This window comes from Heteronotia binoei, chromosome 10 (genome assembly GCF_032191835.1).
Source record: "Heteronotia binoei isolate CCM8104 ecotype False Entrance Well chromosome 10, APGP_CSIRO_Hbin_v1, whole genome shotgun sequence".
Lineage (NCBI taxonomy): Eukaryota > Metazoa > Chordata > Lepidosauria > Squamata > Gekkonidae > Heteronotia > Heteronotia binoei.
In genome coordinates, this window is record NC_083232.1 from 67,487,063 (window position 1) to 67,559,151 (window position 72,089).

The following is a 72,089-nucleotide window of genomic DNA, read 5'->3' on the forward strand; positions in this document are numbered from 1 at the left end:
TTTCAGTTCAATACATCTGAACTGGAAAAATACCAGGTTATTGTATGTGCGTGTGTATATGTATATATATGTATATATATGTGTGTGTATACACACACACACACACACACATATATATATGTGTGTGTGTGTGTGTGTGTATATATATATATATATGTGTGTGTGTGTGTGTGTGTGTGTATATATATATATGTGTGTGTGTGTGTGTATATATATATATGTGTGTGTGTGTGTGTGTGTATATATATATATGTGTGTGTGTGTGTGTGTGTATATAATTGAAGAAATCTAGTAGCAAATATATATATTGTGCACCCCTCATTCATAGAATGGGAGAATTATAGTCCAAGGCACGGCATGTTTATTTAGAACTATGTCCTGAATGTCCTCAAGTTCAATGGAGTACATTCCCACACATATCACCTTCTCTGACTTGCCAGTCATCTACAGATTTAAAGTTGCTTGTATTGTGTAGCTAATGTTTCTATAAGCAACAAGAGGCTTTACTTGAACTCCTGCTGTTTGCTGTTCAATAAACTCATATTTTCATTTATTTTCAATCATTCAGGAACAAAATGTTTTCTGATCTGTAGCATATGTAATTTAAAAATAATAACATATCAATTATACATTTATTTTTCAGAAGATGCTTTAACAATCACCAAGAAGTTTATTGCCTCAGATGTATCCTTGTTCTGTGTCACTGGGGAAACAATTTAACTGAAAGGTATGTTTTTATTTGATCATTATTTATGTAGAGGGATTGTAAATATATTATATTTATACTTACATGGAGGCAGACTTTTTGCAGGAAAATAATAACCCATGGAATACTTTAGACTTAGGGCCTACTGAATTTACTAATCCAAATATTGATTCTTGGGATAAAAACTATAAATGAAATCTCACCGAGAGACATTGGTAATATAGTAGAGATGCCAGACTCCAAGTGGGACTTGGGAATCACCTGGCATTACAGCTCATCTACAGACTACAGTGATCAGTTCCCATGGAGAAAATGGATGCTTTGGAGGTCAGACTCTGTGACATTGTACCCCACTGAGGTCCCTATCCTCCCAAGGCTGCATCCCACAATCTCTACAAGTTTCTCATCCTGGGTCTGGGAACACTACCACCAAATTACCTGCTGGTGGCCAGGGGGACCTGGCGACCATATAATATAGTAACAAATTTGATGATATCATGAATTTTTGGGCATCAAGGCCTTCCTTATTGTGGTGCTAATCTTTCTGGAACTATCTCCCAAAGTAAATTTTGCAAGCCACATTCCTTAGCCTTCACAGGAAATAGACATTGCTGCTGTGTGTTTTGGGGAGTTATGGATTTTTTTTCTTAGCTTTTTAAATTTACAGTGACCTTTTATTAACACTATCAGCCATGACACTCTGGTCATTTAAAAAAAATATGATAAAGAATTAGCATATTTGAATTGGAGATTATTTCAGTCTCTGGGTACTAACAATAGCATGCCAAAAAACAGATCTGTTCTGACTGATAGGTACCAGAGATGCTAGATACCATACCAAACTCTCATTCTGTTTGTAAACCAATGTGGTGTAGTGGTTAGAGAACTGGATTAGGATATGGGAATTCCAGGTCTGAAGCCCACTCTGCCACGGAAATTTTCTGGATGATCCTGGGCCAGTCATATACTCTCAGCCTATTCTACATTACAAGGTTGTTGTGATGATAAAATGGAGAAGAGAATGATATAAACTGCTTTGGGTCTCCATTGGGGAGAAAAGTGGAGTACAAATGAATTAAATAAGAAAATAAAGAGCAGTCTAGATTAGCAGAGTTGTGAAATTTTGAGTCCCCTCTCTGTTAGTGTGCACTTATCAAGTATTTGGAAAGAGCCTTATGTTATGTACATTTCTATGAAGTCACTATTTAGGCAGAGGGACTGTAAATGTTTGAAGGGCCACCTGCTCCTATATGAATGTAGCCAACCATTCTGATCATCTTCAGAGGCCCTGTTTCAGGTGCCCCCACCAGCTGAGACTAGACTGATGGCAACCCAAGAAAGGCCTTCTTGGTTATGGCACCAAAATTTTTGAATACTCTCCCCACAGATATTCCCCCCCCCTCTCTCTTTGGTTGCTTAGAGCAGGGGTGGCCAACAGTAGCACTCCAGATGTTTTTGCCTACAACTCCCATCAGCCCCAGCCAGCATGGCCAATGACTGGGGCTGATGGGAGTTATAGGCAAAAAACATCTGGAGAGCTACCGTTGGCCACCCTGGCTTAGAGCCTTTTGAGGAATTGCCATAAGTGAAGGTTTTTGTGGAGACTATGGTCCCTATTAGTGCCATGCAAGAACCTTATATTTGTTAATAAAATTTGTGGAATATCCCCTGTTGAAAAAGAATTGGAAACAGGTGGGGCAGAAGTTGACGACCTGTCCAGGGATTTTCAAGCAACATTTGGAAATTCATATTTCATTGAAGAAAATTTCACTGAAGAAATCACTACGTGAAGAAGACGTTCTCATGTTGGACTTTTTCCATATGTATCTACTTTAAGGACTTTATTAGGGATTTATGTTTCTTTGTGTTTATGGTTAATAATACATTTGTTATATAATTGTCACTATAACCTTATGGTTGTGTTTTTGAGACTAGACTGATGGCAACCCAAGAAAGGGCCTTCTTGGTTATGACACCAAAATTTTTGAATACTCTCCCCACAGATATTCCTCTTATTTGTTTGAAGAGAGAAAACAGGCTTTGTGTATATGTATATATATTGTCTTAATGACGAACCTTACAGTTCTGCTATTTTAAAATATATATATATATATATATATATATATATATATATATATATATATATATATATATATATATGTGTGTGTGTGTGTGTGTGTGTGTGTGTGTGTGTGTGTGTGTGTGTGTGTGTGTGTGTGATCCACCCCAAGCCCCGTGGTGTGGGAGAGGAAATGTTTAAACAAATATAATGAACAAATGTATTGCACAGACTTGTGTACTTATATAAAAGCAAACTTTTTGGTGGAGAAAAATAGGCACTGAAGCCCTCAGTCTTAGCCTAGAATTTATTGAAGCAGCTTTGAACATGCTCATATTTCAGTCAAGATAGATCTCCTTATAGGTGTGTGCATTCTGAATGCTATTCCTTACATTTCATTCTAAGGTTGCTTTTTAAAAAGAATCTATAAATTGTGCCTGGAAACCGAGAAAAGATTCAGGTGATTATCTCAAGAGACATATTTTTTATTATGTTTTCTAGTTTAAATGTTCTGCTTTCTTTAGAACCAACAATAATAACAAAAAGGTAAGAACCTGTATTTATGGCTTTCTCTTGTTAATTTATGGCAGAAATTCAGCTATTTGGGCCTGTAGTTAAAGGTAGCTAAAGAATGTTTCCTTTAACTGAGAAAGGTCTGCTGTTTCCGCTTGTTGGTGTTGCTGAAGCAAATTTTCCTCACAATTCTCATCTAGGGCTGTTTATCTCATCCTTCCTGGTCAGTTGGCATTTCCTGGCTAAATCTGCCATTTGAGATAACTGCTGTTTCCTGTGCTAGCATGTGCAAAAATAATGACAGTGCCTAGGATCATGCTAAGATCGTTGTTTCAGTTCACTGTATTCCAGATTTTCTCAGAAAGGTGATCTTCAGGTTTTTTTTCCTAAAGATGATGATTTTGAAATTCCAACATCCATTCTGTAAGAAAGCAAAAATTTGTTTCGCAGATAGGATAGGTAGGCTTGAGTGCTGCCTTTTCCAGATTGAGCTATGGAGCTTTGAGTAGTTATGCTACAGGTTGGGAATTCAACAAGTGAAGTTTCCTCACCTGAGTCTAACCTGATGAATTTTAGCTGTTAAAAGTATACAATAAGGGTGGCAGTTCTACGCACAAATCAAAAGGTAAAGGCTACAAGCACTAGTTGTTTCCGACTCCGGGGTGACATCGCATCACAACGTTTTCACGGCAGACTTTTTAATGGAGAGGTTTGCCATTGCCTTCCCCAGTCATCTACACTTTACTCCCAGCAAGCTGGGTACTCATTTTACCAACCTGAGAAGAATGGAAGGTTGAATCAACCTTGTAGGAGAACTTAAAAACAGCAGATTTATTTATAGCACAATTCTATACAGACCAGCAAGATTCCTGGAATGTATCTGACAAAGCGTGTTTTGACTCTCAAAAACTGAGAGCCAGTTTGGTGTAGTGGTTAAGTGCGTGGACTCTTATCTGGGAGACCCAGGTTTGATTCCCCACTCCTCCACTTGCAGCTGCTGCAATTGCCTTGGGTCAGCCATAGCTCTCATAGCAGTTGTCCTTGAAAGGGCAGCTGCTGTAAGAGCTCTCTCAGCCCCACCTACATTACAGGGTGTCTGTTGTGTGTGTGGGGGGGGGGGAAGGTAAAGGAGATTGTGACCACTCTGAGACTCTGAGATTCAGAGTATAGGGTGGAATATAAATCCAATATCTTCTATCTTCAATGGCTTATACCCTGGAAATGTTTTTGGTCTCTAAGGAGCTACTGAACTCAAATCTTCTACTGCTAGCCACAGCCACCCGCCTGATCCTATGCAGAATTATGCCAGTCTCATTGATTCCAATGGGTTTAAATGGGAATAACTCTGCGAAAGACAGTAAAGAGTGGGGAATCAGTGAAAATTGCCTTCCTTTGTGCTGATGGAAATCTTAGATAGGATCCATATCCCATTGTTACAGTATGTTAAAGGATAGATGGGGAAGGGATGGGAGAACATCTTTACAAGAACCAATTTCATCTGAATGCTACTATTTTTCAAAACTGAAAATACTCGTGCATGCATGTGTGTTTGCTGTAATCAATAGATGCAGGCCTGGTAATGGTAATGAAGTTCTTCTGCACTCAAGAAACAGTGCAGGTGTGAGTCTTTGCTTATGTTGATTAGAGTAACCTCTCAGAATTCTTGTCAGCTCAGCAGATTACTTGAGGAATTTAGAATGGAATTTGAGAGGTGCAGCAGATGGCAGGCTATACTATTTATCTTAAAAAATGAATATAACCCAGAAAGTTTAGGGGACAGGGACACACAAATTGTCATTGTTTCAACACTGCAGCATCACTTCCGGCATGCCACAGGAAGTGATGTTATACATCAGCATGATGTTCTAGAATTTGCCCTCAACTTTACAGACCTAGAACTTGCGCCAAACTCTGTGGCCCTGAAGTGATGATATTGTAGCACTAGAATGATGCCTATCTCCTCTTTTTATCTTTCTGCATACAACCAGTGCTGTCAGCAGGAGTTGTCCCACCATCACAGGAAACCTGCCAGTCCTAGATCTAAATCAGAGAAGAAAAAATTATAATGCATTGGGGGAAATGATTCTTTTTATTATTATGTGTCACTTAGGGATCCCTATGCATTTTGTAAGCTGATTCATCACAGGATCCAAAATAAGAAGAGTTAGCTTTATACCCCACTTTTCACTACTCAAAGGGGTCTTGGAGTGGTTTACAATTGCCTTCCCTTCCTCTCCCCACAACAGGCACCTGTGAAGTAGGTGGAGCTGAGAGAGCTCTGAGGGAACTGTGACTGACCAAGATCACCCAGCCTATGTGAAAGAGTGGGGAATCAAACCAAATGAGAGTCCACCACTCTTCACCACTACAGCAAATTGCAAAAGTGGCCACTACCTGCAACTTATACGATACAAGGTATGACCTGGCTGTGACCCTGATGTGCAAGTGGCTAATGAGCAAACATAAAGCTGCTGGACATAGCATTCATGTTGAAATTTGAACTAAGCCACTAAGAAGGTTTGACTCACATGAGGCATTCAATCATGGTCTCAGCATCCTTCATTGCACCTCCCTAAAGATGGATGTTGTCTTAGTTTGCATTGTGGACATATCTGTCTTTGCTTTACCAAGTACTCACCTGACATATGGCCTGCCATTTTAAGACCTTGGAGGCAAGAAGAGCTTACGCTACAACTGTACAGGTATTCCAATCGTTCATTTACTCACTCAATGGAGCCTACTTGGAGACCTTGGGTTAAGTCACAGTTCTCTCACTTTCAGCCCCACCTACTTCACAGGGTGTCTGTTGTGGGGAGAGGAAGGGAAGATGACTGTAAGCTGCCCTAAATTTCTTTGGGTAGTGAAAAATGGAATATAAAACCAACTCCTCCTCCTCTTCTTCCTCTTCTTTGCAATTGGCAAACTGAATCTTCTTGAACTCCAGAGAAGAGGGCACTATTTGATGAGCAAAGATCTAATTTGTCCCCTCTTTGCAATTGTGTAATTAGGTGAGTAGTTACAGTGCAATCCTAAGCAGGGTGACAGCCTTCAAGCCCCATTGATTTAAATAGACTTAAAGGTTGTAACTCTGCTTAGGTCTGCACTGCTACAGTAGATATACTGCCTGCCTTTTGTGTCCGTGCAGTGGCATGAATATTAGTGGTGCAGGAATGTTATGGTTCTCAGTGAGGGTATTGTGTTCCAGAAACACTGCAGTTATACAGTCCCCAAGATGCAGCTTTTTAAGTTGTCTAAACATGTTAAACACAAGATTTTTTTGCAAAAATGGCAGGGGTGGGGTGGGAAGCATTTCCTTGGAGTCAGGGTGTGAATGCACATGTGCAAATGTATAAATACATACATTTATAAGTATCTTGATAGCTCATCTGCTTGCAATGAATCCCAAGTGATGCTGCCATAAGGACACAGAAGTCTCATACCCCCATGTGCCATGTTATTCCTTTCTCCATTCTTTCTGCTTTTAATGAAGTGTTTTTTTATTATGCAGCTTGGATGAAGCCTTTGATGAAAATGAGGTCCTAGTGTCCAGATTAGGAGCCCCATGGCACAGAGTGGTAAAGCTGCAGTACTGCGGTCCTAAGTTCTGCTCAGTCACGACCTGAGTTCGATCCTGGCGGCAGCTGGGTTCAAGTAGCCGGCTCAAGGTTGACTCAGCTTTCCATCCTTCCGAGGTCGGTAAAATGAGTACTCAGCTTGCTAGGGGAGAAGTGTAGATGACTGGGGAAGGCAATGGCAAACCACATCATAAAAAGTCTGCCATGAAAACATTGTGATGTGATGTCACCCCAGAGTCAGAAAAAACTGGTGTTTGCACAGGGGACTACCTTTCTACCTAGTGTCTGGATATGCTCATTTAGCGGCTCCTTGACATCTGTTGGACTTCAGTCCTTAGTGGATTTCAACCTGCAGTGGCTTGTTTCTCTAACCTCCAGGTGGTGCCTGGAGATCTGCTGCTTTTACAGTCAATCTCCAGACTACAGGGATCAGTTGCCTTAGTAAAAATGGTTGTTTAGAGGATTGGACCCCATGATATTGTACCCTGCTGTGGTCCCTCCCCACCTTCCCCAGGCTCTGCTCCCAAATCTCCAGATATTTGTCAACTCAGAGCTGGCAACTCTAGTGCTCATTGACAGCAGCTAGGCCTGCAGCCTACACTGTTGTGTGCACCTGAGTTAGAGTATATAACCTTTTAATATCACAGTTCAGTATGGTTCATGTCCCTTTCCTCACATATTCATTAAATAACAGTTTGTAAAGTTATCCTTGAGTTCTTAAACTCCTAATAGCAATGAAGATAGAAAGAACTGTGGGTTGCCTATGACTACCTAAGGCCCACATTAGATAAAATGGAGGAACCAGCATGTTGTAGTAGTCAGAGTATCCTATTAGGATGTGAGAGACTCTGATGTGAATCCCTACTCTGTCATGAAAGCTTATTGGATGACCTTGGGTTAGTCACACACTCTCAGTCTAGGGTTGCCAAGTCCAATTCAAGAAATATCTGGGGACTTTGGGGGTGGAGCCAGGAGGCTTTGGGGGTGGAGCCAGGAGACATTAGGGGTTGAGCCAAGATCAAGGCTGTGACAAGCATAATTGAACTCCAAAGGGAGTTCTGACCATCACATTTAAAGGGACAGCACACCTTTTCAATTCCTTCCTTCCATAGGAAATAATGAAGGATAGGAGCACCTTCTTTTGGGGCTCATAGAATTGGACCCCCCGGTCCAATCTTTTTGAAACTTGAGGGGTATTTTGAGGAGAGGCACTAGATGCTATACTGAGGATTTGGTGCCTCTACCCCAAAAAACAGCCCCTCCAGAGCCCCAGATACCCGCAGATCAATTCTCCATGATTTTCTATGGGAATAAATCTCCACAGGGAATAATAGAGTTCCCAGCAGACATTTCCCTCCCCTCCCCCCGCTTTCTGATGACCCTGAAGCGGGGAGAGGGTCTCCAAACCAGGGGATCCCCTGCCCTCACCTGGGGATTGGCAACCCTATCTCAGTCTGACATATCTCATGCACTTATTCATTTGCTTAAATGGATATACCCACACCTGTTTGCACAGGGAGGAGCTCTTTACTACAGTTGAGGTCCTCTTGCCCTATGTACATCACAACCATAGACTCAGAAAATTGTGTGGTTACTAAAATATGAGACTCCTAACTGAGAGACTCTACATTCAAAGATCTTGCACGCTTATGCATTTTGTCCACAATTAAAACTAGCTTACAATTCATTAAGCTTCTGCAAAGTAGAACTCATTAATGCATGAACTTACTTAGGCAAGCCCCATGCCGTGCAGTGCATAAAATCACCATATCCCTCGAGAAGGTCATAGACTTAAGAAAAACTCCAAGTCTTTGTTCTGCCTGACATTTGCATATAGTGTGATCTATACAGCTGCACTTTTTTCTGCCTTATTTACATCGTGCTCTTTTAGTTTGAGTTTGGAAATTGCTTTGATAATTTTTTAAAAATGCACTGCTATTTCTTAAATTCAATATTCCTTGCTTCAGTAAGAAAAAGTATTTGTTTTTAGTTTGGAGATATTATTTTACAAAATATACAGCTTTATCTTGAACTATACGCCATATAATCAGATACACCATGAAATTGTGGTTTGTTTTAAATGTTTAGTCATGAATCTAGGCTTCAACTTCCATATTATATCCATAGGCCTGGAGAAAAGATGCCCTGACCTTTTAATAGAGGCTTAATAGGGTGCTATTTACCAGGTGATATGATTTATCTCCATGCCATGAAAAGCTACCCATTTCTAAACATAAAAGGATATTTTTCTCCAGGCACTGGGGAACAGGGTAGAATGTCTATACTGGTGTCGTATGAAAGTGTAATGAAAACCAACAGTGGTTAATAAACCATCTTCAAACTCTATGGTCAGATCTTGGTCTGAGATATCCTAACTAATCATAGTTACTACATGGTTAGCTTAAATAAACTATAATAGTTTCATGTGATGCCTGAAATTAAGTCAGTGGGCGTTTTCGCACTGACCTTAATCAGCAGCGACGCCCCTCTTCACCGCGCAGGATCAGCGCGGATTTCGCACTAATTGCCGCGGAGCACCCAGAAGAGCCGGAAAGTCCTGCGGCTTTTGCGGCGCAAACGGAAACCGCCAAAAACCAGTTTCTATTTGCACCGCAAAAGCCGCGGGACTTTCCGGCTCTTCTGGGTGCTCCGCGGCAATTAGTGCGAAATCCGCGCCGATCCTGTGCGGTGAAGAGGGGCGTCGCTGCTAATTAAGGTCAGTGCGAAAACGCCCAGTATGTGTGTCAGTACATACCTTGTAACATTTAACTCCTATAGTTCCAACTGCTTTTTAAAAAAGGGTTACATTTATTTCAAAGGTTGTTTTTTTCTTCCCACAGGAAAAAAAAAGTTAGACCATATCTGAAAGCAAGTGTCTTGGGCTCTACTGAATTAAAACTTATACTGCAATAAATCTATTAGTGTTTAAAGGTTGCCAGCCCCAGCAACCAGTATAAGATCAGATGGAGCAGAAACATGGAGGAATGTGTCAATGGTGGCATGATATCATTTCCTGGAAAACCCAGAAGTGATGTCACACCTGTCTAGAAAGTGCTGGAAACTTTGTGGTAAAACCATAGAATTTTCCGTGAATCCTAGAAAGCACTGGCGTAACTCCCACGTTAGGAATCACTGGGTTCATTGTATGCTCAACTGAACTTGTCTGGGTTTCACATACTTGGTTCATTGTCTGAGCAGTGTCCTTCTGACACAGACTGATAATGACTGATCTCTTCTCCCTCTTGGTAAAGGAAGGAACTCAACAGATAAGGATACCCAACTTAAAAAGAAATATTTTATCATTTCAACTAAAAAATAATAATGTGGGTTTTAAGGATAAAATCATTATCAATTAAAGAGCTAACATGGCCTAGAAATTGAGTTCAACAGTCATGAAATTATTTAGATAAAAAATCTAGATATAAAATAGAAAAGAAAAACTGGGAAACTGAATAGGGGTTTTTTCCTTGTTTGAGGTGGGTGTGGTGTCTTATTGATTATTAGAAGTTGCAGTTAAGGCATAGCATATTGATGTTATTGTGGAAATGCCATGAAACCTTATCATTCAAAGGCTTTCCCTTCTATTTGTGAAATGCTTAGGCCAAAATGGTTCCATTTGGTAAGAGGGTACACATAGCCTCCAATGTTTGATTTGTAAGTATTTGCCAACCTGAGATCCATAATATTCTCAGAATATAAAGATGTCGCAAAACTGCAGGGATTAGGTGGCCGAGTTCCACCAGGAACACTTACAAGTACTGCTCATATATTGTAACACTGAGCTCATTCTATTTAAGTATCATAAAGTTCAGTTTAACTTGCATGTGCCAATTCACATAGATGTGTGTGGGAAGAATAATGATATCTTTAAATCATGAGATTGCTTAGCTATCTATCTAAGAAATGGTCTTTGTCCTCAGAAGGGAAAAATGCCTTACTAAAGACTTTGTGCTGCATATTTTAAAAAACAAACAAACAAAAAACAGTATTTGCTTTGTCCCAATGGCTTTGAATGGACTTTCTTAAAAGAAATAATGTCAGATTTTAAAACTTAGGGACCATCTGCTAAATCAAACACATTCCAAACAATTAATGTTTTATTCAAGTGCTTACCGACACTACAAAGCTTAAATGATCGGGTGGGAAAGATAGATATATTTCTGACTGAAAACAAAGGTTGCAGATTATTGAATTTTCTAGCTGATCATCAAATAGAATCCAAAGACATTTAAAATCTTTCTGTAAGCCATGGGAACAGATGTCCTATGACTGCAGTGCATTTCAAAATTGTTTGCTGCAATTGCAATTACTGCATTGTGAAAAGTAAGCTGATTGTGTTATCTGCAAAAAATGAAGCATTGCAAAAAAAAAAAGGCAACATTTACCCTGAACTTCTCTGTGATCTTATTAAACATAAAAAATATTCCATATACATTTAGATACACATTACTCATGAAAGTTTTCAAATAGTGTAGTTAGTCATAGCCATTTGGGATATGTCCACACTAGAGTACTGGATGTCTTCATTCATCACTAGAACACTAAGCCACATGGCACCTATGTATAGTTGTCAGCCATCCTTTAGTTGTTCATATGAGGAAACAGAAGAGTGTGTTTTTGTAGGTGGCACTCAGGAGATGGGTGCATCTAATTATCCTTGCATTGCTTCCCACAAAAAAATGGACCATGGAACTATCTCTAACCTATTAGTTCCCCTGCACTTCAAAATCTGACTAGAAAAGCAGATGAGAATTTTGAAGGCATCTCTGCTAAAATATTAAGGCTAAGAGTTTAATTCTGTACTAGGAATGCAATTTCATTGCATCTTGCTCAGATGGAAATACTGCTGTACCAACAGAACTACTGTTATGCTAAGGAACACTTCTTCGGTCATGGATGCACAGCCAGATTCACAGTCAGACATATATCATTCACTTGGTGCTGTGAGGGGGGAAAGGTGCTTCCAATTTCCCTTCCCCCTGCTTCTGTCAGTGGAAAGGTGGCTGCAGGGCTTTTGGCTCATTTTCTCTCCACATGTCCTCCCTGGGACTCATGACCTGAAACGTGTGTCAGGCATATTGTGTAGTTACACCGTAATTGTTGAAGAGGCCAGGTGAGGAATTAAACAGTAAAGAGGTGGTCATTGTTTTCGCTAACATCACATCATCTCATGCCAGTGTTGCTAAATTGCTGATCTATCAGCATCGCTGCAATTTTGACATATTTCTATGTGTCAGGCATCTTGCATCGTTTGGCCCTTAGTTTAACTTGTACATGTCCAGGGGTCACACCATTGTGCTTTTGCAATAGTGGGAACAATCAAAATGGTTCACATGATCCCTGCTTCAATGTCACATATGCCTAGCGGAAGGGGGAGTCTATCGAAGGTAATTTTGGTTTGTTAAATACTAAAGGAAAAAATTGTTAGTCTTTGAATGGTGTTTAAAATTATAACAAATTTCCTGACCTCATGACTGTTTATTAGCACTGGGTGGTTTGGAAATGTTTGTATTGTTCAGCTGCCTGTTTCCTACTTCATTTAAAAAAAAAATCTTAAAAGTGATTTTTTCCTCATTTTAGATGTAATGGATTTTCATTCCTGCCTCTTAAAAATGCTTCCAAGGTCAAATGTTGAAACAGCACACAATTTGCTTAAAGTAATTGGCTGAAACAAGGCAGCTGCCAGCTATGAGCTCATCGTTCACAGAACCAGCCGCAGTGCAAAGCTGAGACTCCAGATTTTCCACAGTTGCCCCCAAAGCAGGGCTTATGCATTCCACTTAGTCTCAGCCACGGTGCTAGAGTTTCACAAAACCGCACTTCAATTCATGTATCCTTCACACACCTATCGTCCTCCTTTTCACAAAATGATTCTCATCCCACAGTGTAATAAAATTTATTTATTGTCCGCACTCCTAGGAGAGTGTCTCTTGCCTTGAGAAGAGGTCACCATAAGTCAGCTGTGACTTGATGGCACTCAGGGCTGTCTTAATCATGGGCCTGATGAGCACTTGCCCTTGGACCCCACGAGCATAGGGGCCCCATACTAATCTGTGTATGATGCAGTACTAATAACCATTTACATTTTTATTCCTGTGAGTAGTTGTCGTAGGGGCCCAGTACGCTGCTTTGCCTGGGTCCCATAATGCTGTTAAGATGGCCCTGATGGCACTTTCTACAACCACCAAGCTTATGGCCATTGCTGCCTTTCCCACTGCTGTCTAGGCTCTGCCTTTCAACCTGGAGTGTGTGCATGTCCATTCTGATTCCCACCCTGGGCACTAACTTCCCAATCCATCCCAACCAGGAATTGTATCTGGGATATTCTGCATGCAAAATATCTGTTCTACCACTGAGCACCAGTATCATCAAAACTGCAAATAATATTCTCTGTAGACTGTATCCTATTTTGATTGCAAATGAGTTAGATCTAATAATCACTACTCCATATAAACCATGGATCACATACACATGCCACACACAAAGTTCTGTGATAACCAGTGATGGCTCATTCATATCCATTTTAAAGTATGCTGTCATGATACCACCAGGAGTTGGATTGTCAGGGGTCTGGTTATTGGTCTTTAAAAAACCAAACAGTGGAAATGGGAGCACATCAAAATGTTTGTGCAGTAAGAATCTACTAGTGATAACCAACATGTCAACGGCCAGATTGTTTGAAGTTGCTATTTAGTGATGATAATCATATGGAAACTGCTAAGGTTTGCCTTTATTTGTGGTGAAGGTTTTTTCTTTCTACCATGTCCACCAGTCCACAACTGTGAAGACAAACCTTATTTGTTTGCTTGCCTCAAAGCTTGAGAAATGCTTACCTCCACTGTTCTCTTTTCTGTGCCTCTTGATTATACGTTTTTTGATTAATAATAAAACAGCAATTGTGATTGTTGAGCAGTCAGAAAGTTTATATAATTTTACCTTCAGGGCAGTAGATCTGTCCTCCCTTTTAATAGGTTTATGTGAATTTATCATCTCAAAAAATTGTCCAGTTTTCCCTTGTAGATGAGGACTGGAAAATCACCTTAACAGTCACTAAATATTTAGCTGTGATGGTTATCTTTAAGAAGGTTGGGTTTTTATCTGTTCAAGACCTTTGAGTTAGAAAAACAGTAAGATAAGAATACATTCTTGAGAACTGTTTTCAAAATTTGCACTGAAGTTCTTCCTCCTTCCACCCCATCCTGAGGAATGTGACGGACCTATTCCTCACAAGTATTAGTAAAAATGTGCAATAATTATACAAATGCTCTTATTGGGATTAGTTCAATGTAATGCAATCTGTCTTGTACTGAAAGTATGTGAAAGAAAAAAGCAGGAATCTTAGAGCTAGCATGGTATAGTGGTTAAGAGCAGGGCTTTTTTGTAGCAGGAACTCCTTTGCATATTAAGCCACACACCCCTGATGTATAGGGTTGCCATGTCCGATTCAAGAAATATCTGGGGATTTTGGAGGTGGAGCCAGGAGCAAGGTTATGGCAAGCATAATTGAATGCCAAGGGGAGTTCTGGCCATCACATTTAAAGGGACCACACACCTTTTAAATGCCTTTCCTCCATTGGAAATAATGAAGGATACGGGTACCTTTTTTAGGGCTCTTAGAATTGGATCTCCTGGGCTTTTGAAACTTGAAGGGTCTTTTGGGGAGAGGCACTGGATGCTATACTGAAAATATGGTGCCTCTAGCTCAAAACACAGCCCCCCCCCCTGAGCCCCAGATACCTGCAGATCAATTCCCCATTCTACCCTATTGGAATTATTCTCCATAAAGAATTGTGGAGTGCCCAGCAGACATTTCCCTCCCCCCCCCTTTCTGATGACCCTGAAGCACGGGGAGGGCCTGTGTCCCCTGTCCTCACCTGGAGATTGGCAACCCTACTGATGTAGCCATTCCTCCAAGAGCTTAAAGTAGGCCCTGTACTAAAAACCCTGTAAACTCTTGAAGGATTGACTACATCAGGAGTGTGTGGCCTAATGTGCAAAGGAATTGCTGTTACCAAAAAAAAAAAAAACCTAGTTAAGAGCAGCTGACTATAATATGGAGAGCTGGGTTTGATTCCCCACTCCTCCACATGATGCCTTGGCCCAGTCACAGTTCTCTCAGAACCCTTTCAGCCCCACCCTACCTCACATGGTGCCTGTTGTGGGGAGGGGAAGGGAAGGAGATTTTAAGTCACTTTGAGACTCCTTAAAGTAGAGAAAAACAGAGTATAGAAACCAACTCTTCTTCTAGATTTCACTGTGGCTGAATTATCCTAGCCTGCTGTGTTCTCTCTCTCTTCCTAAAGAGTGCTTTTCCTAAGGTAATTCCTGCTGTATCTCTTCCATATAATATATTACCATATTTACGAAAAAAAAATTGATATATTAAGGAACACTATAAAGTGTGCTTTTTGGAAACAATTTTTAAAAGCCTTTAGAATTTGGGCAGCATCTGGTGCAAAGTATAACCTATCATAGAGCATATGAACATACTTTTTAAAAGCTTAAAAATGAAACACTCTTCTCTCAGCCTTGTGGAGCTGCCACTAAACTAAGGCAAAGTTCTGTACCACTTCTCACTGCAGAAGTTTATATGGAATCAGCATGTACAATCCCAATGCCCTCTAAAACAACACAGGTATTACTAATCATCTAAGCTCTGCATTGGCTTCCTGTTGAGACTGACCCAGAAACTAACGGAATAAAGCGGTATGGGCCCTTATGGGGACCAGAAGCACAGCACACATTCAATGTGCTATATGAGCTGCACTGGCTTCCTGTGGAGTACCGAATCCAGTTTAAGGTTCTAGTGTTGACCTTTAAGACCCTTAATGGTTTGGGACCCATGTACCTTTGGGATCACATCTCCTGGTATATCCCTAGAAGAGCATTAAGCTCAGTAGACCAAAATCTACTGGTGATCCCTGGCCCAAGGGATATCTGGCTGTCTTCAACCAGAGCCAGGGCATTTTCTAGAGGGGGGGACCCAAAGCAAAAACTAACCCAAAAAAGAAGTGAAAGTTACAGGCACATAATTCATGCAGAAATCAGGGGATAAACTGAAGTAGTATGGGGCCAGAACTGAGCCCCCCCCCAAAAAAAAATCAGAAAACCCTTTAGATTTGTCACCAACAGGATACAATGAAGTTAATTCTGCTCCAGAAACTCCAGTGGCTGCAGAATGCAGCAGCCCAGTAGTTGACTTTGATGCCTCTGCAGGCGCAGATCCACCCAGTGCTGCGTGAGCTGCATTGGCTACCCCTTTAGTACTGGATCCATTTCAAGGTGTTGGTTCTCACCTTTAAGGCCTTATACAGCGGGGGCCTGCATATCTTCGGGACCACCTCTCCCCATATGAGCCCCAGGTTCTGAGATCTGCTACCAACATCTTGTGGTCCCTGTTTCTAAGGATGCCCGGCTGGCTTCGACTGGGGCTGGGGCCTGCCCAGTGTGGGCCCTACCTGGTGGAACAAGCTCCCACTGGAGATCCAGGCCTTGTGGGTCTTATCAAAGTTTCACAGGGCCTGTAAGACAGACTTCTTCTGCCAGGCTTCTAACTGATCTGGCGGGTGTCCTCTTGTTACCAGCTGCCTCCCCAATATTTTTACCATTACTGCGCTATGCTGCCAGACATCGGCTCATACACTGCTGTGTATACATGCCTTCTTGCACCTGTTGGTTGATATGTTGTACTGCCCTCAGATTTTTATGCTTTATGCTTTTATGATGTTTTATATTTAATTTGTAAGTATGTTGAACTTTTGCTGTAAGCCTCCCTGAGCCCACTTGCAGGAAAGGGCAGGATATAAATATAAAAATTAATTTTTTTTTAAAAAAGTCTTTGGATAGTTTTCTAAAGGAGATTTACATAAAGTGTGTTGCAATAGTCTAAACTCAGTTTAAGGAATCTGAACCATGCTGTTGACTGGATCATAATTCTTATTCACATCTGCTGTCTGGAAGGTTAACCTGCAATACCATACAATAATTATTATTACCTATGCTCCTGACATAAAATTGCATGTCTAAATGTCAACTAGGGTTGCCAGGTCGGTGTTGGAAAACACCTGGAGTCTTTGGGGGTGAATCCAGGAAAGGGCAGGGTTTGGGGAGGGAAGGGAAGGGAAGGGAAGAGGCCTCAGCATGGTACAGTGCCATAGAGTCCACCCTTCAAATCAGCCATTTTCTCCAGGGGAGCTGATCTCTGCCAGCTGCAGATCAGTTATGAAAATGGGAGACTCCAGGCCCCACATGGAGGCTGGCAGCCCTAAAATGGCTGATTATATTCATAAATTAATCATATTAATTATAGCTTTCCAAGGCCCAGCATCTGACACATCACCAACATAGCTCTCTAATCGTAGCATCTACATCCCTGAGAAAAAAGAATGGTAAAGCTATTGTGGAAACAGAAGAACAAGCAATTTCCAAAATCCATTATTGTTATATGGCACAAACTCATAAAAAAACCCCTTATGTATATGCATTGGAAAAGTTGCCCAAGCAAATAATTGCTGCTCTGTACATGTTAAACTAACCCTGAGTTGTCTGTAGTTTTATGAAATTTTCTGATTTATATTTGCTATTAAAGGGTATTTAAAAATCTCCAACTAGGCAAAAGCATGTTAAACGAGATGGGGTGGCTCATGTTCTGAAAGATTCATTTATGAGAAAATACCATCTTTACTTGACAGCTGCTCTGAGCCTTTTGTGAAACAATTCCAAAATATTTCAAGTTGTAAATAGCCTGCACCATTTTAATTGCAAAATGGCCCTTTTGTAATCGGTCATGATACTCATCCCTGAGGAATTTACTCAGCTCTCTGGTAAAATGTTCCATCTTTGTTAGACTGAAGAATCATTTTATTACTCTGTGGACTGAGGAAACTCCTTGTGAAACAAAAGTTATACTTTCATTTCTTTAGTGCTGCATATTCAAAAAATTGCTGAGGCATGACAAAGAATGTAGCCTTTTGCCATTTTGCTAATCCCTAGGGAATGCACAGTAAAAAAAAAAAAAAGATACACTTGTTCAGTTACTTTTAAAAGTCTTCCCCCACCCCCCCAACCACACAAAGCTTCAGTTTTTCCAGTATGGTGAATTCATCTTCAGGAATGTGTAGTCCTTCAATAGTATTGTTGATGCCAACAATACTATTATTGTTTTAATGTTTCAAAAGATTTTTTTTCCATTGAGGGAGATCACAGCATATTAAATTCCATCCCCCAAACCGTATGTATTGTCTGTTTTAGCAGGGTTTTTTTTTTAACGGACACAATAACCATACAAGGCACAAATATAGACACAAAAGAATAATTTTTCCAGCTTCATTGTGTTCAGTGAAATGAAAACAATATAATGTGTGCAAAGGCTCTAAAACCTTTGCAGTTTGAAACACAGCCAGGTCATCCATTAGATTTGAGGGACAGCAGTTTAGGACTGCTGTTGATTTGGCATAGATTAGAAATCCAAACTGGCCCAAACCATGTGGTAACAGCACTAAAATGATGAACTATTTGAATGAGGAAACACCCCTAGGTTTGTATCAGATGCTGTAATGAAACTGTTCTAAATTATGATGGTGGTTGTGCAGAGGAGTATGTGATGCTACCTCACCTCTTGCTGGGCTTACTTTGCATCATGAAAAATGCTTAGATGCCCAATAACTTGCAATGGAAGAAACTGCTACCAGAAATAAGGGTCATTCCAGAGGGACAGCCATGTTAGTCCGTTGCAGCAAAAATAAACAGGAATCTTGTGACTCTTTAAAAACCAACATGTTTTTATTCTTGCCTGAGCTTTCATGAACTACAACCCACTCTCTCAGATATATCCAAGTAGTCTGCCATATTGGTCTGAAGTAGTAGAACAAAATAGCAGTCAAGTTGTACCTTTAAGACCAACTTAGTTTTATTCAGAACGTAAGCTTTCGTGTACTCTCTAAGCACACTTCATCAGACAAGGAATCTGGTACCGGATTCCTCGTCTGATGAAGTGTGCTTAGAGAGTACACGAAAGCTTACGTTCTGAATAAAACTAAGTTGGTCCTAAAGGTGCACCTTGACTCCTATTTTGTTTTTTCAGATATATGTCATCACCAGGCAGACCTATATATACAAGGTCATGAAGCAAAACATCAGCATAAAAGGGCCGTGAAATAGCAGCAGAAGCCCATATATTTAAAACATTCACAACAGCAGGAATTCATGATAACACCATCTCAGTCCTTGTTGAGCCCTTTGGAGATGGTCTCAAACTTCTTGATGAATTCTGATCCCCCTCCCCTTTATGCCTTCACGTCTGCCACCTGAAGTGTGAAACCATCCTTAGCATGCCCAAGTATACTTGACAGCAAAACAAAGCTTGGGGAGGGGGGATATTTATGTACAGCATATGTCATCTTCAAAACTGTAATAATGTATTTTTTTCCAGTTTAAATTTTATTGATTTTTTGAAACTTAACTGAGATAATAAACATAAGGGGTTTCATTTCAAGCATTACAAAACTGCAATGTATAACAAAATATTTGGCATAACTTTTCATAAGAAACTAAAAGCCCCCTGGCGCAGAGTGTTAAAGCTGAAGTACTGCAGTCCTAAGCTCTGCTCGCGACCTGAGTTCGATCCCCGGTGGAAGCTGGGTTTTCAAGTAGCCGGCTCGAGGTTGACTCAGCCGTCCATCCTTCCGAAGTCAGTAAAATGAGTACCCAGCTTGCTGGGGGGAAAGCGTAGATGACTGGGGAAGGCAATGGCAAACCACCCCATAAATAGTCTGCCGTGAAAATGTTGTGAAAGCAACGTCACCTCAGAATCAGAAAATGACTGGTGCTTGCACAGGGGACCTTTCCTTCATAAGAAACACTTCCATAACAACTGTTTTGCTTCCTTTTATAGAGAAAATCCGCTCTCCTTTGCCTTAATTTGATCTTTTTATTCACCAAGTTAGCCCCATAATTACTGTAACTGATACAGTCCCACATGACATAATAAAGCAGGCCAGCTGGCAAAAAGATAATGAAGAAATGTGTGTTAATCTTGCTAAATGCAGACCATAACTCAAAGTTGAAGGGAGTGTGAACAAATACCGTCTGAAACAGGATCATGACTGAAGGTTGTAGGTACTTAACCTTTTGGAAGTGATACTTAACTCAAACACACACTAGGAGTAAGACAGAAGAAAGGTGGACTTGGAAAGGAGTTCTTTTGAGGTATACACAGATGGCTAGATAACTTTGGAAACTGCTACTCTTCTTGATTGTTAAACAATGCTTTCTGAAGACAGCTTAAATAGCAGAAGAGAGAAAAACAGGATAACCAGTGACAAATTGGATTGGTAAGGAGTAAGGGTACTATGGAGGCAAAAGTGACCCCACATTGCCTGTGGTCCAAGCTGTGACACTTGGACCATATGCTGCTCCTACACACAAAGCAACAAACTGATTAAATAACAAATTATAACATCTAATTAAATAACAAATAAGGAATTGTAACATCTTTTTGAGGTCATGGGCATTTAGCAGTCTCTCAGATAGGTTGTGATGTTGAAGCCTTGCTATCAACCTGTCCTTCACCTATCTTCCAATGTATTGGACCAAGGAAAATTGGTTGAAATAAAAATCAGTTACTAAGAACATAAGAAGAACCTGCTAGATCAGACCAGTGGCCCATCTAGATCAGTATGCTGTTTCACACAGTTGCCAACTAGTTACCCTGGAAGACAAACAAGGCACAGAGGTTGAGGCCCTTTCTGCTGCATCCAGGAAACCACCGACTGTGACGTATGTGTTATTTGCTTTATTGTATCTTACGGTTTTAGTCTGTAGTTTTTAATTGTTTTAACTTTTGTTGTTATCTGCCCTTAGCCCGCTTGCGGAAAAGGGTGGAATATAAATTAACAAAAATAAATAAATAAATATTCAGAGGTTTGCTGCCTCTGTAAATGGATGGTCCCTTAAGTCACCTGGGCTAGTAGCCATCAATGGTCCTCTCCTCCATGAATCTATCTAATGTCCTTTTAAAGCTATCTGTTCTGATGGTTATCACTACCTCCACTGGCAGTGGATTCAGCAGTTTAATTTCTCATTAAGTAGAGAAGGGTTTCCTTTTCATTGGGTGCCCCCAAGTTATTATAGAAAAAAAAACAAAAATCTTCCCCTATCTACTTTCTCCACCCTGTGATAATTTTATCAAACTCTATTATATCCTCCCTTAGCCATCTTTTTTCTAGGTGAAAAGTCACAGGCTGCTTTCATACAGTGACTGAAAGCAGATTTTGCTATTCTTACACAGTAAAAATCCAGTTGCTTAGCACATTATTTACTGTGTGTGAATGCACCCACAGACTCTCCAGCCTTTCCTCATAGGAAAGATGCTCCAACTTACTTGCCCTCCTTGGTACTTTTTCCATTTCTTCAATGTTCTTTTTGAGATATGGGGGCTTGAAGCTCCAAAATAGGAGAAATTCCTCCATGTTATTTTGGCTTGGGAAGATGGCATGGAGGAGTGCAGAAACCCCTCCTCCCCCTGTGCTGTGGTTCTGAGCTAAATTGGGCTCCCATAGATTTTTTTTTTTAATTCCCTGGAGTTGCTCAGGATCCATGGAACCTGGCTCTGTCTCATTAAAAATCCCATTGTGAATGTTCTGTCTTAGCCTAGCATTGTAGCAACAGCCAAGTCTTCAGAGGTTCTTTGTGTGTTATCTGTATACCCCTGACTGCTTTCTTGGGCTTCCTGTGCTCTCTGCTCTCATATGAACAACCTGGACATCACACTGAGGTTCCCCTTCCAATTCCTAGCATGTCTGAACCATACAGATCTTGCCAGATCTTGGAAGTTAAGTAAGGTTGGCTCTGGATAGTACTTGAATGGGTGGCCACCCAAAAAGTCCAAGGTTGCTCTGCAATGGCAAACCACTGTTGATCATCTCTTGCCTTTAAAGTCCTATAGGGTCACCATAAATCGGCTGCAACTTGATTGCACTTTCCATCACCACCCTCTCTAGCCTCCTTGCATAGTGCCACCTAGTGGCCAGAATGCTGACACCAAACCTACTTTACCCTCCACACACTGCACGAGGCACCCCAATCTCAGGTGCAGAAGTGTGTGTGGGGAGGGGGGGTGATCCTAGGGATGCAGCAGGAAGAGAAGGGAGGAAAGTACTTTGGACAAAGTCCATCTTGAAAGTCCATACGTATACCACTGCTTGTTATCCATTGTACAATACTATTGAATGAAATAAGAAAATCACATTTCTGCCTAAAACAAAACAAAAACACAACAGTGTATGGCTTTCTTGGGAGATGAAAAGTAAACCCATTACATCAAATGTATGAAGTCTATTTTCAGAACTGCAGGGCTCAAGGCTGTCTGGAAACTGTCATTGATGACTCAGAAGCCACAGTGCCTAAGCCTAGATGGGTGAAGCTTATGCCTATTCAGTGGAAAGACCCTCTGCCTATATTCAGAAACATCACATTTTTGTTATTGTTTCACATGTTTCAGGCAGTACAGACACATTCCAGGAATAAGAGATGCCATTCTTTTTGGTCTTTTAGGTATCTGTTGGCTCTTATTATTCATGTGTTTCATAAGGCATCTGACATGTTAAAGAGCTATATATGTTCCTGGGACACAAGCGTTGTGTAGGTTTTCCATTCTAAAGGATTGCTAATGTGCTGTGTGCTTGGCTGATTTTATCTTACTGTGGACTTTTTATATGCGTTGGCTTATTTATGGTTCATTGCAGGATCCAAAATGGTGGATTTTAAAATGCATCATTGCCCACAGCTTCCTGATGGCAGTGAAGGATTGAGCTGTATCAACAGTCTTGTAGAAAGGGTAGCTTTTTAGTTAAATGCCTCTTATCCAAACAAAGTCATGGAGGTCTCTGTATAAACAGCTGTTCAAGGCAGTTGACTGTACTCAGCATATTTTAGAATTCATGGAAGATTCCCTGGCTGAAAACCATGGATACTGGACACCAATGCCAGTCCTCATCCTCTTTGCTTCTTTTTTAAACACTCCCCAAATTCTGGGTGGGAGTGGAGGATTACAATATTTTGTAACCAAATAAACATGCACAGACAGAATTTGATGTTAAAAGTTGGTTATATCCAGAATCTATTAAATTGGTTTATATTGAATGTATTTAATACTAAGGATAAGGCTTGCTGTGAAGAAAAATACAACAGGCTCTAGAAAGAGGCTCTGGGTGAGTGCCCCCCACCCTTGCTTTGTTCCCACCCACCCAAGTGAAGGCATCCACTCTCCCCGCACACACACACACACACCTCAAGGGAAACTGATCTCTGCCATCTGGAGAGCAACTGTAAGAGTGATCTTCAGTGCCATCTGGAAAGAAACTGAAGAGTGATATTCAGTCCTCACCTGGAGATTGGCAACGGTGGTTCTCCAGGAAAAAATGGCTGGTTTGGAGGGTGGCGTGTATGGCATTGTACCCATCTGAGGACCCACCCCTCCTTAAACCCCCCTCTCCAGGCTCCAACCCTTAAATATACAGGGATTTCCTACCCTGGAGTTGGCAACCCTATCGCCTTTCCTTTATCTGCCCCTCTGACTTCAGCTTTCCGGCGCCTCCCCCCTCCCTGCAGTCTCTACATAGGAAAAGGACAGTCTATACACAATGGGGGGGGGAGGACAAAGAAGCTCAATCTGCTCTCCCCCACTTTGATCTGCACCACAATCATGCAAGGTAGGTGAAGATGGAAGTGTGAAATTACCCAGTCAGTTTCTACAGCAAGAACCTGGGTATGGCAGACCCACTCTGAAGCCCTAACTCCTATGCCTTCCTCAGACTCCACCACATAATCTCTAGAGATTTCCCACCAACTTGGAACTGGCAGCTGTAATCAGGACCAGTGTTCCCTCTAAGCTGAGTTAATGTGAGCTAGCTCACAGATTTTTAGCCTCTAGCTCATACATTTTTGTCTTCACTCAGGAAGAATAGCCTCATAAAATGGCCCCATAAATGCTAATTTATGTAGTAGCTCTCAACTTTAATGCCACCAGTAGCTTGCAAGGCAGATTTTTGCTCACAAGACTCCACAGCTTAGAGGGAGCATTGGTGAGGACTGGCCCCAATGAGTTCTCCCTCAGAGACCTTTAGTGATATCTTTCAGACCAATACTCTCTGATGACGTTGACTTCAATCTTTCTCTGTCTCTTTCTATTCCTCCCTGTCTCTCTCTCTGTAATAATAATAAATAATAATAAACTTTTATTTATATCCCGCCCTCCCCGCCAAGGCAGGCTCAGGGCGGCTAACAAGACATGGTAAGACCATGATACAATAAAACAATATATAATATAATTAATAATTTAAACAGTAAAACCAATAAAACAATATGACATTATAATATAAACAAATTGTATATAAGATGGCACGGTGGTTATTGATGTTATCAGGGGTTCCGTCTTAAAAAGCCAGCTGGAAGAGGACAGTTTTGCAGGCCCTACAGAATTGGTTAAAATCCCACAGGGCCCGCACCTCTTCTGGCAGTTGATTCCACCATTGGGGGGCTTTCGTAGAGAACGCCTGTTCTCTGGTAGTTTTTAGTTTGGTTTCTTTTGGCCCAGGGATTTCGAGAAGATTTTTTGAACTTGATCGTAGTGCTCTCTGGGGAACATATGGAGAGAGGCGGTCCCTAAGGTAGGCAGGTCCTCAACCATATAGGGCTTTAAAGGTAATGACAAGCACCTTGTAACGGACCCGGTAAACAATTGGCAGCCAGTGCAACTCCCGCAGCCCAGGCTGTACATGTTCCCACTGAGGCAGTCCCATTAACAGTCTGGCTGCTGCATTTTGCACTAGCTGCAGTTTCCGGGTTCGGTACAGGGGCAGCCCCATGTAGAGGGCACTACAGTAGTCTAACCTTGAGGTGACCGTTGCGTGGATCACTGTTGCCAGGTCGCTGCGCTCCAGGAAGGGGGCCAACTGCCTCGCCCGTCTAAGATGAAAAAAGGCGGACTTGGCAGTAGCTGTTATCTGGGCCTCTGTGTGTATCTGGCCTACTGTGATAGGACACCATTTCACCCCCTGTCACTGGGTGTTTCCTTCCCAGAGGAGAATAGGGAGAAGTCCTCAGCCAATCGAGAGAGAGCCTTCCCTCCTCCTCCATTCCTGAGCCAGTCAAGGGAAGGCTTTCTTTCTCTCCTCTGCAAAGAATGCAACAGGCAGCTTAGCCACTAGAAGAGTAGGGAGAGGCAGCAACTGCCAGAACCAAGGTTGGTTGCCTTTGACTTACAGAATCAGCTTGGCTGGCTAGCAACAGCCACACAGGTGGGAGAGAGGAGTGGAGTCAACCATTGAGTTCTCCCTCAAAGGCCAAAATAGAACTTCAAAGGGCCTCCCACACCAGCTTCTACTGAGAGAACCAAGCTTAGTTGCTTTTTACTAAGAGAAGCAAGATTAGTTGCCTAGCAGCAGCCACTGCCTGGCAGTTTCCCCAGAGGGCCAATTTTCATCTGTTCTGGGGCCACCAGCGGGTGAGGGAGAGCAGAGTGATGCAAAAGCAGTTGATTGATGGTTTGACAGGCCAAAAGTTGGTGCACCACAGTTCCACCTAGTTCCAACCAATGAGGGAGCTAGGAATATAGGGGAATATAAAAAGGGGAATATAAAAGATTAGAAGATTGGACTTTCACACTTCACACTTTACTCGTACAGGTATACACTGACATTATAAAGTAGTCTGAACACATGCTTTTTCTGATTTTGTACCAGGGTGGATGGGGGGAATCAGTTCCTTGAAAATTTCTGGTTCAGGTCTCGCATAATGATACACACACATTCAGAATGACTCAGTATACATACACATAAAGCCTGTGCATGCAGAGTGAAGATGAATTGAACAGATACAATAGAAGTAATACAAGATGATTAAAAAAATGTTGAGACTTACTATGAGGCTGAGCTGACCTACCTAATTTGGTGTCAAGCTCTAAAACAATTAGATATGTACCTGTTATAGGTGGTACTACGGTTGCCAGGTTTTACCTGGCTGCTGGTGAGGGGACTTCCCTCGTGTTCATAAAGCTATAGTTCCATAGAGTTTTTTACCAAAATGCTAGAGCATCCCTGCATGATGTGCCTGCTGCGATTATGTCATTTCTGGGTGACATCATCACACTGGGCACGTTGGATGCCGATGGAGCTCTTTGGGAGTGGGGCTTCCTCCACTGGCCAATCCTGTGCTGGCAGATTGGAGACTCCAGAGTCGAGGGAACCTCCATTCCCAGTGGGAGGCTGGGAACTCTAGATGGTACTATGTTGCACACCCAGGATCTTGTGAACTGAACTTGGGAAATTGCTTTCCACCTTTTGAGCCTTTTATCTGCCCAAAGTGTCTACAGCGGAGGGCCAGTTCACGTAGAGTGACACAGATTTTCTACCCATTTGATGAAGTGTTCTTGCACACAAAAACTTATATGGTGAATCAAACTTTGTTGGTCTTAGAGGTGCCACTGGACTCAGACTGTGTTCTACAGCTTTTCCTCGTCTTCATGTTACAAGGAGAAAAGCCTTAAATTGCACTGCTCAAAATAAATAAATTCATATATTAAGTAAATAAATGACTAGGGAGTATTTCCTGACCTTTTTATCTTGCCTGGCCATTCTGGTTCTATGATGGTTAGAATGGAGTAGTCATTTTAGGCTGTTATAGCAAAATACAGCAAAAGTCCATTGGTGCCCAGAAAGACTAACAATATTTATTTCAGTATGGGTTTTTATGAGTCATAGCTCACATTCTCAGATAACTGTGACTCATAAACATTCACAATAAAATAGATGTTGCTTGTCTTGAAGGTGCCACTGGTTTTTGGTCGCATTCTTAGGGAAGAAATTATGGTTAATTCATAACAGTTGAGAATTCTGGTCCACATTCCAAACTTTATCTACCTTCTACATTCCCATATGACATTTCCCTTACATGGCAATAATTTCTGGATAAGGTATAACATCAAACATGAAAACTACATGCAAGTCCATCTTGTCCCCAGGAATTATACCTTACAGAGCCTTGGTTTTACATTTTTTAGCTTGGGTACTGTCTGCAATGGTTTTAGGATTTATACTTTTAGACCCATTGGTTGTCTTTTAGACTGATTGGAAATGAGTTTTAAAATAGTTCAGGTTTTTTTCCTACTAAAAAAAAATTAAATTGGCAATTGGCACAGAAGTATTCATAAAAATAATTGCAAATGCTATATATGTTGTTTGAGCAGCCTTGAGTAGTTCCTGCAATAAATTATGTTCAAACCCACTGTTTCATCTTAGATGGTCTCAGCAGGGATCGCTGAAATGCATATTTAAATTGCCGCTGAGCACTCATAGGATTTCCATTGCAATCAGGAAGATACTCAAAGATCTTGGAATAGTTTTCTTTCTCTTTTACCACTTAGAAATTTACAGCACAATTCAGAGGGGGGAGGGGCAGAAAGTCTTTTGGGAGCAGATAAGCCGCTATGTGGGCACAGGAAGGGTGTGTGCTGACGTACGACCAGCACCACCACAATGGAGGGGAGTTACGTGGGCGGGAGGCCGCCTGAGCGCCACTCCGCCCAAGGGCAGCAGCGCCTGAGGGCTGCGCCCAAGCGTGGGCAGAAGTGAGGCGGAGCACGGCCTTCAGGCAGAGGAGGGGGTGGAGTTGGGGGTATGGCCAGGCTTAGGCAGCTTCCTCAGCAGTTTGGCCCATGACACCCCCCCCCAGAGGCGCAACATTATGCCTGCAAAAATAGTGGCGTGTCCCATAGGCACTCGTTGAAACCAAAAACAAAGGTCACCTCCGCTACTGTGGAAGCTCGCAAACCCCTAAGGGAGTGGCGTGATTGCCTCACCAATCCCCTTGCACCTCGGCCTGGTGAGCCCCCTCCCTGGTGCCCAATCGCGGCCTCCCCTCCTAGAAATACTTCCGCTCTGCCTCACACAACTCAGTTGTTAGGAACAGGTTCGTGTGGCGGGAAGCTCTGCCGGTGAGTTCCCAGCCATATAGACTTAGAGTGAGGAACAGGCAGGCATGTTGGTGACGGGTTTTGCACCGCACGGTTGCTTTGACAGTATCTTTGACTTGCGAGGGGGAGAGAGAGGTCTCTCCCCGAGGCTAACTGCTCTTGTTTCCATGTCTCCACAGGTTCCGGGCTCCTGGAGGCTCTGCATGCGAGGACTGTCACCCATGACTTGGTAAGTTCCACTGTCTCCACCCCCCGTCCTTCCCCTCCCCTGACTCTTGACCTCTCGGTGTGCGAGTGTCTCTGGCACTTGAACCTGGCAGTGGGCTCCAGCAGGGGGCATTTGCTGAGTCCACTCCCCTGTGCTGCTGCCTGCTCCCTTCCCTTGGTCTGCCCTCTGCCACATTCCCAACCCCTGGAAGGGCACAGGGGTGTGTGTCTGTCAGCTGCCCCGATGTGGGGAGGTGAGTCAGAGACTGTCCCTTTAAGAGAGTGCCCGGCTGAAATGCAGCCTGCTCTTCCAGCTGCCACCCCTACAGGTGTTCTTGATCTCTGTCTCCGTTTTGCAGGTGTGACTCCCAACACAGAGGCTTCCACGTGTGTTGCTCCACCGCCCCCTTCCACTCCCTCAGCTGCTTCTGCCTGCCACTTGGAATAGAGCCCTGTCCACAATGAGACTGCCCAGTGCGCTCCAGGGAGACTGTTGCACTCTGTTCCGGGAAAATAAAGTCTGAGCTGTGCCCTCTGTTGTCTCTCCTGCTTGGCATCTGCTGCATGTTCCCGAGGCAACCCCCTCTCTGCCAGTGGCCTCTCCGAGGGAATGCCTGGGAGGGTGGGCAGATTTGGTTCTTGAGGGGGATATGGGCTATGAACCGCCATGCTCCTCCCCACATGACTGGACAAGGGAGGGGGGGTGCTGCCCCTCAGCCTGCCCAGGCTGACGGCCTACCTGACTGCACAGGGCTGTTGTGCACTGGGCACTTAGGGGGGAGGCTGCTGAAGTGGATGCATGCCCAGCGGCTCACACTCTGAGTTCTGCGGCCACCAGGGGAGGTGTTCCTTACATATAGGGGGTGGCAGCAGGGCAACACCAGGGGGGCTCCAGGGGGTGCCTTTTGGACTTGGTCTGGCCACTTCCAGTCACACATTCCAGCCGCTGTGTAAGGCAGCGAACTCCTGCACTTGGCACTTCCTGCTTGTCTGCGCATGCCTCTGCCCACCTGCCTGCCATTGGCAGAGTCTCTGACAGCGGGAGGGAGTGGGGGGATTGATGGCCTCTCAGGTGCGGGCTTTCCACCCCCACACCCAGTCACATGCAATGGGTTGGCCAATCCCGTGGTCCCGCGCAAGCCTGCACCTCTCCCACCCCCGCCGGCAGCCAATGACGTGTGCCTGGGCGGAATCACCATGGTGATAGGTTCTCTCTCACTCGTCGGGCCACTCTGCCCCCTCCAAGCGTGGCATAACATCTCCCCTTTGGAAGCCAACGAGTGGTGCTGTAGATCCGCCCACACCTGAGCAGCCGGCCGCCACGTATGTCTGTATTGGGCTGCCCGACATCCTTTTCCCCCAACTAGTTGAAGTGATTTAGGGCTCTAATGGTTTTTTTTAAAAAAAATCTTCCTCAGAGCCTCCTGATACTTCAGCAGATTCCCCCATTTTGTGTTGAGCTTTAAAGAGAAAAAGAGAGAAGAGGATACTGCAGCGAACTGTAAGTATGCACAATTCTGCAAGTTTTAATAGCAAAGTCAGTGGTAGCCACATTAACTACACCATCTCATGCTCATTCATTAAATGCCAACAATGCCCTTCAGTTCTCTACATAGGGCAAACAGGACAAACCCTACGCCAAAGGATAAATGGACACAAATCTGACATCAGGAATTACAGAACTGAGAAACCTGTTGGAGAACACTTTAACCTTCCTGAGCATTCAATGGGTGACACTGTGCCCAAGGAAAGAAAGTAGCTGCTTAACTGCAAAGGAACTTCAAGAATAGAATGGAGAGAGAAATTGCTGAATTACAAATTATTATGAAACTAGGAACTGTTTATCTCATTACATATACTAACCCATCTTCCACTATATTTTAATGTACCCTTTTTTCCTAATGGCAAACTAGAATATATTTCTTTTTTAGAACAGTGTATCAGAATACTGGGGTTTTTTTGTATTGACATACTCAAATAAGGGATGTTGGCTGTTTATCTTATTACATATACTAACTATATTACATATTCCACTATATTAAATGTATTTTAATGTATTCTTTTTTTGTCTAATGGCAAACTATAATGACCTCTTGGGAAACTAATGCCCTCTATTTAAACCCAGAATTGATAAAGCCAGAATGATACCCAGATTTATGGCACTTCACACCTATGACATCAATCTGCTTTTTATCACCCTCCACTGTTGTTTCAGCCCAGTTAACAACACTAACAAACACAGATTCCAATTCCAAAGCCAAGATACTGCTCAGGCAACCTGCCCTTCTGACAGCATCCATAGTTACATCCTTTTAAGTCCATTGCAATTGGTAGGTTTAGAAAGGTATAACCAGGGGTTGTTTTGTAGAAAAATAGGTGGTGAAGCTCATCCAGGATTGTTATGCAGCTGCACCTACTATTCAATGGACAAGGTGGGAAGGAGGAGGTAGAACTCTCAGAAAGGTGCAGGAGCCGCACTCCTGTGAGCTCCTGCTGAATCCGAGGCCTGGGTATAACTCTATTTAGAACTGCACTTTGAAACTTACCAACAGGTATGCAGTCATGTATCTAACCATGATCTGCATCACACTGTAATATACAGGGATATTTGACAAGCCAGGATCCACACACAGCAAATGATTTAAGTTAAATATATATAGGAATAAATAGGAACTGATCCTTTTATCAGTCAGTGCAATCTGTGGCAAGCTACTATTGCAGAAATTTTTGACCGTGAAGGAAATCATTAATGGATCATAGATTGTTTCCTTCTTTCATAGTTCTGGACACATCTAATCCAACACCAAACAGCATTTTTAAAGGAACAAAATGCAGTTCCAGGAAATAAAAGCAATGTCTTTCCCAGGGCTTCCCAAATGTCCTTTCTATCATCTTAAATTGCCAAAAGTAATAAGTGTAAACAACTGAATAGGTCTGTTTGGGGAGAACTTGCAGGTGGGAGACAGCAACCCCTAAAGTCCTCTTTTACACTCTGCTTGATGTTGGTTTCAATTGCAAGACTGAAAGTTGAGTGGAGGGATAGCATTTACCACAATCTTCCTTGGTGTTTGGTTAAGGGAATAGATTAATTGATGCTTGGTGTCCCTTAGCTGTGATATACCTACAGAATAAATTCCAGTCTAATTCATCGCACAAAACTTTCTGCTTTCACACATGACGGATAATGCACTTTTGATGCACTTTCAATGAATTGTAGCAATTGTTTGCAACTGGATTTTCTTGTTTCATACAGGAAAATCCAGTTGTAATAGGCTGCAAAAGTGCACTGAAAGTGCATCAAAAGTGCATCATCCAACGCGTATGAAAACAGCCAAAATATTCCATCAGTTAGTCAGAGATGGATTATGTACTATGACAATCCGAAACCATTATTTTTGTAAGAGTCATTCACTGTTCATTGGCTATAAATTTGTTTCCAGCACAATTCAAAGTCTTGGTTATTGCCTATAAAATGCTATACAGCCTGGGACCAGTCCTCAGGTCCATTTTCTTCCACATGAGCCTGCCTGCCTGTCATCATCATTATGTGCCCTCTGTGTGCCCTCGGTGGGTGACCACTAGGGATAAGACCTTTTGGTGTAGTGGTTAAGTGCATGGACTTTTATCTGGGAGAACCGGGATTGATTCCCTGCTCCTCCATGTGCACCTGCCAGAGTTACCTTGGGTCAGTCATAACTCTCTCAGAGCTGTTGTTCAAGAGCAGTTATTGGAGAACTCTCTCAGTCCCACCTACCTCCCAGGGTGCCTGCTGTGGGAAGGGAAAGGAGATTGTAAGCCACTCTGACACTCCTTCAGGTAGTGAAGTGTGGAATATAAATCCAATCTCCTCCTCCTTCTCTTCTTCTTTGGTGGCTTCAAATACTTGGAAATTCCTTAAGCAGGCAGTCATAATTGTCTACAGCATGTATAATTTGTACATACTGCTGAAGCAAGTTCTCTCTGTGTGCAATAATAGTAACTGTAGTACTTGTAGCTGTGGTTGTTGTAGTAGTAGTAGTAGTAAAATATCAGCAGTTCTTGTTCTGTAGCAGACCTCCCCCCCCCCCCCCGATTGTACTATTCCCTGGATTCTTAAAAACATATTTTCCATCTAGATTTCAGGCAAGTTTGTCTGGTGTACAGTCAGTTTCCCCTTAGGTAAACAGGTCTGACCCCTCATAAGCCATAAATGGGCCTGCAGACATATGAGAATGCAATATGAACCAGTTTCTGTGCACAGACAGCCGCAGCTGTATGAATCACTGCAGTATCTGGAGAAAAATCTGGGGCATCTTGTAAGCTTGCAGTTATAAAAATGGCTACTGCAGATGTCACTTTTTGTGTTCAGCCTGTTTCACACTAACATTGCCCCCATCATATAATTGACTATTTGTATGTCAAAGAATCTGACTGTCTTAACCAGTCCACATATCTGTGACACAGCAATGTAAAAAGTGAGTGAGATCATAAGGGACAACTGCTGAAGTATTGTGTTCAGATCGTGTCGACTCAGGTGCAACACTCAAAGCTGATGTAAAATGGTAACTCCCTGCTAGTGTTGATGTCCCCTCCCTCAGATCTGTTTGTTCCTCTTCTTTTCTGTCTAAGGCATTCTCAATCCTTGGCCTCGTATTGTGGAATAGCTTGCTGAAGAATGTCATTTCGACTTTCAGGAGGGCTTTCCTATTTCATGTTTGTCTTGTATCAAAGTGGGATATAAATGTTGAAATAAATAAATCCTCCCTAAGAACCTAAGTGCAGTGTGTGTAAACACCCCCCCTTTAATGGAAATTGTATTTCTCTGTACATAACAAGAAGAAAATATGGAGTGAAATGAATACAAGTAACTCTGTGCAAGTGCAAGTGAAGTGAATGCAGGTACCTCTGTGTGCATATGATGGGAATTTCCATCTATGCACACACCTTTCTGAGTTTGCTGAAAACACTGGGTTTGAATATTCATGTTATTTGTAACACAGATGGATACAGATGAATAACACAGTTTACCCAGTACAAATGCATTACAGTTCTGATTGAGATGACACAACAAAATGTTGTATGAAAAAAATTGATTCTTCCTATACACAGTATTTGGTATTACCTCTGATGATCTAAGATGCCAATGCATGTATTATTAAAGAAATATATGAGCCATTCCCTTGAAGTCTTTAATAGGAACTCTGATTTCTATAACTTACAGCTGTCAAATTACTACCACGACCTCACTCCTATAATCTTTTGCACGTGGAAGTTGAAGCCTAAGGTTGTCAGATCAAAAAAAGAAGGGGGAAGGGGAAGCTGTGGAGTATGGAATAAGAGGATAATCAGCATGTCCTGTGTAAGCATGGTGTTGTAGTATGGGGTGTTCATTGTCTTCTGTTTGGGGAAATGGGCCATTTTAAAAAATAAAGAACAGCCGGCAACTTTACAGAAGCCAGAGCCAGCAGGGAACCCATCTGACAGAAATGATGAAGTAGAAGTTCTATTTCTGTGTACGCATACTCTTTTCTGCTTCCCCGCACGAGACCTAGGCTATACATTAAAAAATAATAATACTGATGCTGGGACTAAACCTGAGGAACTTCACAACAAAGCAAAGCAGCATTCATTCTGAAGGTCAATGTGAAATGAGGTTAAAATGCACACTTCAAGAATGTTATTTGAACTTCCCACCTTGTACCTGCCAGCACTTCAGCCACACTAACTGTTATAGATGGTAATTCCCTGCTGGTGTTGTTGTCCCCTCTCACAGATCTGTTTGTTCCTCTTCTTTTCTGTCTAAGGCATTCTCAGTCCTTGGACTCATGTTGTGGAATAGCTTTATTCGTTACAGATGGTCCCCATCTGGAAAATTACAAGTTCAGCATAAAGGGAACTCATGGTCTGTGGAGGACATTGATGCAGGGTTACAGTTGTTACATTCGTTGGAATTGGAAGTTCCCATGGAGCAGTCTAGCAAGCAGAAGTGTGATTTTACTTCTCCTTTTAAATCCAGCAAGCAAACAGCTCCGGATGTTAGAGGAGACTGAAGAGCTACATTGTAACTCACATTGTACATGTTAGTGTACAATGTAACTTGTTCTGTTGTTTGGTGCAATTTATATGTTAGTGCCTGTGTTCAATTATATTTTTTGTTTATGCTATACCTTCGCCCCCTATGGTTTTTAGGGGGGAGGTAAGGGTATAGGGGTTTATGGGACCCTTGGATTTCTTGTCTCCTGATGGGGTGGGGATCGCGACTAAAAGGTTTTCACAGCTTTTCCATTGGGGGGGGGTGTTTGGGTTTTTTATTTTGGGGGGGGGATACTAGGAGGGGGGTGGGAAAGCCGCGACTTGGTTAAAGGTTTTTATGGGGTTTTAATCATTAAGCAACTCTTTCATGCGTGTTATATTTATGGTTATATTCCTGCGTTTTGGTCATTTTTAAGGTGTGGGTGGTAGGGGGTTTCAGTGTTTTACATTATATATTGTTTTTTATTTCATGGGTGTCATTAAGTTATATTTGATAGTTTTAATATTTAAATTCATGAAGGTGATCCTTTTGGATCTTGCATGTTCTTGTCGCTCACTGCCTTTTGGTGCACAGGTAAATAGTGAAAGTTTTAAGGGCACGTTCTTCATTTCAGGGTTACTAATGGGTGTTATTTATTTATCCTGCTGCAGTTTGCACTTAAGTGTTATTGTTCTGATATCAGTTGTTAAGATATTTGCACTGTTTTTAATTGTGAGTCATAGCTTTTTCTGTTTACTAGTGTTTTTTTTAACTGCTAATGGTTTTATGAATTTTTTCTGGTGCTACTGTTTTTGCTATCTGTATAATGAATTGTATTCACTTTTGATGCTGCACTTTACCTTTCCTACGGGGGTCTTTGAAATATATTACTTGTGGGGTTGATTTTTACTTTAGTTGGAGATGCTTCTCTTTGTTAGTATATGAACCTTTCTGTTTGTTCACTTTTTGTTTATCCTCTTACCTTACCTCATGACTTCTGTCTTACAATGGCTAATCTAAAGGTGATTACTATAAATTGTAGGGGCTTACAAAACATAATTAAATCCAAACGTATTCATAATTATCTGAAGCATCTTAAAACTGATATTATATTCCTCCAGGAGACACACTTAAAGAATAACGTCAATTTTCTCTTTCAATCTAAATTCTGTTTTACTGCCCTGGGCTCTTCCAAGGCTAGGGGGTGGGTGGCAATCCTTCTTTCTGCCTCGGTCCAGTTTTCATGCACAAATGTAGAGCAAGATTCTCGGGGTCGCTATATTTTCATCAATGGCACTTTAAATGGCACTGCAGTCACTTTAGTTTCAGCATATGCGCCTAATGTGGGTCCAATTAGTTTTGTCAATGATTTGTTTACTAAATTACAGGATTTTCATACTGGATCGGTTATCTTGGGTGCAACCTGAATTATTTAATGGATCTAAATGCTGATAGGAAAACTGCCTGGCCTAAGCAGCGTAAATCCAATTTATCTTGCCCTAATTTTACTAGCCTTAAAAATTTAGTGCAAAAATTTGACCTAATTGATGTGTGGTGCTATCTTCATCCTGAGGGGCAGGATTTTACTTATTTTTCAAATCAATTTCAGACACATACAAGAATTGATTATCTTTTTATTTCACAGTCCCTTTGTAACAATTTACTAGATAATAATAATATAATAATAAATTTTTATTTATACCCCGTCTTCCCCGCCAGGGCGGCTAATATTGATTTGAGATGTTGGTCGAACCATGCTGCTGTTTTCTGTACTCTTAAAGAGAATGTTCCCAAGGATAAAAGTTTCACCTGGAGGTTTTATAACTTGTTGTTGCAAGATGAAAACATTGTTAAGCAGCTAGAAAATCTTGTGAATTTTTTATAAATAACGTCTCCAGTGAGGTCAGCATCCCAGCCATTTGGGATATGTACAAAGCAGTACTCCAGGGGCATTGTATATCAATTGCTTCTGCTTATCGCAAGAAGTGGGACAAAGTGTGTCCTGAACTGATTGGTAATATAAGAAAATTAGAAGCACAGCATAAAGTAACATGTTCAAACAAGGTATATAAATTACTTTTAATTTAAAGAAGGAAATTGGAGGCTCTTGAAGTTCACAAAATAAAAAGGAATCTTCTTTACCTAAAACAAGCATGGTGGTATGCTGGTCCAAAATCTTTCCATCTTCTGACTTGGAAAGTCAAAAAGCGTGAAATGAATTTGGGGGTGAAAGGTCTTAAGGACTCTTCTGGAATTTTATGCACGTCCTCTAGGCAAATTGTAAATATTTTTTTAAAAAATTATTCTAATCTTTATAAATCAACTTTTCCTCCCAATGATTCTATTGATGGTTTTCTTCAATCAATCCCTGCCCTTAAATGTATTTCTGATTCTCATAATTCTTTTTTAGAACAACCTATTGAGAAGCAAGAACTTTTATCGGTAATTTAAAAAAATGAAATCAAATAAATCTCCTGGGGTGGGTGGTTTTTCTTCTGATTTTTACAAATGTTTTCAATCTTCTCTATCGCCTTATTTGCTTGACACTTTTAGTTGTGCTTTGGAGACAGGTCATCTTCCAAAATCGTGGTCCTTGGCTAAAGTCATCGTTATACCCAAGCCAGATAGGGATCCGACTGACCCAAAAGCATATTGTCCGATTTCATTAATGAATCATGACTATAAGGTATTTACTAATATTTTCACCCAGAGGCTTAACAGGATTATAGGAGAGTATATTTCTGTTGAGCAGACAGGTTTCATACTGTCTCGTGACATGACTGACAATATCTGAAAACTTGTCAGCTCTATTTCATATAGTCATGAGCATAAGTTACCTAATGTGTGTGCGTTCGCTTTGGATATAGAGAAAGCATTTGATACTGTAGAGCCTTCTTATCTGCAAGCTTTTTTACAAGCAATGAGATTTGATCCTAAATTTTGCTCTGTCTTACAAGCGTTATATTTATCTCCCTGTGCTTTTCTCCATGTTAATGCCCTCAATTCATCTGTTATATTCCTTTCCAGGGGCACACGCCAAGGTTGTCCCTTGTCACCTTTGCTCTTCACACTCGCAATAGAGCCGCTATCAGTTCTAATTAGAAATGATAATCTTATTAAGGGTATTCCCGTTGGGCGTTCTAGTATAAAAATAAGTTTATTTGCAGATGACATGGTTCTTTTTATTTCAGATCCAATAGCTTCTCTCCCCAAAATTCATTCACACCTTGAGTCCTTTGGTAGTCTAACAGGCCTTCGAATCAATCAAAATCTACTCTTTATCCTATAAATCTGGATCCTGATGTTTCTTCATTCATTAAAAGGAAATATCATTATTGTTGGGTGAATACTAAGTGGAAGCATTTAGGTGTTTTTATTCCACTTTCAATGTCTGACATTAAAATTCAATCATAAGGAGCTTTCAAAAACTATTTCTGACCTTGTTGCGCTCTGGTTGACTAAACACTTGTCACTTTTGGAAAGAGTTTTAATGGTTAAAATGATTCTCTTGCTCAAAATGATGTTTTATTTTCATGCTCTTCCTATTGATCTCCCCCTTTCTCTTTTGAGAAAATGGCAGAAAGATATTAACAATTTTATTTGGCAAAATAAAAAACCCCGTATATGTTTTTCTACTTTACGTTTATCCAATCAGGCAGGTGGTCTGGCAGTTCCTGACGTTCAGAGGTATTATGAAGCCATTGTGTTAACCAATGTAATTAAGTTCTACCGATTCTCCTATGTTGTTGAATGGAAGATGATAGAAAATTTATGCCTGTTGCGCTATAGTTTTAGAGAAGCTCTTTGGAACAGTCATCGTAGATATTTTACCTCTTCCTGTAACCCTTTTTTAAAAGCTTTGTTTAGGGTATGGAATAGATGCTCAGCTAAGATTGCCCCTCCTACTTCATTACTAGTGGAGTTTACAAATTACTCGCCTTTTATACCAAGTACTATTGTCAATTCATTTAGTATCTGGCATAAATCTAATCTCACCAGATTTTTTGATATTCTGTCACATGGACGTCTAAAGCCTAAGATCTCACTTGATCGTATTTCCACTGCCGCTTTGTCATGGATGGAATATTTACAAGTGCAAAGCTTCTTAGCCCATTATTCCTTTAAGCCAGCGTTGAGAGCAAAGTTTTCGGACTTTGAACATCTTTTGTGTACTGAGGACAATCAGATCAAAGGTCTGATCTCAAAAGTTTATAATTTGCTTCTTAATAGGGACTATTATACTAATTCATCTTGTAGGAATGCATGGCAATCAGAATTACCTTGTAGTTTTGATGACACAGATTGGCTCAGCATTTGGCAATCTCCTTCTCTTAAATCGAGAACAATGAATATTACAGGAATATAAAATGTTAGCTAGGTGTACCTAACACCGGTACATTTGTCTCATCTTTTCCCATCTAGTTCCCCTTCTGTTGGACGGGGTGTGGCAATCGTGACACGTACCTTCACTGCTGGTGGCTGTGTCCATTTTTGGTCTTTAATTAAGTCAAAGGTTTTATTGTTAACAGGCATTGTAATACCATCTGATCCTAAGGTTATCCTTTTAAATATTTGGGGGGATTTCCTAATTTCTAAGTCACAAAGGGAATTTATTTCCCTTTTAGAGCCTGCCCAGACATAGATTATGTATTACTACAAGACTGAACCTAAAAACTAGCAACATATTCTGTTTTTTAGAATAGAATATTGTTTTTCACAACTGGAAAATACCACATGTAAAAATGTCAGGCATTTTAAAAGAAACGGAGATACACCTCTAATAGTTGGATTTCTCTAAGACAATTCAACCAATCCCATCATTTCATTGGATTCAAAGGAACTCATGGTTCTACAGAAGTATTAAGAAGTCTATCCTGAATCTCCACTTACTGAAGATCACTCGCTGTCTTTGTAGTTAAGTTCTATTAAGGATGTCAAAAAAGTTGCCTGAATGCATGATGCACCTTTTTAGAAAAAAATGTCATAGGATCCAACTTCCTTTTTTTTTTGAACCACAGTTAGATAAACTTTGCAGATTCCAAGACTGATCATGGATCATGTTTTGAAATGGTTTTGCTTCATAACATTTCTATACAGACACTGCAATAAACACAAGTATACTTGCTATTAATTCTTCTATCCAATAGTTTGAATAATGAGTTTTTCTTCTTACCATATTTATTATAATTCCTGATCATATACAAAGAGAACCTGCAACTGTCATCTCAGATTCCTTTCAGAATCATCTTCAGCTGTAGGACTGGTCATCCTGAGATCTGTGGGTTAAAGATTCCAGGTCAGCCCCATTCTTGCACTTATATAGTTCGCCAATATTCCTTAGGAACAGTGCCTTTACCTGTTCCAGTTTTCATATGATCCCATCTCTCCACTCTAACTGCCTTTTTGATCCTTCTTTCAGACCACGCATCTTTGAGTGTAATATCTTGGTTTTTCCCTTTGGTCTGCCTCCAGATTTTTTTCATGGTTTTCTTTGCTAGTTCGACTTGCACCTGGTTGCCAGGTTCAAAGTTTTGTACACTATTTTGTAGTCTCTCCCTGTTAATTGTTTCACCCCGTCTGAATTCAGACAGACAATTTGGTCCAACACAGCCACCCTCACCCTGGATTTAAAAGACACATTTACATGCACACATCTGGGTCCCTAGCTGCAAGCACACCCACTTCATCTCCCACCGTCTCAACTCCACCTCAAAACAGCCACTGGGTACTTCCCTGTGGCAAACTGCTGAAGTGCTTGCATGGTGCTTTTTCAGGCTGTCTAAATGGCCAGGTCATGCCATGCAAGTGCCTTCCAAGCTCATGAGCAGTGTGACCACTCCTCTGATTGCACCCAGCCCTTGCCTCTCTCAGCAGACAGAGTGCCTCAAACCATGTTGGCTTTTTTTTTTTTTTAAGCTGAGAGGCTGCTGCTGTGAGCTGCCTGTCTGAATCCAGCCTGCGAGTCTGGCACAACTCAAAAAAACCATCTATGGTTCTTTGTGAACCAAATTTAAGTTTGAGGACAACAGGGCAGGTGGAAAGTAGGCTTAGCAACCCTCTCCCATCTATACTTCCTCTGCTTTAACCTATCCTTCCATATTTTACATGTGTAATGTGCAACCCACTATGTAAGCATTGGCAGTGCAGCATCATGTATGGTTAGGGCATTATGCTCAGTACAAAATATGAGAATTCATGGTTTGAGGTCCAGATTGCCTTTTTAAAGGATGGACTTCTCTAAGCTAGGCAGTCTTTTCTTTGGTGATTCTACAGTGTTACTCTGTTGATAGCTGTGGTTTTGTAAGCTATATGCCATAAGTTTGAGAGGCACGGCATAAGTTTGGGCCTAAACTTTATTTTTTACAGAAATTTCTCAAGTGGGTTCATAATGTATATATTTCAGCTGGTTAACTATGAATCTACAAGTACCCACTGGATTTAGCTTCTCTGATTTCTGAGTCATTCACAAACGCAAAAAGAAACAAGTGGTGAAAGTGGATACATATTCCAATTACAACAAACTTCCCTAATAACAGATATTTCAAGGCACGCCTTTCTTTTTCTTCAGCAACCTAAAATGTAAAACCCATCATAAGCAAATGGAAGTCAATTTTCAATCTACGCTGGAGGCCTCATTTATCATCAGGCTCTATGAGCATATGAATATTAATTTTTTCACAGACCTTTCATATCTTCTAAAATTTCAGTTTCATTCTACATTCTGAATAGTGGAGTTCAATTCATTCACATCTAAATAATAGGAAGGCTGAGGCTTAAATCACATCTTTAAAAATGGTTAGATGTAGACTTTTCTATGTTAGCATTATTCATCTCTGTCTGTCATACTGGTGGTGTTTAAAGTCTTTTAGACAAGTTTTTTCTTCTTTCTTGTATTCCTTTAAAATGTGAGGCAAAATATTTCCATTTTTCTGGCACACCTGGACCTACTCATTGGAGTGCCTTGATTCAACATGGTCACAACTTTTGGGGGGGTCATTCTTTCAATTTTAATTGCGTCACCATATGCACTGATTTCACATTGCGGCTTGTTCTGCATTGAGAGCCCTTTTGTCCCCAGCAGTTCTCTCCATTTTCGCACTAGCTGCCACGGAGCTGTGAGTTGGGGTACTGCTCTCCCAAGGCAAGCAAAAATGACTAGTAATAGGATCTTGCTTGCTGTGGGAAAGCAGCATGCCAACTCGCAGCTCTGCGGCAGCTTGTGTGAAAACAGAGAAGCACCGGAAGCAAAAGGGCTCTCCACTCGGAACAAGCCTAGTGTGAAATCAGTCATGGAGTTGGTTCCAGACTAAATGGCAGAACAGAACTTTCCTGCCTCCCTCTGATCTTCTTAAACTGCTTCTTCTCAGGGATAGGGGATCCTGAGGAACACCATGAAGGAGATATTCAGTGGGAAGAAGCAGTGGGAATTGCTAGTTTAGTCTGGATCTAACCAGGGCTGCCTGAGGGTGTGCAGCGCCCCAGGGTGACTTGCCGCACCCCTCCGCAGCACCGCCCCTCCCCTCTGCCCCATCCTGCCCCTCCCTTCTTCTTTTATCTGTGGTGCCGCAATGCTGCGCCATGCTCCAGCCCCCACCCCACCCCTCCCGGCACTCTCAGAGGAGTGATGCCAGCCTCCCCCTTACCCGCTTTGAGGTGGGAATCTCAGTAAAGCGTTCTCTAAAGAGAGCACACGATGATGAGGCTTCGATTCCCCTGTCCCTGAATGGAGGGGGGAGTGAAGCCTCATCACTGTGTACTCTCTTAAGAGAACACTTTACTGAGATTTCCACCTTGAAACAGGTAAGGGGGAGGCTGGCATTGCTCCTCTGAGCATGCCAGGGGGTGGGGGGAATTAGGTATTTGTCTGGGGTACTGGGAGGGGAGGAGCCCAATTCAGTGCCCCCCTCCCAGTGCCCTAGGCAAATGCCTAATTTGCCTGTTGGGCAAGCTGGCCCTGGATCTAACCCATGGACTGTTTATGAACAGGACCATCACTTCTTCTGCCTCACAAGAAGGGTAGTCCAGCATGCTCATAGTGGATGCTGCCATTCATGTATCTCAACCCCCATCTTTGTGAGGAGGAAGCAGCCATGAGGACTGTACAGAGGCCAACACCTCCTCCTCACCTCAGCTGCTACCACTTCAGTGCTGCCATGCTGAATCTGTCACTTCTTTTTCCCACAACAATGCTTTCCTTCAGCAAGCTGCTGGGGGGTTGATAGGGCTGTTCTGTTGTGAGTTTCCTGTTGTTCCCCTAGTGTCTATGTTCCCCCTTGGGGAGGGGGAACCCTGTTACTTGAACCATTGCCCAGAAGAGGCTCTAGTGACTGCCCTTTCCTGGAGAGCTGTGGAGGTGTCTTGATGGAGCAGCCATGCTTCTTTGTGTGTCCAGGGAATACTGTGTCTTCCATACAGTTGAAGGTATATTTCCTTTGTTCATTTTCCTATTCTAAGACAGCAGTGACTTTCTGGTGGTTTCTGTCACTGCCTCAGAACCATCTGCCACTTTTCTGAGCCGAGAACATGCAAAATTTTCTTGTTGATTGATAGTCCTTGATTCTTCCACATTGCCAATGATGCAAATAGACAGTTTTGCTCTCAGTTGAGTACTAATCCCCTCTTCATTAATAATTTTGTGTCATTTTCATCCTCTGGTCCCAAAAAAATGTTAAAAATGTAGAAAATACTGTACTTTGGCCTTCCTGGCTACAAATGCACATTGTTCCCAAAATAAGATTCAATAGTCTATACCACCTCCTCATTTTTCTCCATCAGCAGCTAGTAACTCTGAATCTGATCATTATTTAACCCAGCTAAGAAGCTGGAAGGTTTTCAATTTTTAATACAGTGCCATCTTATGTCACTGTTTTTCAAAGATGTCAATATAATAATCTAAATGAGGTTATTGACACAGGGCACCCTCTTCTCATTTCCATGAAGAAGTCAGGAGTTACTAGGATTTTTTTTTAATGTACAGGAAATGAAACTCATCAGGGAAAAGACCCAAGTACAACTGTTCCCAGCCGCAAGATATAACAGACTCTGAGGGAAAAAACACATTAGAAAAAAACTTGTTGTAGATTCCCATTGATACCTCTTGCCAAGAGACATCTCAAGCTGCTGAGCAATTTGTTAAGCAATCACGTCAAACATATGACAAAGGAAATGATAAAAATAGCCCAGGTGGTATCTTCCATCATGGCAGGCATATGCACATTTCTGAAGTCCATTGAATTTTCATGTGGAAGGGAGAAGTTACTAAGACAGCATTTTCAATGAGAAAATGATTCCACATTTCAGTAAGAACACTAGCCAAAGTTATGTATTTTTGAGTCCTGTTCAGTAGGACAGCAAAGATGAAATTTCTCTCATTTAAATGTAACATTCTTCACTTAGCTGAGCCTTGCCTCTTTAACACACCAAATCTGAAATACCAACAAGCCAATATATTTGATTTTGTGGCAGACAATGGACTTCAGCTCTCCTATCTAGCTGCTTCTCTATATGTTATTTTTCAGGCAAGTCTGTAAAATGCATGTTTTGTTTAAAACAATGTTCAATGACTACATTCACCTAAAGTAAGAGGCTGTTCTTGTCTCCTATATGAATCTTTCAGATTGGCCCCTTGCCATGATCTGGACATATAGGACGCAGTTACTCTGCTGAAGCTAAGCAAGTCAGTGTCTGGATAGCTTACAATGTGTACTATCTTCAGTCCCATGATAGAAGAAAGGCCCAATAAATATGTCATTAATAAAACATTTTAAAGGTACCTTATGTGACTGCAACAGTTGTTTTTGATCAGCACAAATTACATGAATCTCCTAGCAATCTAAGTGAGACCATCAATTATTTTACGGTAGCCATTGACTGATGATGCCAAAGTGGGGATTAGATAAATTCATGGCAAGTGTAGGGTGTTTTTACACTGGCAGTTTGCAACTCTCTATCTCCGCATTGTAAGTTCATCTTTTACGTTACGTTCTAATAATTGTTTTGCATCGTTGCTTCCCGAGGCATTTCCATTTGTTTCAGTGAGATGGGTTTCGACGACGACGCAAAAGCATTTTTCTCAAGACTAGTTTTGGTCTGGTCTTTTCTCTACAGGCATTTCAAACTTGTATTGTAAAAGTTTTCCTGCGTTTTAAAAGACTCCTCCAAAAGCCATCACAAGGTGCAGTAATTTGCATGAGAACTAACAGCACTTGAAATTTTTACATATCATTGCTTGTCTCATCTAGTGATTTAAATTTGTATTGTTTTTGCAGTGTTGACAGGATTTCCAAGCAATCATATACATTTAACTAAGCACTGGTATTCCGGCTGCCCTCTGATCAGAGACACCCCCCCCCCCCCAATTGAAATGCTTAAATGTAAAAGGAAAATAATTAAAGTGGAACAGTGGCAGGCGATTTGAAGACTCTAAAACTCTGGAGCAAACTGAATGTAAAAACACCCTATGTCTAACTTGTCATGATAGCTATATTCAGAGATGGTGTACTTCTGAAAGCCATTTGCTGGTGCGGGAAGGTACAACAGTTTTGATGCTTCCAGTTCCAATTCCAGAATGAAAGGGGAGGGTAGAGAGAAAGAACTCCATTCAGTATACTAGGTGCTTCATCAGCTTTGGACCATAATGCTTGTTTTCTTTTTCATTGCAGTATAACAAATGAATATCCTCCTGCTTTCTGAAAAGAGTGTATAGAAGAAGAGAAAGACTGAAGTATAAACTAGGCCAGCTCTTTAAAACCATGAAGTGGGTAAACTGGACATCTGGTGGAGTTATTTGTTTTAGAACTTCTCTTAGGTCAAAACCAATTAAATTTACCAGCACAAGTTGTTTTGAAGCTCAACTTATCGTAAGTGTCTAGCAGCCCAGAAAAAGCCCAGAGGGAAGAATATTTAAGAATATAAGTAGTAGCAATTTTTTCCCCAAATTGCTTGTTGCATTAGAAGCAGAATGAAACAGCGATGCTGCTGAATTATCTGGTTCCTAATGCTCAACTGTGTTACCAGTCAAGTAGCTCCCCCCGCACCCAACAGAAGTTCTTCTGCTCAGAATGTTAAATGAAATCTTGTGCAGTCAGGGTTCAGCAGACTAAACATCCCAAGTCAGCAGCTTTCTAGACACATGCTCAGAACTTATGTAACATTAACCCTTTGCTGTGAAACAAAAAGTGTAACCTTTGTATAAGGACAGCGACGGCTGCCGTGCTGGCACCTTTTCCTCTCCACCCCCACTTGGGGGGATCCCTCCACCCCTGATGTGACGTAATGACTGAATAAGAGCACTTCAAAGATGCCATCAGAGTTTGTAATTTTTTAATGCAATTGAACTTATATATGTGTATTTTTAATGTTGTACATCACCCTGAGCCTGGTGCTAGCCGGGATAGCCGATTCATCAAATGTAATAAATAATAATAACAACAACAACCCTACAGAGAGTTGCTCCAATCTAAGCCCATTGATTGCACTGTGAATGAACTGCAAAGCCAGCTGTGTTGTAGGCAGATGTGTAGAAGCTCTTTTAAGACAGCTTCCTGTCAATGAAACTCCAATTGATTGCTGAATCACTGGTTGTAATAGGGTTCCCAGCCTCCAGTTGGGGCCTGGAGATCTCCCATTTTTACAACTGATCTCCAACTGGCAGAGATCAGCTCCCATAGAGAAAATGGCTGCTTTGTAAGGTGGACTCTATGGCATTGAAGCATGCTGAGGCCCTTCCCTTCTCCAAATCCCTCCCTCTCTGACAGCCAGCCATCTACCCCCAAAGTCTCCAGGTATTTTTCAACACTGACCTGGCAACCTTAGGTTGTAAGCTTCTCTGAGACTCCTTTGGGTAGTGAAAAGCTGGGTATGAAAACGAATTCTCCTCCTCCCCCTTCTCCTTCTCATAACCAACCCCTAAAGAAGCTTTTTGTCTGGTAAATATGCTTGAGTCTGGTTTTTCGTTGCTATGTGTTTTCCATTCAGATCTAAAGATGTCTCTTAGTCCCAGGTGTGTGTGTGTTTTTAGGAGGACAGTTGTATTTCCAAGGAGGTATCAGCTATGCCTGTGTGAAATGAATCCAAATGAAACTAACCCACAGTTCCTAGAAGGCAACACAATAATATGCATGCATTTAGCATCATCATCAGCATGCAACATGTTCCAAAAGTTATGATTTGGAAGGAGACTCCTGGGGAAGAGTTTGCCAAGAAAGACTACAAATATCAAGTTGATTCCAGCTTGAGTCAAATGAATTTTGTCCATCATCAAAATAAAATAGAAATTATATACAGTATACAACTGCGTAAATCATAGGCTCTTGTTAAAAAGTCAGCCTTTTCCCTTCCATAGTATTTCATGTATTTACTTTATTTATACCTTCACTTTCTCCACAACGGGGATCCAAGGCAGTTTACATCAATTCCTCCATGTTCTTCACAACAATCTTGTGAGCTAGTTTAGGCTGAAGTGTGCGGCTGGTGCAAGGTCACTTAGAAAACTTCCATGGCAGAGTGCCCAAGATCCTTGAGTGCCCATGGCAGATTGCCCTTACAACTTGAGTGCCCAAGGTCCTAGTCTAACACTGTAATCACTACATTGCAGCCTTTTTAATGCCACCTTTATTTTGTCCCATATGATAGGAAACACCCTGAAATGGATAGTCCAAATTGGTCAGAAGCTAAGAGAGCCAGTTTGGTTAAGAATGCAGATTCTAATCTGGGAGAACCAGATTTGATTCTCCACTTCTCCACGTGCAGCTGCTGGTGTGCCCTTGAGTCAGTCACAAGTTCTCTCAGAGCTGTTCTCTCTAGAGCAGTTCTTGAAAGAACTGTCTTAGGCTCACCTACCTCACAAGGTGTCTGTTGTAGGAATGGGGAGTGGGAGGGGAAGAAGATTGTAAGCCACTTTAAGTGAAGAGCAAAGTATAAATCCAATCTCTTCTTCTTCTAAGACGGGCTGGCGATATTTAGTATGTGGAAAAGGGACCCAAAGGGATCCAGGGCTACTAAACAGAGGCAACCAATAGCAAACCACTTCTGAATATCTCTTACCTTGAAAACCCTACAGGGGTGACTGTAAATTGGTTGTGACTTGACAGCAAAATTAGAGGGAGCTGCTGGATTTACATTATTAATTCACGCTCTTCATTTATGCAGCCACTTGGCCAGAGAGGCTTTTTTTCCTGCTTGGATAACTATATGATTTTGCAGTATGCAAAGTTTTCTATATGATTTTGCGGTATGCAAAGTTATTCTGCTGTAGTGATTCTCTCTGTAGCCCAAAAGCCAGCTCATCTACTAATTTTGGACTTGGGGATTTGCATTGTATTTTGGATGGCATGCCCAGAAGCAGCCCCATAGTCAGAAAATTTTTGGCAGAGAGGCAGGGGCATGTGTGCCCCTGCTGTGGTGACATCACTTGGTGGGGTTACATCACTGAGAGACCAATAGATGGGTGCCGTGGTGCCCATCCTGTCTGCAGCTCAAGGCTTGAAATTACTGCAGGGCCACCAAGTGAAGCAGCTGGACTAACCAAGAGCTTCCTCCTTATCTTCTGTATGGCCTTCCATCATACTGAGCCCAGCCAGCCTTCCTTCCTCCCTTAGCTGAGAGTGGCCAATGGACAGGTGCGGTGGTGGTGACATTGGGGGCTCCTTGATTCTCTGATGATGATATTATTTTATAACACAGTTGGCATCTTGAATATGGGCTGAAGATTCAAACCCCATTCTAACATCAGGATGCACCAAAGAAGCAGGACTTAATTGATAAGATTCTGGAGACAGCGGAGATGGACACACTTTCATCTCTCTTGAAGGGCAAGTCCACAAAAGATGTAAGACATATTTTGAAACCTTTTTATGATTGGCTTAATGTATTGGTGTAATTCTTGTACTTTTAAAAGTTGCATATAATACCCTGTATCCCTGAAAGTATAAGTGTAAATTAGTAGATTATTAAGAATTATCTTACAGTTTCTAATCTTGACCATATAAATAGTGGAATAACATTTTGTAAATTTATGATGCAGAAAACATGATGGCTAATTTTATCCTTCTTTTCTGTTCCCTTCTTTTTTCTGTATCCCACCCACCCCCTCCGACTTCTTTCTTTGTAAACTGAATAAAATATATTGAAACAAGAGTCACATCTCATTCTGCCAAATGTCCATGCCAGATATCAAAAGACCCTCACTCAGTTGTAAGGAACACAATTTCTATGAAAAAGTTAATTAATTAGATCCCTGCCATCTCCAAGTGAAATAATTCCTAGTAGGGAAGTCCCTTTGCCTGAGACCTTGCAAAGTCACAGTCATGTGCAAAACACTAAACAGAATAAACAAAACAAGAAAACACATGAAGCTGCCTTATGCTGGATCAGAGCTTTAGTCCATCAAAGTCAGTATTGTCTCCTCAGACTGGCAGTGGCTCTCCAGGGTCTCAGGCAGAGGTCTTTCACATCATCTGCTGGAGATACCAGGGACTGAACCTGGGACCTTCTGCATGCCAAGCAAGTGCTCCATCCAGTCCCTACCCACAGGTTGGCTTAACTTAAGGGAACTCATACTTCAATGATCTGCATATAATCAAACCTGCTATCAAATGTGCCTGTGAGCATAGTTGCAAGTATACAGGGATTTTTTTTAAAAAAGAGAAGACAATAAGAAGAGGATAGGATTTTGAGGAGGAGAACAAAAACTGCCTGCAGGGCATTAAGGCTGTGGTAGATGAACTCCTTAAAGACGCGTGATAAACGACCGTTCTGTTGTTACAGAATCAAAGGGATAGATCAGTTTCCAAAGTGAATGAAGCTGAGTGAATCACATGATCTCTGGTGAGCTTCAGAATGTTTAGCAAATGAAATCATCCAGACAGCATTAAACTGAGTTATGTCTCTGTTGCCCAGTCATGTTTATGGAAAAATAAGTTTGGGGGATTTTTAAATTTTATTTTGCTCAAGCACATAGTGTTCTTTGCTACCTTGTCACACACGGATTGGTTCAATAAAGTAGTTCTTGTCCTGGTCTGCAAATGTTCCCGATGAGTCCACAGAAGTGGTGTCCTTGGGGACCAGACTATCTGCCCAATGATTTCCCAGAGGCTTGGCAGCTCCTTCAATGTGCAACTCTGTGTGCCTTAAACAAAGAAGAGAAGAAAATGAAAACAGCAGTTCAGAAATCTTTAGATCTCTGCATCTTATGCCAATGAGGAAACCACAAAATTCTTGAAGTATATACTGGTTGAGATTTTTTTTTTAATGGTGGTAAATAGTTTCATTAATATTCATTGGATGACTTATAAATGTATTGCAGCTTTACGGGTTCTTCCCTTCAGCATATAAAAAGGTCCCAGAGATCACAAATGTAAAATACAAGAATTACTTTTTAATATCTATTTCTTCCATTTCCTAGACCCATTTCAAGCCTTGTCAAGAAAGCCAATTAACTACCAGCAATATCTGTGATCATTATGGTATCTAAATTTTTTAACAGACATGATAATTTCAAAGAGTAACTAGCACTGTGTTTCCTGTATGTTCTACCTGTCAAAAGGTACCATAAGGAAGATTGATTAATTTAAAAGAACAGAGGTGAAAGAGAAAGCTAATGACTTTCTATTCAAATCAGATGGCTACCTCATTTAAACAAAGAGTTTCTGCTGAGTTAAAATAAGTATCAATTTATGTTTTGACATTTTGTAATCAGACAAAATTAATTACAGCTCAATGAACATGCCTGTATTTCTGCTTCGTGGTACAGGAAACATAAACATTATGAGTTTGTATGCAGGCATTAGGCCAGCTGGATGGTTTAACAGCCCCACCAAGAATTTGCAGCCCTTTTACAAAAATACCTATCCAATAAGATGAAATGTCCATATGTTTGTAGGTCAAGTCAAAACCTCTGAACTTTAGATATATTCATGTAGCACCTAGGGTAAAGGATCTGAAAGTACTTTTTTTTCTTTAGACACAGCAACTTTACGAACAGTACCAATAATAGTTATTTACTTATTTCATGCATTCCCTGTCACTTTTCTGCAGACCTGCTTAAAGCAGGTAACATGAATGCCAAAGTACAGATTTTATCAATAGGCTCAATGTACCAAATTCCATCAAAATCAGTAGACTTCACTACCCAGTCCTAATTGTATAAATATACACCTGGAAATAAGCCACATTCCGGATGATGGTCTTGAACGTATTAAGCCCCTTCAATTAAGATCCTTTTTGCAAGTCCTGTACTCTGTGCTCCTGCCTGCAGAGGCAAAGTGGGTGGTAGCCATTGGCAGGGCTTTTTCAGGGGTGGTTCCTTGTCTTTGGAATGCTTTCTCCCTCGAGGCTTGTCTGGCGCCTATCTTATTCTTTTACTTATGGTTGCCAACCTCCAGAAGATACGTGGGTCTCTCCTGGGATTGCAACTGATCTTCAGGTGAGATAGATCAGTTCACCTGACAACATGGCTGCCTTGGAAGATGGACTCTATGGCAATATACTCCACTGAAGTTCCACACCTCCCCCAGCCAAACCCCATCCTCCTCAGGCTCCACCATCAAAATCTCCAGGTATTTCCTAACCCAGAGCTGGCAATCTGATTTGCAACCCCACTTTCAAGGAGGATGTGATAGAAATTGAACCAACCAACCAAATAAATAAATAGGTGTCGGGCCAAAACATATTTATTTCTAGGCTTTTAATGAAAAGGTCCCTTTTTTAAAAGATGTCTTCTGCTCAGCTGCTAACCAACACACTGTTACAACAACAGTTTAGGCTGTTTTAACTGTGTTTATACTCTGTCTTGTTCTTTATTGTTTTATTGGTAATGTTTTATTTTATTGATTTTGCTTTTATTTCTTCTAATCATGTTATTGTTTTTACTGTGAGCCACCTCAGATCTGGAGATGTGACACATAAATCTTCCAAATAAATAGATTGATAATAAATAATAATATATCCTTAAATTCCACTGATTTCAATAGGCCCTAAGGACACTTTCCTGGGAGTAAGCCCCACTGAAAAGACTGTAGTAGAATTCAGAGTAGACCTGCTTAGGATTGCTCTCTCAGTTGCAGCTATACCTTACTGAATTGTTCTTGATGGATTTATTTGGGTGTAGTAGAGTGATCAGGATCCCCATGGCACAGAGTGGTAAGCTGTAGTACTCTGCAGAAGCTGGGTTCAGGTAGCCAGCTCAAGGTTGACTCAGCCTTCCATCCTTCTGAGGTTGGTAAAATGAGTACCCAGCTTGCTAGGGGTAAAGTGTAGATGTTTGGGGAAGGTAATGGCAAACCACCCTGTAAAAAGTCTGCCATGAAAATGTTGTGATGCGATGTCACCCCAGAGTCAGAAACAACTGGTGCTTGCACAGGGGACTGCCTTTACTTTGAATAGAGTGATCAGGATTATACATATTTTCAAGGGTTTTTTTTTCTGGAGGAATGTGGTGGAATGGAGTTCCAGAAGCTCTTTGTGGAAACATAATTCTCAAAAAATGTTTTAAAGTTCATGAGGGGCACCCCTGTGTTTCTCCTTCTTTTCCTTCTTGAGAGTTCTGGCACCTCTTTTTTTGGGAAAAAAGAAAGCCCTGCATATTTGTAAAAAAATTGCGCTTCCTTAATCCTAATGGATACCAGCTCCTATTGAATTTCCTTCAATAGGAAAATCTGAGTATCTGATTACCTTAGATTGGAGCCAAACAGCTTTTCTGCGGTTGAAAAAGGAGGCGTACTCTTTGAACACCCAAAAAGGATTTGCTGAGAATCATGAGACTGAGAATCATGGGATAGCCAGGTAGGTTGGGGGGGTGTAATATTGAGAGAGAACTGGATGAGACTGGTTGGATCCAGTACATTATGATCCTCTGACTATCCAAATGTACAGAGCCATCTGAGAGCCATAATTAATAAATTAATGGTGCTACAATCATCTGTTCTGCTGTGTATACATGATGAGCTACAATTATTCATGGAAAATGAAATATATATAGCCAGTTTAATGTCATCATGTGTTCATATCTTATATATGTACTGGGAATAGTGTTAATTGGACTCTCCACTGCAGTTGCCCAGTACGGTTTTGAAAATAAATTAAGGAACTCATACTTTTTTGACATCTTCCTTTCTCATTGGACAATTGTTCACAGTCTATACTATAAGAAGATCCTGAGTCATGTGCCTTGATCTTCATACTAGTGCATTGATTGGATTTAAAGTATGCCTTCATGTACAGCTGTTAGGGAACATTACATGCTTTGTAATGTAATTATCTATAATTATCTGGAAAACAATAATTGGTCTATTAAGTTAATTTTAAAAGAATAGCTTGATTTAAAAATGTGGTGCATATGAACAACTGGGGTTTGTTATATGATGGCAATAGGGAACCATGAGAAAATGGGGCCATGACTGAATCCTAACCTTCTAGGTCAATTCATTAATCAATATGGATTTGTCAGTTTCACTTGTGTATTACCATGTGATGGTTCTGTGTGAGTTATGCAATGGGGAAGTGTTGGAAGGTTAGTGCTGGCTGCTGATTGAGGACATGAAAACTAAATGTTTCCAGCTGGAATTCCATACTTGCAAAATGTGATGGGTTATTTTCATTCCACATGCAAAACACAATTCATTTTCATTTTATACTATAGCTGGTAAACAACGTGTTTTTTTAAAAAAAATCTATTAAGTAGCAAATAATGGTCGTTTGACAGTGTTAAAGAAAAAAAAAAAGAAATATTTGGCAGTGGAAAACCAAAAACATTCGGAAAATGTGCTCCTTTTCAAGCTAGCTAACTATGTGGCATTTGCTTTCAGCCAAGCAGCTGAATACAGCTATCCTAAACAGGATTAGATCCTTCTAAATCCATTGACACACTTCAATGGACTTAGTAGGGTACAACCCTGATTAGGGTTGTGCTGTAAATGTCTGTCTAATAAAGGTACATCAGTTGTTCATGAACATCCCAATGTTCTCCTCTAGCCTTTTGGCTCAATAGTTCACTTTACATTTTAAAAAATATTTTGAGGACCTCAAAACTTGTGTATGGGTGTGATTAACTGTGGCTGCATTAAGAAACATGTGAGCGGTACAGGATCATGCCTAAGTCTTGAAATCTTATCCATACTTACCTGGAAATAAGTCCAAATTACTACAGTGAACTTTATTCCTGAATGAACATGCATGGTATCGGGTTTCATGGGAGTTTACATTTGAGTACTGTCATGAATGGTACCTGGCACTTGTATAGAAGTCCAACTTTGAACCTGCATGTGCATTTATTTATTAATTTGGAAAAATTTCTATGCCAGCTCTCCAGGTAACTTGCTAAAAATAAAAACGCAACACATCATAAAATTTCTTAAAACCTACCATTCAAACACAGCAGAGCATAAAACAACATAAAACACAAATAATGTGTCTTAAAAGTTTCTCAGGCTACAAAGTGATGATTAAACGATCCAAAAGCTGTGTTGCAACTGTACACATACACATGTGAGACATGAGGCTTAGATATGGCAGGAACATGACATGATGGGGGTCCTATGAGTCTTTGGGTTATAGAAAATTCATGCAGCCTTTCAAGGTTTCAGTTCAACCTGGTGTTGGAGTGGTAGAATCAGAGTTCAGCACAAGAAGCTGGATAACACAGTAGGGCCTTTAAAACAGGACTCTAGTTGTTGCAACTGGAAAGCTCTTCTTAAAGAATGGCAGCTCATAGGATGACAAGATGGAAAGAAGCACCCTTGTCAGCCAGATAACTGAACAGTTTGGAAAAGGAACTTGTTCAGGTTTTGCTTTTCTCACTCCTACAACTGACCACATTAAATGGCAAGATCTATTGGATAATATTCTGCGGGACATGATAAATACAAATCTTAATCAGGAACATCGATTATATCCAGCCACACAGTGAAGGGAAACATGTTCTATGTTATGTGTGGCCAAAAGTGTGGCAAATATGTCATTCTAGGCCATGGTGACTGGGACATCAAGCTGCAAAATCAGGAAGAAAAAGCACAAATTTGGGGTGAAGAGATCATGCAAAAGTGAGTCCAGGTCAAATCTGGACAAACTTGGATCCAGGGCTTTTTTTGTAGCAGAAACTCCTTTGCATATTAGGCCACACACCCCTGATGTAGCCAATCCTCCAAGAGCTTACAGGACTCTTTTTACAGAGCCTACTGTAAGTTCCTGAAGGATTAGCTACCTCAGTAGGCTTGCCAATCCCCAGGTCCCAGCAGGAGTTCTCCCACTTTCCCAGGCTCTTTCCCACTCCCAGTCGGCTGGCCAGCAGAGGGAAGCCCTGTCCCCACAGCCACCATGTGTCTTTCCACCTCCGGAGGCTTCAGATTCCACTGGGAAAGGCTTCCTCTTGGGATGGTGTGTCTGTGACTTTAAGGCTGAATGGGGGCAGGGGGAGCAAGGGGAGAACAAAATGGCTGCTCCCAGTGTAGGGTGACCATAATGTCTGAAGGCCAGCCAGGGACACGTTGGGGGGGGAGGTAGGGGTGACGTCACTTCCGGTGATGTCATGCCACCACAGGAAACAGGAAGTGACATCACTTCCTGTGACATCATTTCCCCACGTCACCTGCCGGAAATGGGAAGTGACATCACTTCCTGTGACATCATTTCCCCCAAATGACATCATTTCCCCCAAATGCCACTGCCGGAAACAGGAAGTGACTTCACAGCACTTCCTGTGACATCCCCAAAAATCCCCCAAATATCACCGCCGGAAACAATTTTGTTCTGAAATCCTGTATATACTTCATCAGTATATGGGATAAGGCACTTTCTCAACTGTGCTGCATAATGCAGCCTATTTATTTTGTCCTGTTTGCTCTGTTGGCTCTATCTGCGCCACCTTCATCACTTTCGGGGTGTGGATCCCCCAGTGGGGTGCTCTCCCGACTCCCTCCGCTGGCTGTTTCTGATAGCCCTGCGCCCCCTCTTTCATTTGATATGTGTCCCGTGCGGGTGCCACCCTCCCGCCGGGAGATGCCGCAAAATGAGCCCCCTTGAGGCTTATGGCGGCAGGGCTCGGGGGAAGCGAGCTAGACTGCTGTTCTTTTGAGGGGTTATAGAGTGTTTCGAGCCCGTCCCTGTGGCATCGGTCCCATCATTGTGGGGCCCAGGGGGCCGGCGCAGCGGCACGCCGAAGCAGCCTGTCACTAATAACACAGGTCGAGATGCAGGACAGGAACCCGGAAGTGACCGACAGGCTGCTTCAGCGTGCCGCTGCGCCGGCCCCCTGGGCCCCACAACGAGGGAGGGAAGGAAGGAAGAAAGAAAGCTGATGAGGGTAGAGACTGGAAAAAGCATGACTGGAATTCAAGCCAGGCTTTAAACCAGATGGTAGATGTTGTAAAGAGGATGTGCAGGCAAAGAGTGCTGATTCCTGTCCAGTCACTTTGCTTCTTTTATCTATCAACATTCCTTGAAAAAATGTATATGTTTTAATGTGTGTTTCCTTTTAGCAAAGAATTATGCTCAGGGATAGAGGCTTTGTGAGGAAGGTGGCATGGTGTAATTCAGTCTCATCAGATCTTAGAAGCTAAGGAAGGTGGGTACTTGGAAGGGAGGCCACCAAGAAGATTCTGCAGAGGATGGCAATGACAAACCACCTCTGCTTCTCACTTGCCTTGAAAAACCCCTGGAAGGGACAGCGCCAGTTTAAACCCTGCAGAGGGCCCTAGGAAGTCAAAATCTCCGCCCCCCCTCAAATTATCTCAGAGCACCCACCCCACTGCCTGTAATCCCCACTGCAGCCGGCAAGTATCTTCTCAAAAGCCCCTTTGACAAAGCTGCAGGGGAGAGGCAGAGGCAAGCTTGGCATTGGCACCAGCAGCAGCCACACTAAACAAGTCGGGCAAAGAGCAGCTCAGTTGCTGGCTGTGCATGCAGGCTGGGAGGGCTCCAAGAAGAGGGAAAACCAGAGGGAAAAGCCAGCCCAGGACCCCTAAAGGCATGGTGGCCCATAGTCCGGCCCTGGGAAGGGATGCCACTAAGAAGACTCTGCAGAGGAAGGCAGTGACAAACCGCCTCTGCTTCTCACTTGCCTTGAAAACCCCTTGCTGGTGTCACCGTAAATCAGCTGTGACTTGACAGCACTTTATACACCACACACACACACACACACACACACACACGGAAGCTGTTGGTGGAATTTCACCACATTTTTTTTTTTACTGTTTTCTGCTGTTTCTGCTCATTTTCCACATTTTGGTCTGTTTTATGCAATTTCTGCTTTTTTACATTGCTTATTTGACTTTCCCCCTGTATATTTTGTGCATAGATAAGATGAAAGCGTGAAAGCAATGACATCCCAGAGTCGGAAACAACTGGTGGTTGCACAGGGGACTTTTTTAAGATGCATTAAAATCATGCATAGGTAAGATGCATAAAAATCAGCTCCCTTACATTCATTGTTAGATTGATGATATGATTTTTTAAATTAGAACTACTGAGTTCATAACCAGGTTCTGTCCAACTGTGTCATCAACTAAATTAAATGGGTATGGCGCCAGTTTCTCTCTTGGGATCCCAAGAGAAGACACATCCCAAGTATGGGAAATAAATGTGCTTTTATATATGTTTCACATGGTATGCACATATTATTGAGAAAGGAATTTCTGATAATGGGGTTCCAGTGTATTTGCACAATAATCGTTAAAGTAGAGCATAAAGAAATTGATATGAAACATATAAAATGTGCACCTTTAATTTTAAATAATATGAAAGGTTCATGTGGACCGACTTTCTTGGGACTGCCTTGCCTAAACCAGTTCCTCTCTTTCAGAGATATCCTAAAACGTAAGAAATAACTTGTCAAGGAACAGGATAATTGCATATAGTGAAGCATGGGTCCCCAGAGCATCTGTCTCAAGAGACCCTCACATCTCTCTAGGTGACTTCATATGGAGAGCACAGCCACTATGTGCTGTTATATACTGTTACATACTGTGACATCTGTATGTTAGACTACCGCAGCTCTGAGGGTGATAATAAGCAAGATTAGAAGCCTGTTCGCTGCCTCATCCCTATGGCTCAATTCCTATAATCTATCACATTGGTTTAAAATAATCCATGTTTTTTGGCACCATGAAATTGATAGCATTGGAAAGTTGGCAGATATGTTTGTTTAAACAGCGTTTCCCAACAGTCTGCTGGCAGGTGTTTCCAGAATGCTTTGAGCACAGTTTTCTGGATAGTGTGTGTGCCAATGTACATAGCAACAGGAAAGAAGTGTTTTCCTTTACTACAGTTGGGGCTGGGCCGGGACTGTGCTTTAGAGGCTATATTGTGAGGGACTTATTTTGACTGTGAGGCAGTGACAGTACAGCAGCAAAACACAGTGTCTTCCTGTCATACAAAGACTATATAGTTAGTGTATGTTCCTAACAGTGAACAACTGCAATCCTAGGCATGTCTACTCAGAAGTAAGTCCCACTTTATGCTTGTGGGACTTAGGCTTCCTTCCTGGTCACTATGCATAGAATTGCAAAGAACCATGGCCATATTTGTTCTCGTAATTAAATCTGTTCTCTTATACAAGTGCATCAACTTCCAGATTTTAAAAAAATCTGGTGGTATCAATAAGCCAATATAGAAAGGAGTTAAGCATTCACATGCACAAGAATACAATGCAAACAATCACATCAACTGTTCCTGATCATTCAGGAACATCCCTTGACCTACATCATTCTGTTCATTGAATTCTTAATGTCTGGGAGTCAGGGCCGGATCTGGGGGGGAGGACAGAGGTGGGTGCTTGCCCCGGGCGCCGACAGGGGGGCACCAAATTGGGTATGGAGTCCATTGTATTCTAGGGGGTCATAAGATAAAATGGCCCATAAGGGGGGGTCATTTTTTAATTCCCCCTCCCCTCAAAAACATGTAAGATCCGGTCCTGCAGGGAGTCATCTAGATATGGACTCCTTGGGTCTTCAGAGAGAAATGGGACAGCTGCCAAAAAAACCTTTTTTTTAAATGTGTGTTTTTCTGGGTTAGAATGGCATGTTCCTGATAACGGAAAACTTCTGGTGGACCACTGCCCTAACAGACCACTGCAGCCAAGAACAAGCTGGGCCAAGTCCCAGCTGTGTACATAACTTTAGGGACTGCTTGGCTCAGACCCAGCCAGCCAAAACAATGATTCCATGCAGGGGGTTTTTTGAGCCGGAATGCACTGGAATGCTGTTCCGGCTGGCCTGAGCAGCGTTCCGGCTCAGCCTCATTGACTTCCCCCGCCGCCTGGAGGGGCTCAGGGGGGCCAGCCACGCTTACGCGGGGGCTTCCCAACATCTGGGTGTCTGGCGGGGCTCGGGGAGGCCTGCCACACTTGCACGGGGGCCTCCCGATGTCACGCTATTCAGTGGGGCTCAGGGAGGCCTGCAGCACTTGCGCGGGGCCTCCTGATATCGCGCTGCCCAGCAGGGCTTGGGGAAACCTGCTGCACTGGGGCGGGGCCTCCTGACATCCAGCTGGCCGGCGGGGCTTGAGGGGCCAAGCTGCAGAGCCAGGGCTTTGTGGGAGTCAGCACTTTTACAGGTGAGTTGCTTGCATGGGAACATGTGCGGCCTGGGCTGAAGGAACTGCACTGGCTTCCAATTATATTCCGAGTTCGCTATAAGGTGCTGGTTATCACCTTTAAAGCCCTAAATGGCCGAGGCCCTGCCTACCTTAGGGACCGCCTCTCCCCACACGTTCCCCAGAGAGCACTAAGATCTAGTTCTCAAAGCCTTCTAAGGATCCCTGGACCAAAAGAGGCCAAACTAAGAGTAACAAGAGAGCAGGCCTTTTCTGTAATGGCCCCCCACTGGTGGAACCAATTGCCGGAGGAAGTGTGAGCCCTGCGGGACTTTAATCAATTCCGCAGGGCTTGCAAAACCACTCTCTTTCTGCAAGCATATGAGGAACCCTGAAAGCGATATCTCGCCATCGAAATACGTCAACTGAATATAGCACCTTAACTTAATTTTAACTGTAATTTAATGTAACTGTTTTAACTGTATGTATTAATTGTATTTTAAAATTGTTTTATAAATCATGGTATACCATGTCATGTTAGCCGCCCTGAGCCTGCTCCGGCGGGAAGGGCGGGATATAAATAAAAGTTTATTATTATTATTATTATCCCCTTTCAGTCTCTTTATTTTTTCCTTTCCTTTCCTTTCCTTTCTTTTCTCTTTCTTGCTTTTCCCCCTCCTTTCTTTCACTCCTTCCCTCCCTTTTCCTTTCTTCCTATTTCCTTCCTTCCTTTCTTTTTTTCTCTATTTGTTTCCAACTGTCTCCCCCTCCCTCCATTTCATTCATACATTATTTCTTTCTTTTTGTCAGTCTTTCCAACTCTCTCCCCCCTTTCATTCATTATTTCTTTCTGTCAATCCCTTTCATTCATTCATTATTTCTTTCTTTTTGGCAGTGTTCTTTCTTTCTCCCCCCTTTCATGCATTCATTTTTCCCTTCTGTCAGTTTCTTTCTTTCTTTCTTTCTTTCTTTCTTTCTTTCTTTCTTTCTTTCTTTCTTTCTTTCTTTCTTTCTTTCTTTCTTTCTTTCTTTCTTTCTTTCTTTCCTTCCTTCCTTCCTTCCTTCCTTCTTTCCAACTCTCTCCCCCCTTTCATTCATTTTTTCTTTCTGTCAGTCCCTTTCATTCATTCATTATTTCTTTCTTTTTGGCAGTGTTCTTTCTTTCTCCCCCCTTTTGGGCATTCATTTTTTCTTTCTGTCAGTCTTTCTTTTTCTCTGTCTATTAGCTTTATTTTCCACTCCCTCGCTCTTTCTTTCTGTCAATATTTCCTGTTTGCCTTATTTCCCACTACCCTCTCCTTCTCTCTTTCCAACTCTCTCCCCCCTTTCATTCATTTAGTCAGTCTTTTCTTCTGTTTGTTTGCCTTATTTCTCTTTCTTTCTTTAAGCACTATACCATGCTGGCTCTGTAATAGTGTGTTGGAATTTGATTTTTTTCCCTGGGATTGCTATATATTTATGACTTTGTACATAAATGTGACTATATATTTCTGGACTTCTTCTAATGCTAGAATATCTTTTTTGAGGTGTGATGACCAGAATTGTTACCACACCCCCAAAAAGACATTATACACTTTTGGTGATGTCAGAGGTGTGGCCTAGTATGCAAATGACAGTGATGTCAGAGGTGTGGCCTAGTATGCAAATGAAGGTGATGTCAGAGGTGTGACCTAGTATGCAAATAACGGTGATATCAGAGGTGTGACCTCGCATACTAATGAGTTCCTGCTTTTTCTACAAAAAAAGCCCTGATTCCATGTATAGACTGATCTCCTTTGCAGGAGTAGGTGACAGGTAAGCCTATACCTAACACTGATGCTATTGCTCGCCCAGTCAAATTGTACCATCTCCATGTGGGTGCTTGAATTCTGCTTGCTCCTAGGCCATTTTAACAGCTTAATCACTCTCATAGTTTAAAATATTCTTACCCTTCTCCCCACTTGTATTTCCTAGCCTTTTCGCTCTATAGTTTACCTTTTAAAGAAAATATTTCGGGAGAATTTCAAAGCTGGTGTATGGATGTGATTTACTGTGACTGCGTACTCACATTGTCCTTTATGGGAACCTGACTTGTTTTTGTTTTTGAAAAGAATTATGCCTGACTTAATAATCCACTTTTTGAAACTTGCTATCCATTTGGCACTTTTCAACAGCAGGATATGCCTTTCAGCCTCTAAGATTACCTCATATTTTCTAGGCAAAAATAAACTAGGTATGAAACCGTTGTTACTTCAGAAACACAGTTTTGAAAAATGGAACAAACAGAAAGCAACAACTGAGGCAACAGTCCCAAGCATACTTAAGGTATGCTTTCTTGAAAGACATTTCCAACTTAAAAAAAAAAAAAAGTATGTTCTGGTTTTTGAAGTAAGTAAAATACGGCAAAAGCTATGTTTTAACTCTTTGGTGGCATACATCAAGGGAAGTGCCAAGTTGCAATGACCTCATTCTGCTTCCCCTGTCCTTTCCCTGACATGCACTGGTAGCAACTCGAAATAACAGCTTGGATTATATTACCTCTAAGTGTGTGCGGCTGGCTGCTGTTAGGCGCACCAAGGAACAACTTGTTTTGCTTTGATGGAGAATGCTAGTAGGTTAGACTGAAGAACATTTACACAGTTTAGTGGGACTTACTTCTTAATAAGTATGCTTAGGATCATAGCCTGTAAAACGGACATACCAAATATTAGGTGCTGTCCCCAGTAAACTCAATGGGATTTACTCTAAGTATATACGCCCTGACCTGGATGGCCCAGACTAGACTAATCTCATTGGATCTCAAAAGCTAAGCAGGGTTGGCCTGGTTAGTACTTGGATGGAAGACCACTAAGAAAGTCCAGGGTTGCTACACAGAGACAGGCAATGATAAACTACCTGTTTGCTTTGCCTTGAAAATTCTATTGGGTCACGCTAATTTGGTTGCAACTGAATGGCAAAAAACTCCACCATGTTCAGGATTGCACAAATAGTTACTAATCCTAATAGGCAGAATTAAGAGAGCAATCCTAAAAAGGGTAACTCAAAATCCTACTCGTCTATTCAGTTGTGTCATGATCCTGGGCCTAGTGAGGCCTACAGGCTCCAGAGAAGCCTACATGGGAGAACCTGGATCGGGCCTTGCAGGCTGTAGCGGCGTGGCTTAGATTGAGTGGGTTGAAGTTGAACCCAGCGAAGACAGAGGTCCTTTGCGTGGGTCGCGGCGCCCAGGGAGGGGAAATAGCTCTCCCAACCTTCGACGGCGCACCATTGGAACCAGTGCGCCAGGTAAAGAGTTTGGGTGTTTTACTGGAGCCTTCATTATCAATGGAGGCCCAGATAGCAGCCACTGCCAAGTCAGCATTCTTTCATCTGAAGCGGGCAAGGCAGTTGGCCCCCTTCCTGGAACGCCGCGACCTCGCAACAGTGATCCATGCAACGGTCACCTCAAGATTGGACTACTGTAATGCCCTCTACTTGGGGCTACCTCTGTGCCGGACTCGGAAGCTGCAGCTAGTGCAGAATGCGGCGGCCAGGCTGTTACTGGGGCTCCCGAAATGGGAGCACATACAGCCGGGGCTGCGCGGACTGCACTGGCTGCCGGTTATCTACCGAGTCCAGTACAAAGTGTTGGTTATTACCTTTAAAGCCCTATATGGCCGAGGACCTGCCTACCTAAGGGACCGTCTCTCCCCGTATGAACCCCAGAGGGCACTGAGGTCAGCAAGTAAAAACAAAATGACCATCCCTGGGCCGAGAGAGGCCAGGCTCCAAAGCACCAGGGTGCGAGCCTTTTCAGTTGCGGCACCTGCACTGTGGAACCAGCTCCCGGAGGAGGTGCGGGCCCTGCGGAACCTCGACCAGTTCCGCAGGGCCTGCAAGACTGCCCTTTTTAGACGCGCCTATAATGATACGGACTGCTGAGTTGCAATGAACGAAGAACCGCCATCTTTAACACCATTTAAACTGGCAGAATCAGCGCCAGAACAGCTATTACTGCCAGATATATATAATGTAATGTAAATTAAGTATTTTAATTGAATTAACGGGTTTTTATGTGTAATTTTAATTGTTAATCTAATGTTTTACTATTTATGTTAATATATTATTTACTGTTAGCAGCCCTGAGCCGCTTTGCGGGGAGGGCGGGGTAGAAATAAAATTTATTATTATTATTATTATTATTATTATTACTAAAGAAAGCCTACATTCCCAGGACCCCCTCTGTCCCGCTGATTGCGTGGCAAGGTTTTGGAGGGAAACTAACCCAGAGAGGGGTGGGACCTGGGAGGAGAGCATAAAAGGCCAAGCACCAACAGGGTGTGTTCTTTCCTAGAGAGGTTGCAGACAGAGAAGGAGTGCTCTCTGGAACAGGCAGTAGGAAGATCCCTCACCCAAGAGAGGTGGTGAGTTTTGGCATTAGAGTAGGGACTGTATAGCTAAATGTGTCAGGGCTTTTGTTTATTTGCACCAACCTTTACTGTTTCATATTCACTATAGCACTAAATCTTTATCAACCACTTATTGTTTTAGAGCACTACTAATAAAGTTCTTTTTTTGTTATACTGCCTGGGTTCTCACGTCTCCTTGGTCACGGTTAAGTGGATTTACTCATAAGGAAGACAGGTGGTTGGGTGTTCTGAGCTCTCCCATGCAGACCCTTACCAGAGGTGGCAGCCAGTAGAAGGCCCCTGCTGTGTGACAAGTTGGGTTTATTACCAGGAAAGCATGCATAGAATGGCACAGCCTGGATAACAGGAATCTTTCTGTGAATAATATAGAGCAATATAACACTACCAAAACTGCCTAGGTAACAGAAATCTTTCTGTGAATAATGTAGAGCAATATAGCAGCATACTTTCTGCCACTCTACCTTCCTTGTTTCTGAAGTACTTAGGTTACCAGACTTCAGCTGCAGCCTGGAGTTCTCTTAGAGTTTCAGCTAATCTTCACACTACAGAGCTCTGTTTCCTGGAGGAAACAGCTTCAGAATATGGACTCTGTGACATCACATCCTTGCTGAGTTCTTCCTCACCTTAAACTTTACCTTTTCCACTCTGAGCACGACTCCCTGATCACCAAGAATTGCTCAAGCAGAAGTTGGCAGCTTTAGAAGTATGGTAACTTCTTCCCTAGAAGAGCCCCATGGCACAGAATGTTAAAACTGCAGTACTGCAGTCCTAAGTTCTGCTCACGACCTGAGTTCAATCCCCGACAGAAGCTGAGTTTTCAGGTAGCTGGCTCGAGGTTGACTCAGCCTTCCATCCTTCCGAAGTTGGTAAAATGAGTACCCAGTTTGCTGGGGGGAAAGTGTAGATGACTGGGGAAGGCAATGGCAAACTATCCCGTAAAAAGTCTGCTGTGAAAACGTTCTGAAAGCAATGTCACCCCAGAGTCGGAAACGACTGGTGCTTGCACAGGGGATCTTTCCTTTCCAACTTCTTCCCTACTGCCCTTCCTGTTGTTTTGTGAGGCCCCCACTCTAGAGCCAACCCAACAAATGTCCAAGAGATGAGTTGAGATTTATTCTGGGCCAGACGCAGGTAGCATCAGCCCAACACTAAAGTCACTGTTTGTCAGACGTGTAACTTGCTTGAATTAAACTGTAGCTTAGAAATGCTTGACATGACTAACGCCATGATGTATTCTAATGTGACCCCTGCTTTACTAACCGTGAGAATTGTAGCAAGCACCTTTCCTCAAAGCATTCTGTAACCACAAGGAAAAGAATCTCACACTCGGCCTAGAAGCCATCTGTGGTCTTTGAAGTTAACATAACCAAGGTTCCTTTCCCCTGGGAAGGAGATAAGACTATGGGAAGCGCCGACTGTCTCTGGGGGTGTGAAAAGGCTGTATTGTTTCCTGCTTTTGAAATGTAGAAAAGGCTGGTTTCAGCCTTGAAGGGTATCAAACTCAACCTGCCTCTTAACCAGCATGTTTGTTCTCAAATAAACGGATTAATTTTGCAACGTTATGATCCGTCTCTGTTTGAAGTTCCACGTCTTGACACTGTTGTATTATACCAAATTAAGCAGCCTGGTAAAAGTGGGCTGGATAACCATGATTGTAGAGTCTCTTGCTTTAGAATATACTGAATCAAATTAGGAAGAATTCCAAATATATTCTTAATATTCAGTACTTATAACGTGTACAATCACTATGCAATATAAAAAAATGGAGGTCCTGTCCTGATGATTACAATATAGTAAAGAATGTTTTACATTTTCCTCATTAAAACTCAACAGAGCTTAATATTGGTTTGGGCAATACTGACGACAGTCACCCTGCATTAACAATTAGGTTTACCATCTTGGTGGACATCTACCAGTCCTGGCTCCCAGCCACCTCCACTGCTGTTCAGTAGAAGCAAAATGCTAGGCTTGCCAATCTCCAGGTGGGAGCAGGGGTTCCCCCAGTTTAGAGGCCCTCCCCCCACTTCAGGGTCATCAGAAAGTAGGGGGGGATGTCTGCTGGATAATTGATCTGTGGGTCTGTTTTTGAGGTTGGAGGCACCAAATTTGCAGCATGGCATCTGGGGCCTCTCCTCAAAACACCTCCCAAGTCTCAAAAAGATTGGACCAGGGGGTCCAATTCTATGAGCCCCAAAAGAGGGTGTCCCCATCCTTCATTATTTCCAATGGAGGGCCAGAACTCCCTTCAAGTTAGATTATGCTTGTCACAACCTTGCTCCTGTCTCCACCCCCAATGTCTCCTAGCTCCACCTGCAAAGTCCCCAGATACTTCTTGAATTGGACCTGGCAACCCTAAAAAATGGACAGTGGGAAGCAACATTGTGCAATGTCACAACAGTCCAGGAATTCCCCAGATCTCTATAGTTTTTACATAGAGACCAGAAAATTCCAAAAACATTGTGATGTCAGTTTCAGGTACAACCTGAAGTGATGTCATGACTTCACGCCTTCCCCAATTTTTACTCCTGTTGGAGTGAAGAGGCAAACTGCCAAGCCTAGTAAGAAGAGATATTCTTTGGATCTAAAGATCTCTGCACCAGAGGTGTTAAAGACTACAGCAATAATAAAAAACAATGAAGCAGAGTGTTATGAACTTTATGTTGTAGGAAAATGAACAAAAAACAGTGTTTGGGATCTAAAGCATGCCTTGAGCTTAAATTGATCAAATTGCTAGTGACAGGCGGAAACATCCCAGCTCTAAGCACTGTATTATCTGCCCAAATCCAATCAGCTAATCATGCCTTTTAAATTAAATGCTGTGCCTTTAATTGGATCCAAATGCCAAAAGCTAGGGAACTAAATGAACAATACAATTAAGTCAAAGTAGCAAGAGAGCCTATTGTTCACACTGGCAACCCAGTCCAGTCCCACTTTTCTCAGCTTCCAGCTTCCGCGGGAATTCATTCTGCATTTCTTTCAAAATCAGCTGCAGAAAGACCTGTTCCTCTTATATGTTCATTGTACTATAAGTTTTTCTTATTCTGAAGCAATTTCTTCACAGGGAAAATGTCAGATGTCTTTGTATTCAACACCACCAGATCCTATAAGCAATCTGAGGAAATGAGACTCACTGAATTAAATGTACAGTTAAGCACACCTTAAATCCAACTGATCTCAGTGAGGCTTTGGCATCTCCAGCTTTCCTTGAATTGCTCTGTGAAGATGTGTTTTCCAGTCTTCTGGTAGCTGAGGTATACTCTTTTTAAAATTAAAATTGGAGTCAGGGCTTCATTTATATGCCAGAAAAAGAGTTTTTCTTAGTATGTAAGAAAAAAAAATTAGAAAGAGAAACCTGTTCCCTTGGTGCTACAAGAATCACAAGCCTGAGCGTGCATTCCAGAAGTAAGTTTAGAGTGATGCAAGGGTGAAAGCAGGGTGCTTAAAAAAAAAAAAGCGGGAATGCAGTTCCAGCTGGCTTGGCATCAGGGCGTGTAGCCTAATATGCAAATGAGTTCCTGCTGGGCTTTTTCTACAAAAAAGCCTTGGGTGAAAGTAACCCAGTATAGATTGGTATAGAGTACCACTAAGAATAAGTGATACCTCTCATCTTTTGTCTTGAGAAAAACTTTTGTTCCAGACCAAACTGACAACAATTTAATAGAAATTAATAGAAATTTAATAGAAATATTAAATTGACACCTATTTTTGCCTCAATTGCATATGAATTATTTTAAAATTGCATACTATGGTGAAAAGCAGCACAACAGAAACACAGGAGCACTAGCCATGAAAAATAAATAAAGGATGCTGCAATAAGAACACATTTTATAAAAGAAACAAAAAGGGCATTTTCCTATATCTGTAATATCTAAGGAGCATTCTTCAAGCTATAATGCAACAGTTGCACTGGAATGTGACCACAACTTCCATAATAAATGTCATAAAGAGGGAAATATTTGGTAGCACATTTGAAGTGGAAATCGTGAGCTCCTTATCAATATATAGCATAACCATGGATGTACTTATGACCTTCAGATAGGCACAGATTTTCTTTTTTAAAAAAAATCATTCCACTTGGTGATTTTTCATCATTGGGGAGAGCCAGGCATCTTAGTGTGAGGAGCACCTCCATTTTCTGCCCTATTTCCTTGCCTGGGCAATAGACTTTCAGTTCATTTGCTGTGCAGAATCCAAGACATTTCTGTCACGTTTCCTGCCCTGTTGGACCATCGACTTCCCTTTGGCTCCTGCCATCCTGGGTTCTTTCTTTTGCAAGCTGCAGTATTTCACAGGCTTTCTGATTCTGCTTCCTACTACTATGGTTGCCGGCAAAGAGGCCTGCTATTCAGAACCTTTTGTCAGATACAGATACTGCCTTCTTTCTGGTATCCCCTCTGAGTAAATATAGGTGAGTCTGGGGGCTGATTTCATAATGCAAAGAACCAATAAGGCAAGATGGTGGAGCAAGGGTGGGTACATTCTCTGTGTGATTTTCTGGATGAGATTTAGCCACCTTCACATCTGGAAGATGACAAGGCTCCAGACTTCCAGTGTGAAACATATTGAATTTATTTCTTAACATTCTTATTTGGACCCAACACCTATTCCAGATGAAAAACACCTGCACAGTTTGAGTGCTTACATAAACATTTGAAACTAGTCCAATAATATCATATCATATTTAAGTATCATATTTACCTACTCTGTCTCTGTCTCACTAATTGTAAAAACATCCCCACACCGTACAAATCATGAGAGTTCAAGAGACTTACACACAAAAAACAAAGCCAGAACTGGTATTAATTCTAAGGTACTGAAAAGCATGCATGGCAGACTGTATTATATGCAGGACTCCAAATGCAAGATTCTTGAGTGAGTTGTTCTTTTTCTAAAAGTGGGACAATGGAAACTTTCTGCAACAGACCAGTACAATGATGCTGTTTTTATTGCTCCAGTATAGACCATAACCCAAAGGCTGCATGTCTTGGCAATCCATATTCACTAACATAGCAGAAAATATCCTATCAATGCATGTTAAAACTAGAAGGATGGGTCAGCATTTTGTGCCAAACTTCTGTGATGCTAGGTCCTCTTTCCCAGCCACATGTAACTATAATGAACAGCTTTTGCAGATAAAAGGAGATAGTGGTCAATGCAGCAAGTTCTGAGACCTACTGTTCAAAAATGCTGCCCATCTTTTTTGCTATCTTTTAATCAAAGCAGGCATGGATTGACCATAAAACTTTTTGAGAAAATTCATTGTGAGTTATTGTCCTAGACTGTGTCTCTCTGAGTTCCATCCACCTAGAGTCCCTCCAGCCCTGTTTTCTCATGGAACAATTGGTGGCAAGCCTCACAATACATTCTGTTACTGGTACCATCTCAGTCTTGCTCTTCTCCAAAGACTGCTGTGCTGGAATTTGTGACAAATTTTGGCCAGTTCATGAAATGAATTTCATGGCAGGTCAACCAGCATGAACTTTCCATAAACTTTCCAGCTGTTTGCAGAGGTTCATGTCAGATCATGAATGCATACATTTCCAGACAGTCTCCACTGAATCAAAACATTTACCAAACTTCAAAGCAACATGACTTGGATGGCATGTAGAGGAGTATCCATGGGAGGTGTCCTGTAACTTTGCCGTCTCCAGTTTGCACAGGATCTGTTCTATACACTCCTGAACCTCCTGAGCCTGTGCCTGTCAAAACAACAGGTGGTCTTTTTGACAGGCATAGGTTCAGGAGGTTCAGGAGTATATAGAACAGATCCTGTGCAAGTTAGAGACACCAAGATCACAGAGGATCTCTTGCTGACTCTCCCCTACCTGCCCTCCAAGACTGGCAATGATTGGATTTATGGGGCTGAGTTATGGCCCACCAAAGATGGTGCTCATATGAAAGTGCTTTCTGGGGGAAAGACCACCTGTCATTTTCCCAGAAAGTACTTTCCTGGGGGTACCTTCTTTGTGACACTATAACTTGGATCTCGTAAATCCAATTCTCACAAAAGTTGGAGAACAGATAGAAGAAAATCAGCTAGAGATGTCCAGTGCATTTGGTATCTCTAGCTTGCACAGGATCCATTCTATAGAGTCACAAGTGAACAGGTCCACTTAGTTCCTAAAAGTTTTTGTTCTGTTTGTGTTTCACAAACTGGGTATGCCATGAACCATGACCTGAACCACATTTTCCCAGTTCATGCCCATTCCTTCTGCCCACAGCACTGTCAAAGCAGGAAGCTCAGCACCCAAGTTTGCAATACTACTATCACATAGCCCCACTGCAGTGTGATGGGACCAGAGGCTGGTCAGGGGCATGGCTGGCTAGGTCTGTAGAATCTTCTCCCTGGTTGGTCTGGATTGGAATACAGAGCCCTTCCTACTGCACTCAATGGAGTCAAAATAGGAGGAGCTTCCCATCAGACAGGGGAGCCCCCACCCCCGACCACCAACAGCCAAGGAATTGCTTAGTGGGGAAGGAGGCCTGCCACTTTCCAATCATGGTCCTGTTAAAAGCCTGGGATGTGCCTGGCTAATGGAGAGACCAGTATACCTATATGGGTGCCTGGGCCAAAGTGTTTCTGCTCATCTCCCCCCCCCCCCCCCAAGCAGTTCAGCCATAGAAACAATGCAGGCACACTGGAGGGGTGTGGTGAGGATTTAAAACACAGCCTGGGTAGGTAGGTGGCAAAGAAACAAACTCTCCCCCCCCCCCAGCCCATCTTTCACTTCCCCTGACGCTTTTAATGCCATTTTCCTTGTATGAGACCCTGAGATCAGAAGTAGCCCCTAAAAACAATGTGTAGAAAAGCTAATGTGATTTGGGATGAAAAGGCACAGGTGGGGCAGAATTTAACCATCTGTCAAGCCTGTTTGTTTTGCATTTTAAATAGATGCTAGTATGGTGTACTGGTTAAGTGTGCAGACTCTTATCTAGGAGAACTGAGTTTGATTCCCCACTCCTCTACATGCAGCTGCTGGGTGACCTTGGCCAAGCCACAGTTCTCTCAGAGCTGTTCTCTCAAGAGCACTCATTGAAGAGCTCTCTCAGCCCCACTCACCTCACAGGGTGTCTGTTATGGGGAGAGGAAGGGAAGGAGACTGTAAACTGCTCTGATACTCTAGGTAAAGGGTGGGGTATAAATCCAATCTCTTCATCATCTGCTGCTGTTGCGTCTAGTTGTGTCTTCATGTACACACTGCAGGTTGTGGAGAACCACAGTTGTCACGCTCTAGCCCTGCCTCCATATCCCTGCCCAGGTTTTCTTATATGCTATAGAGCAGCATTTCCCAGACTTCTGCCAGTAAAGTCACAATATATCAAAATTGAAATGAGAAGTTTGATTTTATACCGTGTAAGAATAATAATGATCAGTTTACTGAAAAACTCATCCACCAGTGACACACTAACCATTCTCTAAGCACACAACAGTGTGCTCCTGCAGCATGGAGTTTGAAAGTTTTAATGTAGCAAAATTTTTGCTTTCAGTCCAAAGAACCTTCAAAAGTGCCCCTTTGATTGCAAATCCACAACTTTATACACCCCCAAGTAAAACAACACCAGCATTAAGAGGAAAACTGCAGCAGCAGAGATAATACAATGGTATGGTATAATTGGCTCAAATACATCTTGTTGTGGATGAGATTGCTATACTACTATTTGGGGGATTGGGAGGTCAGGAATGAATGCTGTCTCGAGGGCGGGGGGCCGTTTCTCTCAAAAGGAATGAATAGAAGTTTGAGCTCAAAGCCAGCCTTGGCAATTTTTGCTATACAATAGGCTTGATGAGTGATGAATGACTCACGGCAGCAATCATATGCACACTTGCCTGAGAGTAAGCCCAAATGAATACAGTGGAACATGCTGCCATGTGACATGAGCATAGGATCAGGGTACACAAAACCCCTATTTGGCCTGGCAGCAGAAGGAAAAGATGTTGTATACAGGACCAAAAGGGGGAGGGGACACACTGACAACTACTAACAGGATCATTTCATCTTGATGGATTTATCAGGGTATATGCAAGTTGGCCTCAGAAGCTCTTGATATTGCCACTTAGAAAAGAGTTTTTGAGAAGATTGCCATTTGCTCATTTCTAACAATGTTGACTTGCATATATTTTCCCCTGATATTATCAGAACAGAAAGACCCCATTGTGCAAAACACTGAAGAACAAAATTAACTGAATGTATGTCCATGTGGTGGTTCAAGAGACAATTACAGGAATCAGAAAATGTGTTCATGTATCTGGCTCACAATTTTGAAAATTCAGTTCTCAAAAAGGATATTGAAGTGCTGGGAAACAGTGGCGTAGCTAGGGCTTTGGGGGCCCGGGGCCCAAGATTTATGTGGGCCCCCCATGTGTGTGCACGCCTCCAGAAACAGGATATGATGTCACTTCCGGTGATGTCACTTCCGCAAGATGGCCACCACTTGCGAGGGAGCCCTGCTGGAAACAGGAAGTGATATAACTTCCCCAAAATGGCCACCACTTGTGGGGGGGGACAGGAAGTGGTGTCACTTTGGGGGCGGCAACCCCCCCCCCCGATGGCACTGCTGGTGCGATCTAGGTCATGTGATTGATAACCTGATTACCCCACCACACCATGTGACAGGGAGAAATGCCACAAGCAGCCTGCTGGCCCAGCTGTTCCCCTTGTGCCCTGTGAAAGGCAGACTATAAATAAAATAAATAAATTTAGTTTTTGTAATCTGCCTTAGTTTTTATTCAATTATGATTCATCTTTCTTCAAAGGTAAATCCGGGAGGGGGCTAAGGACCATTAGTCTTTACAGCACTAGAAGCTGTCTTCTAGATGCTTACAGACAACATGATGCGACCCGCCCTCCCCGCCCCCCCCCTCCCTACGCGTCTGGCAGGGGCTGAGCTTTTGTGTGTCACTGCTCACTTCTTTAGATACCAAGGTAGGAGAATGCATAGGACCTCCCATGGAGAACCTCCTCCTTTGTCGATATGCATGGTTCTGCATTTTTATTTGTGATGCAAGCATCATGGAGACTCCATGCCATGGGGACACAGCCACAGTTACGCCTGTGAAGTTCAGAAGCTGGTAGTTGATGGGTCTGCCCTCTGGGCTTGGCCTAAAGTGCTGTGCTTTAGGGGAACCAGAGCTTATGACAAAAGAATGCCTTTTAAAAA